Raw genomic sequence first — 64,453 nt, forward strand, 5'->3', positions numbered from 1 at the left:
ACAAATAACTTCTTATGCTCCAAAGCTTCATCCTCTGCTCCTATGCATAAGCTTGCAACTTCAACTTTCTCAGTGGATACTATGATTCGACTTCCTTTCTTGTTGTTTGGGAAACATGTTTTAATGCAATCCCACTATTCAATGGTGTGTATGCCATTGAGTACAATTAGGTAACTCTTGAAATTTAAATATCTCTTGAACTCATGAGCCAAACCATCTTCTTTCATAGTTGGCATCATCCTCAAAACTTGGGCCCCAATAGCTGATTTTCCTTCTTTTCCTGTTTCTTGAAGAGAATTAACATAAATTTGCCTAATGATGCTTCGAATGAAATCTGACTGATTGAAAGGGCACATCAATGTGATCCAAGCACAGCAATTAAAATTCTTGTGTATGATGAGATCTTCATAGGCACTCTTGACGATGGATATCTCCCCCAGATCACTGCTACTTGTGCCCCACAAAGCTATCACTCGAAGTGCATCATCCTTGCAATTGATCAACTTGACGAGATCCATTTTTGCTTTCTGCTGCAGTAGCCTTGCATCATCGGCAGCCGACATCGTTGCACTGGAGATGGTAGGCTGCCCAACAACAGAGGTAGGCTTGGAGCTAGAACCCTTGATGAGGTGGTACCGTTGGTTCCTCTGGCTGACATCCTCCACCTTGATTCTGAGCTCCTTCATCTGCTTCGCCACACAACGCCGGTCTAGCAGCGTGCGAGGGATGCGCCACCAGGACTGCTTCTGAAGACGAACGGCGAAATTATGGAGACAGTCCTCGACGGCGTAGGACACATCGCGGACTTGTTTCACCCAAGTCCTGACCACCTTGTTATCGTCTCGCTCCTCGTGTGCAGCCATCAGGAATGACTGCATCATCTCGAGCTCGTCCGAAATGAAGCAGTGGTCGCGCTGCACACCAAGCTGCAGAGACACCTCCTCCGCCACAGCCGACTGGGCGTATTTGAGCGCCCCGTTCAGTACGGACTTACCAATGCTGATGGACGTCGCCTCCATTTTGTGTGACGGATATAGGTTGCACTGCAAACTAGTGGGTGGTGTTAATGGCTGTGCTTGAGCTAAACCAAAGATGTAAATAACAAGAGAGGAAACAGGACACACCTGGTGTTGTCGAATGAAGACTGTGGCGCGGTGACAGCAGCCTCGTGAGGGACCAAACCACTGTGATGGCAATCAAAATGGAAGCAGCCAACGCAGTCTCTGAAGCTTCAGCCTCAACACCAGTGTTCTCCCAAGCGACCAAACTTCAGAGATCTACCGGGCGAACCAGAAAGATAATTAGCAAATGGCCACATGTTTCAACTGGACACGTGATTCAGAAGATGTGAGAGATCCAACAGGTAGACTAAGAAAGACAGATAACATTACCAGTATGAAGGTATCCGTCACCTTGTCCTCGTCCAGAACCACAACTGCAGCATAGGCAGAACTAACTAACCGCAGAACCACAGAGGGCAGAGAAGATAATGGTGGCGTGAGCAAGCTAGACGTGCAGGTGCGTATGCTTCTGGGGACACATGGAAGAAAATACCTGGGAACACGGGGAACCAAAGCTACAGTTCAGAGTGGGGAATTATTCAGAGTTGTAGTTCAGACTTCAGAGTGGAGAATAAAATGCAGTTTAAATGGAAGCAAAATCGAACCAGAAACATATAGTTTGCAATTTACCAACTACAGTTAGCAAATGGCCAAATGTTTCAACTAAGAGCAGAGAAATAAGAAAGACAAAGGGTTGCAACCAAGCTGGACGCCTTCTACTTCATAACTGTTAGTAGTGGTGCAGAACTTGGCACTACAGTTGAGAGTGGAGAATGGCGGGGAACCGGAGCTGCAGTTCGGCCATTTACTCGATTTTTTTGTAGATCAACTGGTTGTGGCTGATGGATGCCGTACTGCAAAACAATGCTCAGTGTTAATGGCTGCACTTGAGCTAAATCTAGCCTACAAAATAAATCTTACATTTTGAGACGGAAGTAGTAAATAACAAGACAGGAAACGGTGCATACCTGGTGCTGTCGACTGGCAACCAAGATGAAGACTGTGGCGGTGACAGCAGCCTCGTGAGTGACCAAACTTTGGTGAAATGCAAGACAGTGAACGCAACCTCAGAGCCCTTAACCTCAACACCAGAGTTGTCCCAAGCAACCAAACTTGCGAGATCTGCCAGGCGAACAAGAAAGATACTTTACAAGTTACAAACTAGAATTAGCAAACGGCCAAAATGTTCCAACTAAGATCAACCAGAGCATGCAATGCAAGAGATGGAGAGATCCACGACGGACTAAAACAAATTACCACAGACTAGACGTGCAGGTGCATAACATATGCTTCTGCTGCAGCCACACCCCCACAGTGAGATCCTTGGCGCTGAACCTGGAGAGGAATCGGATCTGCATTTCAGAGAGGAGAATGGTGGGGAATCATTCAGAGCTGCAGTTGAGCCATTTACTGGATGTTTGCATGAATCAATTAGTTGTGACTGATAGAGACTGTAGTGCAAACAAAATCTGAAGAGGTGAATAACAAGAGAGGAAACAGAGCAGCATACCTGTTGTTGTCGACGTTGACGGCGAGCAAAATGAAGACCGTGGCAGTGACAGCAGCTAGCCTCGTGAGCGTTCTCCCAAAGCGAGCAAACTGCAGAGTTGTGCCGGGCAAACCAGAAAGATAATCTACAATTTACAGACCATAATTAGCAAATGGCCAGATGTTAAGTTAAGATGAACAAAAGACACGTGATTTGATTCAGAGGATTTTACTCTGAGAGAGAGATCCACTAGAGCAGACTAATAATTATAAGAAGGAGAGAAAAACAATTACCAGGACCAAGGGTTGCAGTCACACGCACAAGTACACGGTGGGATGAGCAAACTAGACGTGCTTCCGGTGAGATCCTGGAGTGGGGGTCGGAGAACACGGGGAGTTGAGAGTGGAGTAAAAACTGCTTCTTCAGGGAGAAACGGAAGCAAAGGCGAGTACCTGGAGAGGCACGCACCGCGCCCGGCGGCCGCGCCTGGACCCGGAGAGAAGGAGGTCGCGGAGGCTCGCGCCGCGCTCCGATTCGTCCGGCGGTCGTCTGGCGCCTCCGGCAGCTCCGATTTACTGCACTGTACTAGGGATTGTGAGTGGGGAAGGGGATTGATTGAAGGTGAATGAATGGGGGAGGGAGGGAGGTGTGCAGGCTGCAGCAGGAGTAATAACTGTGCGCGTTCTGAAGATCATTCATGATAATAACTGTGGTAGCTGTGGGCTGTGTGCGTTCCCAAGATCACTCATTGCGCCTAGGAAGAATTTTTCTTTTTTCTTAATTATTAACGTTGCTTGGAGTTGTAGTATTTTTTAGCTCTTCTTTTGGGCGAGAATCGCCCTTCAAGGCCGAGCTCTATGGATGCCATTTAAAACAAAATCAAAATTCATTTTTTTATGTTAAATTTTTTGGATAAAATACAGATATACATGAAGACATAATGCACATATATGTAAATTTTCGTGATGAAATACGTTGAAATGAGGGGTGCGCAGAAAAAATCAAATCCATGGCTTCTCAACACAGTAAACTTTTTTTTGTTTGCATCGTTCAACACAGTTGATCCCTAAAGTCCATGAATTTGTTCCTTTCTGTACAGGTCGCAATTCAAGTATTTGATCTTGAATTTGTACAAAAATATACATTTCATCCTTATATACATGCATTTTCTTTATTAGTGACCTGATAATTTTCCGCAAATGATGCCTCAAATGTGGTGGTTTTTCGCTTTTCACTTCATTTGCATGTGATGGAGAGAAGTAGTATTATTGGTGACTAGTAATTTAGTAAATCTTAATAGTACTCCCCCGTTTAAAAATAGATGACCCAACTTTATACTAACTGTAGTATAAAGTTGGGTTATCTATTTTGAAACGGAGGAAGGGAGTAGGTCTTAAGTGCGGAGAAAAGCGGAACATGAACGTTATTGCAAGTGGGAAGGGGAAATGACGGTACATGATCCTGGGGTACGGATTAATAAATTCTGCGAAGATGCACATGTGAGTGGCAGGCACGAAGTACATCTGAACGTTGAAAAGTAAAACACGGTACATTGATAATACTTTCGTAATAATTGAAGTATTCGACTTTTATACTCTATTTGGTGTATCTATGCAAACCCAATGCTCTCCACAAAATCGACATGCTCATAGGAGACATTTTCATCATAAATAGTGCAATTATCATTAGTACTATGGATATTCAAAGAGTTCATACTAACAACATTGCAATCATGCTTGTCATTCAAAGATTTAGAATCAAACATTCTAATGCATTCTTCTTCTAGCAATTGAGCACAATTTTCCTTTCCATCATTCTCACGAAAGATTTTAAAAAAATGAAGTGTATGAGACAAACTCAAATCCATTTTTTTTAGTTTTCTTTTATAAACTAAACTAGTGATAAAATAAGAAACAAAAAGATTCGATTGCAAGACCTAAAGATATACCTTCAAGCAGTCACCTACCCGGCAACGGCGCTAGAAAAGAGCTTGATGTCTACTACACAACCTTCTTCTTGTAGACGTTGGGCCTCCAAGTGCAGAGGTTTGTAGGACAGTAGCAAATTTCCCTCAAGTGGATGACCTAAGGTTTATCAATCCATAGGAGGCGTAGGATGAAGATGGTCTATCTCAAACAACCCTACAACCAAATAACAAAGACTCTCTTGTGTCCCCAACACACCCAATACAATGGTAAATTGTATAGGTGCACTAGTTCAGCGAAGAGATGGTGATACAAGTGCAATATGGATGATAGATATAGGTTTTGTAATCTGAAATTATAAAAACAGTAAGGTAACTAATGATAAAAGTGAGCGTAAACGGTATTGCAATGGTAGGAAACAAGGCCTAAGGTTCATACTTTCACTAGTGCAAGTTCTCTCAACAATAATAACATACTTGGATCATAGAACAATCCCTCGACATGCAACAAAGAGTCACTCCAAAGCCACTAATAGCGGAGAACAAACGAAGAGATTATGGTAGGGTACGAAACCACCTCAAAGTTATTCTTTCTGTTCTATCCATCATAGAGTTCATACTAAAATAACACCTTAAGACGCAAATCAACCAAAACCCTAATGTCACCTAGATACTCCATTGTCATATCAAGTATCCGTGGGCATGATTATACGATATGCATCACACAATCTCAGATTCATCTATTCAACCAACACAAAGTACTTCAAAGAGTGCCCCAAAGTTTCTACCGGAGAGTCAAGACGAAAACGTGTGCCAACCCCTATGCATAGGTTCATGGGCGGAACCCACAAGTTGATCACCAAAGCATACATCAAGTGGATCACGTGATATCCCATTGTCACCACAAATAAGCACAGCAAGACATACATCAAGTGTTCTCAAATCATTAAAGACTCAATCCGATAAGATAACTTCAAGAGGAAAACTCAATTTATTACAAGAGAGTAGAGGGGGAGAAACATCATAAGATCCAACTATAATAGCAAAGCTCGCGATACATCAAGATCGTGCCATAGAGAGAACACGAGAGAGAGAGAGAGAGAGAGATCAAACACATAGCTACTGGTACATACCCTCAGCCCCGAGGGTGAACTACTCCATCCTCGTCATGGAGAGTGCCAGGATGATGAAGATGGCCACCGGTGAGGGATTCCCCCTCCGGCAGGGTGCCGGAATGGGCTCCCGAGAGGTTTTTGGTGGCTACAGAGGTTTGCGGCGGTGGAACTCCTGATCTAACTTCGTATTCGATTTTTTAGGGTACGTGGACTTATATAAGCGAAAGAAGTCAGTCGAGGGAGCCTCGAGGGGCCCAAGAGACAGGGGGCGCGCCCAGGGGGTGGGTGCGCCCTCCTATCTCTTGGCCTCCTCGAAGTTTCCCTGGCTTGTACTCCAAGTCTCCCGGATCATGTTCGTTCCAAAAATCACGCTCCCGAAGGTTTCATTCCGTTTGGACTCCGTTTGATATTCCTTTTCTTCGAAACACTAAAATAGGCAAGAAAACAGCAATATGGGTTGGGCCTCCGGTTAATAAGTTAGTCCCAAAAGTAGTATAAAAGTGTATAATAAAGCCCATAAACATTCAAAGCAGATAATAAAATAACATGAATGCTTCATAAATTATAGATACGTTGGAGACGTATCAGGACCAGATTATAAGGAGCTGACTTGGCATAACATTTACATACACACCCTTAGATCTAAAAAGAAAAAGCAATCAACCCCTCTTTTACACAACTGTCAGGAGCGACTTGGTGCTCGCCGTCCATGGTGCCGGGCGGAGCTCGCAACTTGCTCCGTCGCCGCGTCGCAGCCGTCTCCGCCTGCCTCCCCCGACGCTGAGGCGGCCTTCCTCCGTTCGTTGCCTGCAGGACGCCTCCGTGGCCACTCCGCCCGCTACTCGCCACCGACCACACTCCATGGTCACGACTCGTGAGTTGGGAAGACAGGGTGGTGCGGCGACCAGCAGCTCGGCGGCCTCGACCTCCAACCGTGCCCGCCTACGCGAGGCCTGCAGCTTACGGACGCACTCAGAGAGAGGAGAGGAGGAGGCGTCCCCCGGTGAGTCCGACCTTGTCGGCGCAGACAGCCGCACAGTGGAGGAGGTCCCTGCGGAGAGCTCCTCGACAGTGCCGGCCGGGACGGGCCCGTGCGCCGCCGCGCTGTTGGAGCCGGGCGGTTGCTCGGCCATGGCCACAGGCGTGCTTGGAGAGCAGCGGGGGCTACGGGCCGTCGCGGATTCTAACACCGTCGACACGGCCGGGGCTGCCAGCGGTTGGGCTAGGTAGGGGCTGATACGTCTCCGTTGTATCTACTTTTCCAAACACTTTTGCCCTTGTTTTGGACTCTAACTTGTATAATTTGAATGGAACTAACCCGGACTGACGCTGTTTTCAGCAGAATTGCCATGGTGTTGTTTTATGTGCAGAAAATAAAAGTTCTCGGAATGACCTGAAACTCCACGGAACACCTTAGAAAAAAAAATAAAAAATCCTCGCCAAAGATGAAGACCAGGGGGCCCACACCCTGCTCACGAGGGTGGGGGTGCGCCCCCTACCTCGTGGGCCTCCTGGTGGACCTCCGACGCCAACTCCAACTCCATATATTGGCTTTCGGGGAGAAAAAAATCAGAGAGAAGAAATCATTGCGTTTTACGATACGGAGCCGCCGCCAAGCCCTAATCTCTCTCGGGAGGGCTGATCTGGAGTCCGTTCGGGGCTCCGGAGAGGGGGATTCGTCGCCGTCGTCATCGTCAACCATCCTCCATAACCAATTTCATGATGCTCACCGTCGTGCGTGAGTAATTGCATCGTAGGCTTGCTGGACGGTGATGGGTTGGATGAGATTTATCATGTAATCGAGTTAGTTTTGTTAGGGTTTGATCCCTAGTATCCACTATGTTCTGAGATTGATGTTGCTATGACTTTGCTACGCTTAATGCTTGTCATTAGGGCCCGAGTGCCATGATTCTAGATCTGAACCTATTATGTTTTCATGAATATATGTGTGTTCTTGATCCTATCTTGCAAGTCTATAGTCACCTACTATGTGTTATGATCCGGCAACCCCGAAGTGACAATAATCGGGACCACTCCTGATGATGACCATAGTTTGAGGAGTTCATGTATTCACTATGTGCTAATGCTTTGTTCCGGTTCTCTATTAAAAGGAGGCCTTAATATCCCTTAGTTTCCAATAGGACCCCGCTGCCACGGGAGGGTAGGACAAAAGATGTCATGCAAGTTCTTTTCCATAAGCACATATGACTATATACGGAATACATTTCTACATTACATTGATGAACTGGAGCTAGTTCTGTGTCACCCTATGTTATGACTGTTACATGACGAACCGCATCCGGAATAATTATCCATCACTAATCCGGTGCCTACGAGTTTTCCATATACTAGTTCTCGCTTATTTACTTTTCCATTGCTACTGTTACAATCACTACAAAATACCAAAAACATTACTTTTGTTGTCTTTACTTTTGTTACCGTTACCACCATTATCATATTACTTTGCTACTAAACACTTTGCTGCAGATACTAAGTTTCCAATTGTGGTTGAATTGACAAATCAGCGGCTAATACTTGAGATTATTCTTTGGCTCCCCTTGTGTCGAATCAACAAATTTGGATTGAATACTCTACCCTCGAAAACTGTTGCGATCCCCTATACTTGTGGGTTATCAAGACCTTTTTCTGGCGCCGTTGTCAGGGAGCATAGCTCTATTCTTTGAGTCACTTGGGATTTATATCTGCTGGACACTATGAAGAACTTGAAAGATGATCGAACTACTATTTTGCCCTCAACTACGAGGGGAGGTAAGGAACTGCCATCTAGCCTTGCACTAGATTCTCCTTCTATTATAAGTAAGCTTGCGACACCTAAACCTGCTACTGCTATGAATTCTGATATGTCGCATGTTATTGATGATGCCACTTCTGCTATGCATGATACTTACGATGAAACTACTTCTATGCTTGATACTACTGTGCCCCTTGGTGAATTTCTTGATGAGCAAATTGCTAGGTCTAGAGAAAGATAAATTATTGAACCTGAATACAATGATGATAGTGATGATGAGAATATGCCTGCTATTCCTGAGGGTTATCTTTTTGATGCTGAATCTTCTGCAGGTATTTTTGCTTGCCAGGATAGATACGAACTTAAGAGGTTGCTTGTTAAATGAAGTAAAGAATCTCTTAGAGATAAAATGAGACCCGACCCTGCTTTTGCTACTTCACCTATCTGTGTTCCTGATAAGGACTATTATGATTTTTCTGTTGATCCAGATATAATTACTTTGGTTGAGTCTGATCCTTTTTATGGCTATGAATCTGAAACTGTTGTGGCACATCTTACTAAGTTAAATGATATAGCTGCCTTGTTTACTAACAATGAGAGATCACGCTACCTTTATTTACTCAAAATATTTCCATTCTCATTAAAGGGTGACGCTAAGACATGGTTTAATTCTCTTGATCCTGGTTGTGTGCAAAGTCCCCAGGATATGATTTATTACTTCTCTGCTAAATATTTCCCTGCTCATAAGAAACAAGCTGCTTTGAGGGAAATATACAACTTCGTGCAAATTGAAGAAGAGAGTCTCCCATAAGCTTGGGGGAGGCTTCTCAAGTTAGTTAATGCTTTGCCTGATCATCCTCTTAAGAAACCTGAAATACTTGCTATCGTGGACTAACTGATGCTTCCAGAGATTACCTGGATAGTTGTGCTGGTTCTCTTTTCAGGGAAAGAACACCGGATGAAGCTGAAATTCTATTAAACAATATGTTGACAAATAAAAATAATTGGGCACCTCCTGAGCCAGTTCCAGAGCCAATTACTGAGCCTATTCCTAAACCAACTCCGAAGAAGAGAGGTGTTTTATTTCTCAGTCCCGAAGATATGCAAGAGGCAAAGAAATCTATGAAAGAAAAATGTATTAAAGTTGAAGATGTTAAGAATTTACCTCCTATTGAATAAATACATGGTCTTAATTTACCGCCTGTTGAAGAAGTATATGATCTCAATTACTTATTTATTGAAGAACCTCCCGATATCCCGACACAGGTAGTAAAGGTAAATTCTCTCTATAGATATGATAAAGCTGAAGTACCTCCTACGAAAATTGCTAGTCAGTGTTTGGATGAGTTTGATGACTTTATGTTTAAGCAAGATGACTTTAATGCTTATTTTGGTAGACAATTAAAACAGAATACCTTTATGATTAAACGCTTGGGTGATTAATTATATGGCTGATATTAGAGGTGAACTTAAACTTGTTAGCAAACATGCTTCTATGGTTACCACTCAAGTAGAACAAGTACTTAAAGCTCAGAAAGAAGTGCTTGATGAAATGAATAGTAAGAAATATGATTATGCTGTTAGAGTGGCTACTAGAACTGGTAGAATGACTCAGGAACCTTTGTATCCTGAAGGCCACCCTAAGAGAATCGAGCAAGATTCTCAGAGAAATAATATTGATGTAGCTAGTTCTTCTAAGAGTAAGAAAAAGAAAAATGATAGGACTTTGCAAACTTCTAGTGAACCTATTGCTGAACCACCTGAGAATCCAAATGATATCTCTATGTCTGATGCTGAACCACAATCAGGTGATGAACATGAACCTAGTGATAATGTTAATGATAATGTTCATGTTGATGCTCAACCTAGTAATGATAATGATGTAGAAGTTGAGCCTGCTGTTGATCTTGATAACCCACAATCAAGGAATCATCGTTATGATAAAAGAGACTTCGTTGCTAGGAAACATGGTAAAGAAAGGGAACCATGGGTTCAGAAACCCATGCCTTTTCCTCCGAAACCATCCAAGAAAAAGGATGATGAGGATTTTGAGCGCTTTGCTGAAATGATTAGACCCATATTTTTGCGTATGCGATTAACTGATGTGCTCAAAACAAATCCTTATGCTAAGTATATGAATGATATCATTACTAATAAAAGAAAGATACCTGAAGCTGAAATTTCCACCATGCTTGCTAATTATACTCTTAAGGGTGGAATACCAAAGAAACTTGGAGATCCAGGAGTACCTACTATACCATGCTCCATTAAGAGAAATTATGTTAAAACTGCTTTATGTGATCTTGGAGCCGGTGTCAGTGTTATGCCTCTCTCTTTATATCGTAGACTTGATTTGAATAAGCTGACACCTACTGAAATATCTTTGCAAATGGCTGATAAATCAACTGCTATACCTGTCGGTATTTGTGAGGATGTGCCTGTTGTGGTTGCAAACGTTACTATTTTAACGAACTTTGTTATTCTTGATAATCCCGAGGATGATAGTATGTCTATTATTCTTGGAAGACCTTTCCTTAATACTGCAGGGGCTGTTATTGATTGCAACAAATGCAATGTCACTTTTCATGCTAATGGCAATGAGCACACGGTACATTTTCCGAGGAAACAACCTCAAGTTTATAGTATCAACTCTATTGGAAAAATCCCATCGACTATATTTGGAAGTTTTGAATTTCCTCTCCCTACTGTCAAGAAAAAGTATGATATTCTTATTGTTGGGGTTTTTCATATCCCCGTTGAGGTAACTTAGTGTTATTCGAAATTTCTTCGGTTCCGTGATTATTCGGAATGAGTTTGTTAACAAGACTTGATCAACCTTGTTAGTAGGTTCATTTTGAGGATCACGAGATGGATGAAACTAGAAGCACAACCTTCTGTACCCTTTTTATATTTTCTGTTATTTAGTAGAAATAAAGTAAGATAGCATTTTTCTGTCTGTCTCCTGACTTATCCGTGCAATATAAAAATATCCCGAAAATAAAAGTCCTCAGAATGCCATGCAAATTTAATATGATTTTTTCGGGAATATTTGAGGATTTACTATGCAAAAATTACCACAGGGGGAGCTGCCACCTGGTCACGAGGGTGGAGGGCGCGCCCTACCTCCCTAGGCGCGCCCCCTGCCTCGTGGGCCCACGGTGGCCCTCCTCTACTTATCCCTGCACCCATCTTCTTCCTCTTCCTCACACAACACGAAAAACCAACTCAAGCACGAGTTCCAGCCCCCGTTGCTGTGATTTTCGATCTCCTTGCTCAAAGCACCTCTCGCAAAACTGCTTGGGGAGATTGTTCCTTGGTATGTGACTCCTCCATTGGTCCAATTAGTTTTTGTTCTAGTGCTTTATTCATTGCAAATTTGTGCTGCATAGGTGACCATGTTCTTGAGCTTGCATGTCAAATTTATATGGTTCCAAGTAGTTCTAATGCTTGATATAGGCCCCAGGCACTTATGGGAGTTGTTGCTATCAATTTTATTGAAGTTGGTTCACTTTTATTTGAAGTTACTAAAAATTTCAGAAATTTTTCAGAAGAAACAATATGTTTAGGAGGATGTTCCAAGGTGTTTCTTCAAGGAAGCAAGGTCCCAGGCTTGCAATATGTGATGCTGACGAGGAACCACCAAGAGACGCTCCTGTGAGGCCCTGTGAATGGCCTTCGGAAAATTTTATGAATCAAGTGGGAATCAAAGAAGAATTTAGCGCATATTTGCGTAACGCCGGTCTTGAGGACTTTGAAGCTGACAAATGCCCCCAGTATCATGATCTCACAAGTTCATTTGTGAGGAGGTTTGAGTTTTCATCTTCGCGTAATTCTCCTTCAGTCATGTTTGACCTTTATGACAAATTTGATACCATGGACTTAGAGGATTTTACTTCTGCTTGCCAACTTCCATCTTGGGGTAATGTCAGGGATCCCCCTAAATCTGAATATAGAGACTTTCTTGCTAGAATAACTGTGGGGGAATCTAGAGATATAACACAAGCCACTATAGGGAGCGTTCACTTTCCTGCTATACATTATTTTGCTCTCTTCATAGGTAGATGCATAAATGCAAAGGATGAAGCATGTCACATGTGTGTCCCTGATCTCAGCATTCTCAGGAGTGCTGTGTTAGGAGACCAATCTTATCATATGGGAGCCATTGTAGCTCGTAGGTTGCATCTGAATAGACATAACGGAGATTTCTTTGGAGGAATTTTTGCAACCCGCTTAGCTAATTTTCTTGAGATAGATATTCGTGAGGGTGATATGGAGTTACCCCCTTCTTATTTGGATTTTGATTCTATGGTTTCCCACCAGTTTGTTGAGAGGACTGAACCACCTCTCCAGTATTGACTAATCTTTAACAAACGTCATGTAGTCCATATTGCTCTTCCTACTCCTGCCTTCTTTGGTTTTCAGACAAAAGGAAGATATATTATTACCAGAGAGGAGGCAGATAAGTACGAGAGGAGAGCGGAGGCTGCTCGATATCACGCTACAGTTCAGGCGGCGATAGCCGCTGCATCACAGTACGACCCTAGCTACACCTTCGGGTATCCGCCAGGCTATCCCTGGCAATAGACCAACTTAGGCCAAAAGCCTAAGCTTGGGGGAGTACGTATTTACCACCGACATTACATTCATGTTCACACACACACACACACTCATTGCTAGATGTCGGTGCTCATACTCTTTCACTGTAATATCCATGCTAGTTTATTTTCCTTTTCCTGCTTTCTTCTTGTGTGTTTGATAAACCTTAAGAAAAACCAAAAAAATTTAGTTAGTTTACTTTCCATGCTTGTAGTAGAATTAAAAATAAAAACCCAAAAATATTTCTCATTCTTCTTTTACTTGTTGGGAGCTTTCCCGTGTAAATAGTTTTTATTTTCTTTTCTTTCTTTTGGGGGTCGAGAAGACCATATTGAAAGTGCTTAGTGGCTCTTATATGCATGATTATTTATTTAACTTAGAGCCCATATTACTTGTCTTCTCTCTTGAGTTGAATTCTTGCAGATTCCAGCTTAGTCCGATGCACGTGCACTCTTATTATTATACACATCGTTCGGTCATGCAAGTGAAAGGCAATAATGATGATATATGATGGACTTATTGGGATGAGAAAAGCTGGTATGAACTCGACCTCTCTTGTTTTTGTAAATATGATGATTCATCGTTCCTGAGTCAACTATTATGAAGTGAACATATTTGCAATGACATTTAGAGATTATAGTTGCTTGTGCCATGCTTGATTAGCTATGAGTTATAATGGTTTACCTTGCGTGCAAACATGCTATTAGAATGATTATGATGTGGTATGATGGGATGGTATCCTCCTTTAAATGAATTGAGTGACTCGACTTAGCACATGTTCACGCATGTAGTTGAATCAAATCAACATAGCCTTAATGATATTTATGTTCATGGTGGATTATATCCTACTCATGCTTGTATTTGGTGTAAATTAATTTTAATGCATGCTTACGACTGTTGTCGCTCTCTCAGTTGGTCGCTTCCCAGTCTTTTGCTAGCCTTCACCTGTACTAAGCGGGAATACTGCTTGTGCATCCAACTCCTTAAACCCCAAAGTTGTTCCAGAGTCCACTATACCTACCTATATGCGGTATTTACCTGCCGTTCCAAGTAAATTTGTATGTGCCAAACTCTAAACCTTCAAATAAACATTCTGTTTTGCATGCTCGAATAGCTCATATGTCAACTAGAGCTGCCCTTATCTTCCGTGTTAGGCGGGTCTCAAGAGGAGTGGACTCCGCTCCTCATTCACGAGAAAATGGCTGGTAACCGGGATGCCCAGTCCCATGCTTTATGCAAACTAAATCAAAATAACTGCAAACAAAACTCCCCCAGGGACCCGTTGAATGTTGGAGGCACTCGTTGTTTCAAGCAAGCCATGGATTGATGCTTGTGAAGGAGGGGGAGTATAAACTTTACCATTCTGTTTGTGAACCGCCTATAATCTGTTTGGCATGGAAGATATCGTCGTCTTTTAGTTGTTATGTTGACAATGAAAGTATGCCGCTCAAAATATAATTTATCTCTATTTCAAAACCGAGCTTTGGCACCTCTACAAATCCCTGCTTCCCTCTGCGAAGGGCCTATCCATTTACTTTTATGTTGAGCCATCACCCTTCTTATCAAAAAGCACCCGATGAGAGCACACTGTCGTTTGCATTCATTATAGTTGGTTTATATTGGGTATGGCTTGACTGGATCTCTTTTATCATGAATTACAATGTTTAGTCAGTCCTTGATCTTTAAAGGTGCTCTGCATTTATGTTTTGCGGTCTCAGAAAGGGCTAGCGAGATACCATTTTGTTATATCATGTTATGATTATTTTGAGAAAGTGTTGTCATCCGAGTTTTATTATTATGGCTCGCTAGCTGATTATGCTATTGATATGAGTAATTGTGACACCTACGTGTTATTGTTAGTATGGTTAGTTCATATTATTTGCTGAAACTTGAATGCTGGCTTTTCATGTTTACAACAACAAGAGCAAACAGAGTTTGTAAAAGTTTTTCTTTTTCTCTTTCAGTTTGTCAACTGAATTGCTTGAGGACAAGCAAGGGTTTAAGCTTGGGGGAGTTGATACGTCTCTGTCTTATCTACTTTTCCAAACACTTTTGCCCTTGTTTTGGAATCTAACTTGTATGATTTGAATGGAACTAACCCGGACTGACGCTGTTTTCTGCAGAATTGCCATGGTGTTGTTTTATGTGCAGAAAATAAAAGTTGTCGGAATGACCTGAAACTCCACGGAACACCTTAGAAAAAACAATAAAAAAATCCTCGCCAAATATGAAGACTAGGGGGCCCACACCCTGCTCACGAGGGTGGGGGTCGCGCCCCCCTGGGCGCGCCCCCCTATCTCGTGGGCCCCCTGATGGCCCTCCGACGCCAACTCCAACTCCATATATTGGCTTTCAGGGAGAAAAAAATCAGAGAGAAGAAATCATCGCGTTTTACGATACGGAGCCGCCGACAAGCCCTAATCTGGACTCCGTTCGGGGATCCGGAGAGGGGGATTCGTCGCCGTCGTCATCATCGACCATCCTCGATCACCAATTTCATGATGCCCACCGCCATGCGTGAGTAATTGCATCGTAGGCTTGCTGGACGGTGATGGGTTGGATGAGATTTATCATGTAATCGAGTTAGTTTTGTTAGGGTTTGATCCCTAGTATCCACTATGTTCTGAGATTGATGTTGCTATGCTTAATGCTTGTCACTAGGGCCCGAGTGCCATGATTTCAGATGTCACATCCCTAGTTCTGGCCTGCTCTGAGTTAGCTAGTCATGTGTTGCATCATGTTTAAATTGCTTTTAAATTTGAAATTGGGATTGACTCAAACCCTAGCACCTAAGAGAAATCAAATAGGTTCAGCTAAAATAAATTCCAAAAACCCAAAATGGTCTTAGAAAAATGTTCATGATTTTTGGAAATGCTAGAAACAGCAACTAGAGGTGATGCACATTTTTCCTAGCCATCTTGGATTTTACCTCAACACATATTGTATTTGATTGGGGCTCCAAAACATTGCTATAAATATTTTGACAGCTCCAAATATTCTGAGAAATGTTGAGGGACACCGGATTAATTCAGAGAGTGCCCAAAAATATTCTCAGAACTATATAAAAATGATTTAGTGCTAAACTAAATCAAAACAGAGCAAATAAATAGAAAACAGAAACTAAACTAAAAAAAGGGGTAGAAACCTCACCAGGCCTCCCTGTAGCCTGGCCCAGCTCCTCCAGCAGGCCCAGCCCACCTGGCAGCCCAGCCACCTGGCCGGCCCACCGAGGGCAGGGGCGTCTTCTTCCTCCTGCCAGAAGGCAGAGGAGAAGCTAGCCACGGCGCCGCGGCATGCCACGCCGGCAGCTGCCTGCCTGGCTATCCCCTCGTCGCCCTGGACGTTTTCCGCGACGCCACGCAGCCCTCCTGGACCCCCTCAACCGCTCCCCTCTCTCCCTGCCTCGCCTCTTTCGCTCTCTCTCCCGAACCGAGCGAGCTCGTCGCCGCTGACGAGCACCACCGCGACCAGAGCCTCCCCCTCTCCTCCCCGACGCGCTCCCGAGCTCCGCAGTGCCTCCCTCATCCTCTCCGCCGGCTCACGCAATCGGAAGAGCCCCGACGCATCGTCCTCGACCTCGTCTTCTTCCTCGGCCACAGGAGATCGCCGCCGGGATTCCGACGCCGTCAAGTCTTCCCCGAGCCCACTTCGACGACCACTGCAACCACCGTGAGTTTCCGCGTCGTAACCCCCTCTCCCCGAGATCATTTACGCCCTGTAGCCATCGCCCCCTTGCCGACCGAATCGCGCCGCCGCCTGGCCTCGTCGCCGGCGTAGCTCCGGTGACCATTTGGTCACCCTGGCGTGCCTAACTTGCTCGCCGCATCTCATAGTGCCTCGCTAGCGCCTCAGCTTCTGCGTTTGCACGCCGCAGCCCCAAGCCCGCACATGGCCGAGCTCCGGCCGCCGCCTCGCTCGCCGTAGTTGCCGCTACCGGCCACCCCAGCCGCGGCCACAGCCACCGCTGGACGCGCCGCGTCGCGGACGTTCCAATGAGCCCAACCCCGCTACGAACGGGGCACCACAGCCCGTTCCCGAGTGCCCCGCCGCGTCTGCTGTCGCCGGCGGCTAAACGCCGGTGGGTTTGACCCACTTTGACCACGGCGGGACCCCCCCCCCCCCCGTGTCCATGACATGTGGGGCCGGCCTTTGACTGAATTAGTGTAGGATTTTAATTAGTGCTAATTGCCCTGTTAGTTTAGGTGTTAGATTAGTTAACACTAATTAATTTAGTTAATTAATTAAGCCACTGACATGTGGGCCCAGCCCTGCTGACATTTTCGTTAGTATTAGTTTAACCCTAATCAACCCAGTTAACCAACTGAGTCACTGACCAGTGGGCCCCACTGGTCAGGTTTGACCTGAACCGACCCAGTTGACCTGCTGACATCAGGGTGATGTCATGCTGACGCAATAAGCTATTTTCTGGATTTATTCTTAAATAGGAAATTCCAGAAAATGTTGCAAACTTCTAAAATTCATATAAATTCAACCGTAGCTCAGATTGAAAAGATTTATATATGAAAAATGATCAGAAAAATGCAATCTATCCATCTGTACCATTTTCATGCATGACAAACTAAGTTATACCTGCTGTATAACTGAAAACATGTTAATGGCATTTAAATAACCACATGTGGAGTTTGAATTTGAATCTTGGATTCAAACCAACTCCATTTAACTTGCTGCTAGTTACATTAGCTCAAATCACATCATATTGCCATGTCACATTCATGCATCATATTGTCGCATTGCATTGATTGTGTTTTTCCTTTTTGCCGGTAATTGTCCCCTCTCGATAGACGTGGTTCCGGCGATGTGATCGATGACACCGATGAAGAGCTATACTATCTTCAGAAGTGCCAGGCAAGCAAAACCCCTTGTTCATTCCGATACAAACCCACTCTCTCGCTCTGCTCTCTTTTACTGCATTAGGAAAACAACGATTCAACTGTTACATGCTGCGGTAGCTGAACCCCTTTATCCTCTGCATGACCTGTCATTGCCACAGTAAATAGATGAAACCCACTAGCATGAGTAGGAGTTGTTTGAGCCCAGATGTGCCTACTCATTCATGCTTGATTGTCATGCCTGCTATTGCTTAGCGTTGTGTCAGGTCTGATTCATCCGGGATGAATCAGAGGTGTGTGAACATGTCCTACGGTGTGTGAGCTAAGCGTGTGAACACGATTTGGTAAAGGTAGCGGTGAGAGGCCATGTAGGAGTACATGGTGGGTTGTCTCATTGCAGCCGTCCTCAGGAACTGAGTTCTGTGTTTGTGATCCATGAACAGCTACTACCACACATTGGGCTCCGGGCGCTCCAAGCCCTCTCGGCTTCTTAAGCACCCTTGTTCTCTATCCAGGAGTTGCAACTAGTTTCTGGTGTTTGTAGGTAGTGCTAGTAGTCTACCAAGTGGCACCCGGTACAGGTGGGCTTGGGACAGACTAGGCACCGTGGCACGGTGTACCAAGCGTAGATCCACCCGTCGAGGTGGGCTTGGGAACCCTGCTCACATCGTTTGGGGCCGTGAGCGACACCCCGGCCGGATCTCCTTGCAGATGGAACCCGAATAGGCGATAAACCTGGACGAGAGACTTGAGTGTTTAGGTAGGTCGTGGCCGACTCCCTCGCCCGGCTTCCGCTTGAAGGTTGCCGAGGTACATGACGTGTACAGGGCGATAAGTGGCGAGAGCGTGTGTGAAGAAGTACACCCCTGCAGGGTTATCATTATCTATTCGAATAGCCGGATTCCTCGGATATGGAAACTTGGACCCCTTGTACAGTTCATAGACAAGTGAAAGTGGATACTCTAAAATGCGCAAGATAAGCGTGAGTGCTATGGATGGCATTCTCGTAGGGAGACGGGGGCGGATCCATAGTGGTGTATTGATATGGTGAATATGTGGACTCGTGTGCGCCACCTCAAAAGAGTTACTTGCAGTCGTAGTTCAGGATAGCCACCGAGTCAAAGCTGGCTTGCTGCAGTTAAACCCCACCATCCCCTTTGTTGATAATGATGCATATGTAGATAGTTCTGATGTAAGTCTTGCTGGGTACATTTGTACTCACGTTTGCCTATTTTATGTTTTTGCAGAGAAACTTCAGTCTCGCTAGTAGTTCCACGTGGACTTCGACGTTTAGCTTGTTACCTCAGCTACGATCTTGTGCCCTCGGCAGGATCTGGTAGATAGTCAGGCTTCTCAGCCTTTTTCATTTGTAGATGTCTGTACTCAGACATGTTAAGCTTCCGCTTGTGCTTTGCCTTGTATGCTCTGAATGCTGGGTCGAGAGACCCATGTTTGTAATATCTCGCTCCTCGGAGCCTATTGAATAAAATACTTGAGTCGTAGAGTCATGTTGTGATGCCATGTTGTATTTGCATATATCGAGCATATTGTGTGTATGTTATTGAAATGCTTGGTATGTGTGGGATCTGACTATCTAGTTGTTTATCCTTAGTAGCCTCTCTTACCGGGAAATGTCTCCTAGTGTTTCCACCGAGCCATGGTAGCTTGCTACTGCTCCGGAACACTTAGGCTGGCCGGCATGTGTCCTTCTTCGTTCCTGTGTCTGTCCCTTCGGGGAAATGTCACGCGATGAATACCGGAGTCCTGCTAGCCCGCTACAGCCCGGTTCACCGGAGTCCTGCTAGCCTAGTGCTACAGCCTGGATTCACTCGCTGATGACCGACACGTTCGATGCTGGGTCATGGATGCCTATCCCTGTAAGTTTGTGCCACTTTGGGTTTACGACTAGCCATGTCAGCCCGGGCTCCTTATCATATGGATGCTAGCGACACTATCATATACGTGTGCCAAAAGGCGCAAACGGTCCCGGGCAAAGGTAAGGCGACACCCGTGGGGATACCGTGCGTGAGGCCGCAAAGTGATATGAGGTGTTACATGCTAGATCGATGTGGCATTGAGTCGGGGTCCTGACAGCTTTGGTATCAGAGCTTGACTGCCTGTAGGATTACCAAGCCAAACCGGTCGAAGTTGTGTCTAGAAATGCTTTAGTTATGTAAGGGAATTGATTGTGGGATGGAACGTAAGGCTCTTTTTACTCCTTTACCTATGCCCTTCTGATCTGAGTCATCTTATCTTTTCCTACGGGGTTAAGGAACTAGGCTCTCTCCTTCTTCTATTAGGATCACGTGTTACTAATCCGTAGACTTATAGAATTGATAGTTTAAAATCTAAGTTCAGCTTTTACTACTTATGTATGTTCATAGCTGGTCTCAAAACCTTGATATTGTGCTTCTGAGTGGTTATGCCACCATTTTTGTAGCATGTCTAAAATTCTTTTGAGCATTTACAGCCGTTATGCTGTCCGAGTCATCCCAGGTTTCTAAACAATCTGATGCACTTGCAAATCCTTTCCCTCTGGTCTTGATGTTCCTTGGGGCCAGGTTAATCACACTAATTGCTGAGTTGAGGTATTCTATTGCCTCGACATATATGTTGGAATTATTATTATGACCCTAGGTGTCTTAGGGGATCATCTAGTAATCTAGCCATGATTTGCGTCCCAGTGTGATGATTCTGGCCTTTACTCCCGAAAGCATCCCGTGATGCAATTTATTTAGTAGGTATCCTACTCGTGGGTTTTGAACCCGATATTCACCCTACTTACTTCATGTTGATAGTGTTTGCTCGTTCCTTTAGGATATTAGTAACCTTTGCATTAGTCCTCGAGGTCCGTGGTATTTCCTCCTTCCAAATACTATGAACCGCTTATGGTAGAAGTTCCTCGCTGAACCGAAGGATCACAGTCAGAGTACTCTTGAGGAGTTCTCCATTCATAATTGTGAATCTGCTAGTTCTACCCTTTCCGCATGGGTTACCCAGAAGAAATGTTGAGCTTCGCTCGACATATTACTCTATGCATCCACAACTCAGAAAATCATATGTTCTCTTGGGTTGTCCCTCTTTAATTATATTCCGACCCTCGTCTATCAATTGATAGTCAAGAGTATGCGTGCATTCGTTCATCGGTGCCTATTATTCTTGTGGTCCGTCAAGCCATTCTATTCAGAATGACTAGGAGAAACGAACTCCAGTACCTTGTCCATTTCCAGGATTGGGTCAAAGTAGTTGTATTCCGCAGATCAAAATGCCAATCCAGCTTTTGTTCTGTTCTACCTTGAAGTGTTACCCTCTTTATGTCAGGATTTTCATGAGAATTGCACCACCTCTTATGAATTCTTGACGCAGTAATACTTCTTGCCATCATTGTTCATTCCTCGGTTCCCGTGTTATTGTAACCAGAATGCCGACAAGTGAATCGTGATGTGTGAACTCAGTACTCCTAGCAACTCTGTTGCTTGGTAGTTAAAGGACAATAATTTCATTCTTAGCATGTTGGTTATTGAATCATCATTCTAAGATTGATCGTGCTACCTAGTCCATTCTCCTGATGCACTCCTCGATCGATGAGTTAGGATTATTTCAAATCTTCACTCTATTGATTATATTGTCTTGCCCTGAAAAGCAAGATTGTTCTCGAGCTTAGTAACATATCGGTGGTTCGTGATGTTCCGAATATCTTCTCGGAAGTATTACCAGGTTGTCACCTGACCGCTATGTTGAGCTCGTGATCAAGTTGGTTTTCGAAACCACCCTTTCTCCAAGAATCTGTGTTGATACCCCTGAGCTAGTTGGTTAAGCTAAACAACAACTTGGAGAGTTGGAAGATAATAGCTTGTCTGACTCAGTTCATTCCAAAGGGATATCTTGTATGTGTGCTGAAGAAAGATGGTATTTTCATCTATTGACCCCCGTGATCAGTTTATGGACGTCTTACCCAATCTTTGATTTGAGTATGGGCTATCGTCAAATCAAATCAGAACCAACGATGTCCGTAATGTTGTCTTACTCGTGGTTGATCCCTCGAGCATACACCATTACATCGTTTGGTCTGACCAATGCTATCCCCGTGTTCACATGATGGTGGAAGTCCAGTGATATGGAAATTCCGATGAGTTGTTGTTGAAACCCATCAGCAGCATTTTGTCTCCCCCATGACTCATGTTGAACATAAACCTAGTGTTGGAAACTTTTATTAGCATTATCTTCATGTCCCATTTGTGAAGAATATGTTGGATGAAAGAAGTGACTTTCTCTGATTCACGTGCATTTGGTGCAAGTTGCCACCGTGAGTTCGAGAAAGATTGGTTTTGTTTCCTCTGGTACCATCCCAAGTCAGTTATGCATGTGCGAATGTATTATATGGTTTGTAGATTAATTACCTCCACTCCAGATGGATTCCTTAGCACACCAAGCCACTAACTGATTTGTTCAGGAAAAGGAGTTAAGTGCTAATCCATGGTAATGCACAAGACTTCGATATCCCCGATGATGGTTCCCAACCTGAACTCAGTAGTGTTTTATTATAAGACTACTGTGTGGTCATGCTTGTCTGGGACAGCATGTTCACATACTATTAGCAGAACCAGCTCATGTTTTGGAGCTTACTATCGTAGTTCATCCCCCGAGAATCTCGCAACGTCATCTCGTCGATTTGTGTTGCAAACTTTCATTTTTCTTTCTAGACTTGACAAGTCTGGATTGCTCTGACACCAACCAGATCTGAATCTCAGGCAGATATGATGGTTGGGACATTTCCCAAGAACTATAATATCGGTCTCGCGATAACCGGTAAGGTGGATATCGTGGCCAACACACCCCTCCGGAAGACCTAATATTGTAGTATCTTGATTGAAGAAGTTGGCCACCTCCCCATAAGGACTTCGTAGGATTTACCCCCTAGCTGCGCCTTATGATTTTTGTGTTTCCGAAGTCCGACCTTTACTTGATGTTCTAGATACCAGACCATTTCAATGAATGGGATACGCTAGTACATCAAGGAGAACATTAGAAGTAGAGTGCTAAATGTCTCTCGGTCGATCATCCAGATTTCGTCCCCTTGGCCTCGCTAAGGTGAAATCTAAGAAAGTGTTATCTTCCTTTGCATCTGCATCATCCATCACTAGTCGTCATGGTAGTATGTTGTGTTGCCAGGATCCTTGACACGGATGTTGATAAAACCTTGATGATTATGGAAATGCTCAAGTTCTTGAGAGCACGCTCAAGCTCTAGGTTTTATTGTCGGCATTAATTGCATAGTGCTCTCAGTTTCCTCGGTTATGCTATAACCAATCCAACAGTGGATTCACTCTCTACTGTTGAGCTTCTCCCCAGTTACTAAAATCATCCATTGTGTTGTCTTTAGCAAGGTAGTCCACCTCATCCATTCTAGTCCGAGTATGTCATTCTTTCGAACTCCCTCTAATGATCAATGATGTTTGCCTTGGGTTGGTATTAAGAGTTTCAATGATCGCTGAATCAAAGGTAATTATTTTTGCCACTTAAGGGAATATTCCTGTGAATCACCTTCCTTAGGATGTCTCGTTATGGTATCATGGCAACTCAAATCCTCGCTACGTTGACAACCGTTCACCACCCTTTTAAGCGTGGAATTGTTGTCTACCTAGTGAACCCTCATTATTTGTTCCACTCCATCCCTCTAGATGTGTGTTTCATGTCTCAGCTCGAGTGATGTTGCTATGTCTCATTTCATGAGTTGATCCTAAGTTGTCCGATCTTCGAGAAGATCTATCCTTCAAGAGTCTCCTTCTCCTCTCGTTGTTATGTTGGCTGGAGTTCGCAGAGCAAGACGACAACACAAAGATGGTGATTGAATCAACGTTCATTTGAAGGGCAAATGGATCATGAAGATTGTGATAGCTTTGTGACCCCCTTTCCTCTTACCTCACGTCTTGAATCTCGGGACGAGATTCTTGTTTAGTGGGGGTGAGTTGTCACATCCCTAGTTCTGGCCTGCTCTGAGGTAGCTAGTCATGTGTTGCATCATGTTTAAATTGCTTTTAAATTTGAAATTGGGATTGACTCAAACCCTAGCACCTAAGAGAAATCAAATAGGTTCAGCTAAAATAAATTCCAAAAACCCAAAATGGTCTTAGAAAAATGTTCATGATTTTTGGAAATGCTAGAAACAGCAACTAGAGGTGATGCACATTTTTCCTAGCCATCTTGGATTTTACCTCAACACATATTGTATTTGATTGGGGCTCCAAAACATTGCTATAAATATTTTGACAGCTCCAAATATTCTGAGAAATGTTGAGGGACACCAGATTAATTCAGAGAGTGCCCAAAAATATTCTCAGAACTATATAAAAATGATTTAGTGCTAAACTAAATCAAAACAGAACAAATAAATAGAAAACAGAAACTAAACTAAAAAAAGGGGTAGAAACCTCACCAGGCCTCCCTGTAGCCTGGCCCAGCTCCTCCAGCAGGCCCAGCCCACCTGGCAGCCCAGCCACCTGGCCGGCCCACCGAGGGCAGGGGCGTCTTCTTCCTCCTGCCAGAAGGCAGAGGAGAAGCTAGCCACGGCGCCGCGGCATGCCACGCCGGCAGCTGCCTGCCTGGCTATCCCCTCGTCGCCCTGGACGTTTTCCGCGACGCCACGCAGCCCCCCTGGACCCCCTCAACCGCTCCCCTCTCTCCCTGCCTCGCCTCTTTCGCTCTCTCTCCCGAACCGAGCGAGCTCGTCACCGCCGACGAGCACCACCGCGACCAGAGCCTCCCCCTCTCCTCCCCGACGCGCTCCCGAGCTCCGCAGTGCCTCCCTCATCCTCTCCGCAGGCTCTCGCAACCGGAAGAGCCCCGACGCATCGTCCTCGACCTCGTCTTCTTCCTCGGCCACAGGAGATCGCCGCCGGGATTCCGACGCCGTCAAGTCTTCCCCGAGCCCACTTCGACGACCACTGCAACCACCGTGAGTTTCCGCGTCGTAACCCCCTCTCCCCGAGATCATTTACGCCCTGTAGCCATCGCCCCCTTGCCGACCGAATCGCGCCGCCGCCTGGCCTCGTCGCCGGCGTAGCTCCGGTGACCATTTGGTCACCCTGGCGTGCCTAACTTGCTCGCCGCATCTCATAGTGCCTCGCTAGCGCCTCAGCTTCTGCGTTTGCACGCCGCAGCCCCAACCCCGCACATGGCCGAGCTCCGGCCGCCGCCTCGCTCTCCGTAGTTGCCGCTACCGGCCACCCCAGCCGCGGCCACAGCCACCGCTGGACGCGCCGCGTCGCGGACGTTCCAATGAGCCCAACCCCGCTACGAACGGGGCACCGCAGCCCGTTCCCGAGTGCCCCGCCGCGTCTGCTGTCGCCGGCGGCTAAACGCCGGTGGGTTTGACCCACTTTGACCACGGCGGGACCCCCCCTGTGTCCATGACATGTGGGGCCGGCCTTTGACTGAATTAGTGTAGGATTTTAATTAGTGCTAATTGCCCTGTTAGTTTAGGTGTTAGATTAGTTAACACTAATTAATTTAGTTAATTAATTAAGCCACTGACATGTGGGCCCAGCCCTGCTGACATTTTCGTTAGTATTAGTTTAACCCTAATCAACCCAGTTAACCAATTGAGTCACTGACCAGTGGGCCCCACTGGTCAGGTTTGACCTGAACCGACCCAGTTGACCTGCTGACATCAGGGTGATGTCATGCTGACGCAATAAGCTATTTTCTGGATTTATTCTTAAATAGGAAATTCCAGAAAATGTTGCAAACTTCTAAAATTCATATAAATTCAACCGTAGCTCAGATTGAAAAGATTTATATATGAAAAATGATCAGAAAAATGCAATCTATCCATCTGTACCATTTTCATGCATGACAAACTAAGTTATACCTGCTGTATAACTGAAAACATGTTAATGGCATTTAAATAACCACATGTGGAGTTTGAATTTGAATCTTGGATTCAAACCAACTCCATTTAACTTGATGCTAGTTACATTAGCTCAAATCACATCATATTGCCATGTCACATTCATGCATCATATTGTCGCATTGCATTGATTGTGTTTTTCCTTTTTGCCGGTAATTGTCCCCTCTCGATAGACGTGGTTCCGGCGATGTGATCGATGACACCGATGAAGAGCTATACTATCTTCAGAAGTGCCAGGCAAGCAAAACCCCCTTGTTCATTCCGATACAAACCCACTCTCTCGCTCTGCTCTCTTTTACTGCATTAGGAAAACAACGATTCAACTGTTACATGCTGCGGTAGCTGAACCCCTTTATCCTCTGCATGACCTGTCATTGCCACAGTAAATAGATGAAACCCACTAGCATGAGTAGGAGTTGTTTGAGCCCGGATGTGCCTACTCATTCATGCTTGATTGTCATGCCTGCTATTGCTTAGCGTTGTGTCAGGTCTGATTCATCCGGGATGAATCAGAGGTGTGTGAACATGTCCTACGGTGTGTGAGCTAAGCGTGTGAACACGATTTGGTAAAGGTAGCGGTGAGAGGCCATGTAGGAGTACATGGTGGGTTGTCTCATCGCAGCCGTCCTCAGGAACTGAGTTCTGTGTTTGTGATCCATGAACAGCTACTACCACACATTGGGCTCCGGGCGCTCCAAGCCCTCTCGGCTTCTTAAGCACCCTTGTTCTCTGTCCAGGAGTTGCAACTAGTTTCTGGTGTTTGTAGGTAGTGCTAGTAGTCTACCAAGTGGCACCCGGTACATGTGGGCTTGGGACAGACTAGGCACCGTGGCACGGTGTACCAAGCGTAGATCCACCCGTCGAGGTGGGCTTGGGAACCCTGCTCACATCGTTTGGGGCCGTGAGCGACACCCCGGCCGGATCTCCTTGCAGATGGAACCCGAATAGGCGATAAACCTGGACGAGAGACTTGAGTGTTTAGGTAGGTCGTGGCCGACTCCCTCGCCCGGCTTCCGCTTGAAGGTTGCCGAGGTACATGACGTGTACAGGGCGATAAGTGGCGAGAGCGTGTGTGAAGAAGTACACCCCTGCAGGGTTATCATTATCTATTCGAATAGCCGGATTCCTCGGATATGGAAACTTGGACCCCTTGTACAGTTCATAGACAAGTGAAAGTGGATACTCTAAAATGCGCAAGATAAGCGTGAGTGCTATGGATGGCATTCTCGTAGGGAGACGGGGGCGGATCCATAGTGGTGTATTGATATGGTGAATATGTGGACTCGTGTGCGCCACCTCAAAGAGTTACGTGCAGTCGTAGTTCAGGATAGCCACCGAGTCAAAGCTGGCTTGCTGCAGTTAAACCCCACCATCCCCTTTGTTGATAATGATGCATATGTAGATAGTTCTGATGTAAGTCTTGCTGGGTACATTTGTACTCACGTTTGCCTATTTTATGTTTTTGCAGAGAGACTTCAGTCTCGCTAGTAGTTCCACGTGGACTTCGACGTTTAGCTTGTTACCTCAGCTACGATCTTGTGCCCTCGGCAGGATCTGGTAGATAGTCAGGCTTCTCAGCCTTTTTCATTTGTAGATGTCTGTACTCAGACATGTTAAGCTTCCGCTTGTGCTTTGCCTTGTATGCTCTGAATGCTGGGTCGAGAGACCCATGTTTGTAATATCTCGCTCCTCGGAGCCTATTGAATAAAATACTTGAGTCGTAGAGTCATGTTGTGATGCCATGTTGTATTTGCACATATCGAGCATATTGTGTGTATGTTATTGAAATGCTTGGTATGTGTGGGATCTGACTATCTAGTTGTTTATCCTTAGTAGCCTCTCTTACCGGGAAATGTCTCCTAGTGTTTCCACCGAGCCATGGTAGCTTGCTACTGCTCCGGAACACTTAGGCTGGCCGGCATGTGTCCTTCTTCGTTCATGTGTCTGTCCCTTCGGGGAAATGTCACGCGATGAATACCGGAGTCCTGCTAGCCCGCTACAGCCCGGTTCACCGGAGTCCTGCTAGCCCAGTGCTACAGCCTGTATTCACTCGCTGATGACCAACACGTTCGATGCTGGGTCATGGATGCCTGTCCCTGTAAGTTTGTGCCACTTTGGGTTTACGACTAGCCATGTCAGCCCGGGCTCCTTATCATATGGATGCTAGCGACACTATCATATACGTGTGCCAAAAGGCGCAAACGGTCCCGGGCAAAGGTAAGGCGACACCCGTGGGGATACCGTGCGTGAGGCCGCAAAGTGATATGAGGTGTTACATGCTAGATCGATGTGGCATTGAGTCGGGGTCCTGACATCAGATCTGAACCTATTATGTTTTCATGAATATATGTGTGTTCTTGATCCTATCTTGCAAGTCTATAGTCACCTACTATGTGTTATGATCCGGCAACCCCGAAGTGACAATAATCGGGACCACTCCCGGTGATGACCATAGTTTGAGGAGTTCATGTATTCACTATGTGCTAATGCTTTGTTCTGGTTCTCTATTAAAAGGAGGCCTTAATATCCCTTAGTTTCCAATAGGACCCCGCTGCCACGGGAGGGTAGGACAAAAGATGGCATGCAAGTTCTTTTCCATAAGCACGTATGACTATATACGGAATACATGCCTACATTACATTGATGAACTGGAGCTAGTTCTGTGTCACCCTATGTTATGACTGTTACATGACGAACCTCATCCGGCATAATTATCCATCACTAATCCGGTGCCTACGAGTTTTCCATATACTGGTTCTCGCTTATTTACTTTTCCATTGCTACTGTTACAATCACTACAAAATACCAAAAGCATTACTTTTGTTGTCTTTACTTTTGTTACCGTTACCACCATTATCATATTACTTTGCTACTAAACACTTTGCTGCAGATACTAAGTTTCCAGGTGTGGTTGAATTGACAACTCAGCTGCTAATACTTGAGAATATTCTTTGGCTCCCCTTGTGTCGAAACAACAAATTTGGGTTGAATACTCTACCCTCGGAAACTGTTACGATCCCCTATACTTGTGGGTTATCAGGGGCGAGGTGCAGGTCATCACGGAGGAGAAGGGAAGAAATGGGAGGAGGATGATGGCGGGGCATCGGTGGTCGCCGGCGTGCTTGTCGTCTGCGGCGAGGTCGCCGGATTGGCGCAGGGGTTGGGCTGCTCGGGGCCTCTCCCGGTCCATACGGGATCGAGGCAGGGGGGAGCACTAGTAGAAAAATACCCATTTGTCCCGGTTCTAGAGGGCCTTTAACTGGGACTAAAGGGTCGGTACTAAAGCCACCTCCCTTTAGTCCCGGTTCTTATTGAACCGGGACTAAAGGCCCTCCACGTGGCCGCTGTCTGGAACTCCACCAAATGACCCTCTTGGTAACACCAACCGGGACTAAAGGTTTTTTTTCTCGATTTTCAAATTTCTGAATTATTTTACAATTTAATCTCTAATTACCACTCATCACTGCTCAATTTAACCTCTAATCTCTAATCATCCCTCATCATTCCAAATCATCTAACTTCGCGACCGGACACTCATCCTCTAACTACTCTAGCCCGAGCACGCTTAACTTCCGGGTTCTATTCCCGCTCGTTTTCAAGTCTGCACTTGTTGTTTTCCTGACATTAGTAAGATGTCAATCCTATTAACCCTCAGGAGTTTAGCTTAAGCATGAAGTCACACGTTTCACTGTTTGAGTTTGAAACTATTATTCTAAAAAACAATAATTATAACACTAATATTTATTGAATAAGTAGTTTGACCATAGTTTGACCACAGTTTGACCAGATTTGACAAAAATTCAAAATACTGAATATTTTTTAGTAACACTAATATTCTTGAATAATTATTTAGTACGACTAATACTTCTTGAATAAGTAATTTGACCATAGTTCGACCAGATTTAACCAAAATTCAAAAAAACTGAAATTTGAGCATAACTTTTTTTGCTTTTAGAATTTGAGGATTCAAAAAATTTGCAAAATCGGATGCATATTTTCGTGCTGATTTTTTTGATATATTATGCGTTTTTTTGGACATCGCATGCAAAAGATATGGTCGTTTTACTTTTTCATAACACTTTTTTTGCAAAACATGTCCAAATTTAAGTTTTTTAATTTTCCTAACTAATAGATGTAGTAACATAACTACATCTCGAAGGATTTTAATTTTTGAAGTTTTTATCATTCTTTTGCTTTTTACAAAACTGAAAAGGTGAGGGGGGGGGTAGAGTTTGAAAATTGGACCTTTAGTCCCGGTTTGAGACACGAACCGAGACTAAAGGTTAAAGGGCTCATTTGAACCGAAACTAATGCCTTTAGCCGCACGAACCAGGACTAATGCTCATATTAGTCCCGGTCCGTAATGCAACTAGGACTAATGTGTATATTGAGCCGTGATCAAAGCCCTGTTTTCTACTAGTGGAAGAGGGTCTGATTGCTTTTTCTTTTTAGAATTAGGGGTGTGTCTGTCAAAACTTTGCCAAGTTAGCTCCTTACAATCTCGTCCCACTTGTTAGAAAGTGATCAAATGAACCAAATCACCTGATCAGTGCTATTTGCAAAATGTTTACCGAATCTGCGGCGATTTTTGCAAAAAATTAGTGACCTGGTAGTTTTCCGCAAATGATGCCCCAAATGTGATGGTTTTTAGCAATTAACTTCATGCAAATGTGATGACTGCAGATTAACAAATCACCGTCCATGATTGGAGTGCCCAGTGAGGAAGAAAAAAGTAGGGCCATAGAGTAGTAGGGAAGCAGCCTAAATGCCCAGAGTCACTCTACTAAACACGTGTGTTTTGACAGTAAACTAATCAGTGGCAGAGTCGGAGTTGCAGAGAAAGCCAATGGTGCTGCCCTAAAGTTTCCGGCGAATACTACTACCATGGTCCTGGTTTATTAGTTCTTTCATATTTTTTGTCAGCTTTAAAAATAAATTTAACAAACAAAATATTAATGCATGTATAAGGTTAAAATTTGACACAAACTATAGGGACCGATAAAGGAGGGACGGAGATAGTACAGCGCAGAGAAGCAATGGTTGGCATCAGTCGATGCTACTCAAGGCACTGGATGAATAGTGTACAATAATAACTAAATCTGAACCGACTCCATCGACAACAATAATACTAAAAAGATGGCAAAATAAAACTAACATGCCATGATTACCTCAAATAAGAACCAAATTGAACTGACTCCATCGACAACAATAATACTTCAGTGCTTCAAAAAAAGTTTCTTCGGACGTTTCTTGATGCAATAATACTTTCTTTTTTTCTTCTCCTTTTTTCAGCACCAACATCTTCTTCTTAGGCAACATGGCAGGACAATGTCCGAAAATCATGAAGAAAAGAGGGTACAAAGAATTAAGAATTTATAATCGGATGATTGGAACCCTAGACATACATGTGGATAGTTGAATACGTACATACTACTGAAATTGTCAAATTGGGATCTGGGGGGATGGATTAGGTCATCAGGAACATGGATGGATCATGGATACATATGCGGGCTGAAGAAACTGACGGATGGAATGGATCATGGATTACCTCGTTGGCTCGTTGCAGACTTTGGGTTACCGGACTGCTATACGGCGCGCGCAGCGGCAAGCCGGCGGCGGCCGAGACGGCAAGCGGCAGGCAGGACGAAGAGATTAGAGAGCAACCGTCCAGACTCCAGACGAAGGAAAAAAATGAGCAGCCGGTACCGATCGCTGGCGCTAGCGTAACGCTTCGTAATCGATCGCATGGGCCTCGCGCCCAAGCCCATCTCTTTTTTTTACCATTTTTTTGCTGAGCATTAGTATGTATATGTACTACATCATGGGCCCCCCTCCCGCCTAGGCCCTGGGCCGCCGCCCCACCGCCCATGCCCCAGGGCCGGCCCTGAGGCATGAACCTCGCTGCCCATGGACCAGGCAGATCTGCCGCCCACCTCGTATGTGCGAATGACTTGGCAATGTCCCTGCAGCATGTGCAGCCTACCCAAGGCCACAAGAGCTTCAAGCCGTGGGCACTACGGGCAGACAGAGAAGAAGCAAAATATGCCTCCCTCGCCCAGCCCGCAACTGCCAACCAACATCAACACCGTATCTGGCCACCCCCACCATGGCTGTTTCCGCGTGGCCAAAGACCAAATCTGTTGCTCGAGCAACCGCACCTCCCTAGAGCCCAGTAACAGAAGTTCGCCACCTTTGGTGTCTAAGCAACTCGATGCCGCCGCTGCTGGCAGCGAGGTATGAAAAAAGTCATGGCTTTAGGAGAGTAGGATTTTCCACCCCCGCCCCCACCCACGCGGGGTGCCGCTCGGGAGAGCAATACAGGAGGCCTTGCGTACTAACTCAAAAAGACATGTAATCTAGTTAAACAGTTATTTAGGTAATCTTTGCTAATATGTTAGTTGCCAAACACAAAATTTTGGGGGTAAGCTAACATGGCGAGGTTAAGGTCAATTGCCTAACCTAAAGACCATGTTCATGGCAACCTTGTGGTAAGTGTTATGCAACTCAAAGACACCATGGCAAGGCTGCTCATTATGTGCTATGACCTACATCATCTTTCTAGTGGCAGTCTCCATGGCTGTAACCCACTTTGGGCTTCCCCATGGTTTGCATGCTTCCATTCGTGTCGAAGAGGATGGAGAGAATATAATCAATGGAAAAAGTACGTAGTTGTTGACCAGTGGCCCCTAGATAAGTATAGAAAGCCAGATAACTCCATGCCAGAGTTCAGGACTTGAGCTAGAATATGAATGGAGTATGAGGTGTAGTTGTAACCATTGAAGTTATTTGCATGGTCTAGATTGGATCGAAGGCTAAGGCAGAGGACATGTAACAGGGTGATGGGTAAGGAGGAGGGGGGTGTGGGAACATCGAACGGAGTCAATTATGTATATCGGCCTTGACACATTAAGGTTACTATATATCTCAGTTGGAGGATAAGTGAAATGTAATCAATCCTATAAATTTTTCTCAGGAAAAATATTAAAACATATAATTATTTTTAAGTAAACTATGTAGAATGGTTATTTAACCTAAAACTTTAGCGACAACACAAGTCCAAGTCTAGTAGTTAATTATTTTAACTATTAGCAAAGACACCTTAACAGAAATAACAACAAGAGGAGTCTTTTTCAGAACTTAAAATACCTTAGTGTAGAACGCATAAAAAGATTGATCAGAAAATAACTTCTTATGCACTAAAGCTTCTTCCTCTGCTCCTATGCATAAGCTTGCAACTTCAACTTGCTCAGTTGATACTATGATTCGGCTTCCTTTCTTGTTGTTTGGGAAACATGTTTTAATGCAATCCCACTCTTCAATGGTCCGTATGTCATTGAGTACAATTAGATAACTCTTATCATTCAAATATCTCTTGAACTCATAAACCAAGCTATCTTTCTCCGCCCTCTTAATCAAGAATCTCCTGAACACATGAGCCAAACCATCTTCTTTTGTTGTTGTCATCAGCTTCAAAACTTGGACCCCAATAGTTGTTTTTCCTTCTTCTCCTGTCTCTTGTAGAGAATTTTCATAGATTTGCCTAACAATGCTTTGAATGAAATTCGTCTGATTGAAAGGGTACACCAATGTGATCCAAGCACAGCAATCAAAATTCTTGTGTATCATGGGATCTTCATAAGCACTCTTGATGATGGATGTCTCCTCCAGTTCACTAATACTTGTGCCCCACAACGCAACCACTCGGAGTGTGTCATCATTCTTGCAATTGATCAACTCGGCGAGATCCATTTTTGCTTTATGCCGCCGCAGCCTTGCATCATCGGCAGCAGTCATCATCGCGCTGGACATGATAGGCGGCCCAACAGCAGAGGTAGGCTTGGAGCTGGAGCCCTTGATGAGGTGGTAGCGTTGGCTCCTCTGGCTGACCTCCTCCACCTTGTCTCTGAGCTCCTTCATCTGCATGGCCACATAACGGCGGGCCAGCCCCTTGCGAGAGAGACACCACCAGGATTGCTTCTCGAGACGGACAGCAAAATCCAGGAGGCAGTCCTCGACGGTGTAGGAGACGTCACGGACTTGTTTCACCCAAGTCCTGACCACCCTATTGTCGTCTCTCTCGTCGTGCGCAGCCATCAGGAATGACTGCATCATCTCCAGCTCGTCCGTGATGAAGGAATGGTCTCGCTGGACACCAAGCTGCAGAGCCACCTCCTCGGCCACGGTCGACTGGGCGTAGTTGAGCGCCCCGCTCAACACGGACTTGCCGATGCTGATGGCCGTCGCCTCCATTTTACTGGATGTTTCTGTGGATCAATTCAACTGGTTTTTACGGGTAGAGGCTGTACTGCAAACAAGATCAATTGCATCGATCGGCGTTAATGGCTGCGCTTGAGCTAAATCTGAAGAGTAAAGTAATGACAGAGGAAACAGAGCATATACTTGGTGTTGTGGACGGGGGTCAAAACGGCCGCGAAATCCAAGACCGTGAACGCAGCCTCAGCACCAAGCGTCCAAACTTGAGAGATCTGCCGCAGCCTCAACACCAAGCGACCAAATCTGCCGGGCGAAGCAGAAAGATAATTTACAAACTAATTAGCAAAATGACCAAATGAGCCACTAGAGCAGACTAGGAAAGATAATTTACAGGAAAATTACAATCTTTAGCAAATGTTCCAGTTAAGATGGATGGAGAAATGTGATTCAGAGGGTGTGATAGATCCAGCACCAGAGCAGACTAATAAGAAGAAGGACAAAAGAAATTACCAGGAAGAAGGGATGCCGTTGCATTCGCCTCCACTTTGGCCTCAGATGGGGAAGGAAGCCGGCACGGTGGAGGAAGAAGTGGACAGAGAGAAGTAGAGCCGGGCCATGGACTGGGATTCTTGTCTTCTTGCGGCCGCCTCCGTCCTCTCCCAAAGAAGAGGAGGAGTGGGGAACGAATCTTCTTTTCTTGTTGCTGCAGCAGCATACGCATCATGGTGGCTTTGCGTCGCTGGGCAATCGGTAAAGACTAAAGAGGGATTCGATTGTTGGTGGCGTGGGGGGGAGAGGGGTTGGATTAGATTCGATTGCACTTTCCCTTGCCGGGGAGCAGCTCGGTAATGGCGGAGGAGGCGTGGAGAATCGCCGGCGGCGGAGCGGAGGCGGTGTGGGGGCTGGCCCGGGGAAGGTAGAGGTAGTTGGACCACCAGGCTCGAGAGAACACCACAAAAATGGGCTGTTTGTAGCGCTGATGCCACAAAATGGGCTGGCCCTTCTAAATTGTCGTATGTTATTTAAAAAAACTTTGCTTAAAAATAGTTGAGCTAAAAAAAATAAGAAAAAATTTGTCATATGTTGAATATTTATTTTATTCTTTTTCTCTTTTAAATTAAGGGAAGACCATTGTGACTAGCTTTATTACTCAGATATAATAGTTATATCGTCCATAATTTTCTAGAGAATAAAGTCTGGAAGCTCATCAGCCTAGTTACAAGACGATGTCAACTACTCAAAGCTAAACTTTACAATATGATGTGCTAAGCCATTTGCCCGACGAGGGCAATGATGAAACTCTACCTTCCCGATCGTCGTCACCAAGTCGAAGCAGTTAGCAAAAGTTGTCTCCGCGCCATTCATCCATGCTCTTCCTCCTGACAAGTGCGATATAGTCTGGTCCGCCTGGGTGAACACTTGTTATTTTTATAAAACTATAACAACTCATGGTTCTTCTTCTTTTTTTTTCTTTTTTTTTTGCGAGAAAGGGAGATCTCATTCCATCAAATAGGGTATACACATGAGTTGCACAAGGTGATAGATCAAAAGGGTTGCACTCTATGCGCTGCTTAAATGGAGCAGCAAATTTTGCAGACGACTGGCTCACCTCACCCTATTTCGGGATGTATGAATCGCTTCAGAAACAGCTTAAACTGTCTTCTGAAGCCTTTTTGGTAAGCAACATGCCTGCTTCAGTTAATTATTGAACAAGGCTCGAGTATCTAGCTTAGCCACATCCTTTCCTGATGCTTACAACATTGACAAAGGTTTGCGGTACAGACCCACTCAAAGATCGCCGGTAACTCTGTCCACCAGTGCTTCCATGCACGCCGGTACTCTGTCCCAGATGCAGCTGCATATAGTATATATATACTGTCTGAGACCTATGAGTACGTGTTTCAGCAGCTTCCTGTACCTTTTTATTATTATTATTTCATTCAAAAAAGTACAGTGGCACGCCAAAGTTAAATGTCACAAAGTTTTTCGAATGTAAATGCAGTGTCTCGCTCACAGCCTATGAGTGACATACAACTTCTGAATGTGAGTAAACAGTAAATAATGCTGGAAATGCTGACCTGAAAGCAGAGTGGACACTACAGTTTGGTAGCACCTGCTCTGTTTCCTACAATAAAACATGAAAATTCACTCCTGACTAAACTGTGCTCAAAGTGTCTCTACGGACGAACAAAATGACCAACGGCATTTGCTCTTACAGTTCACACATGCAGTTGGTGATACAGTGACTATTGAAACCACACTGAAGGACATACATAAAAGGTCACCGTCTATCTGTGTGTTCCAAATCAAAGCCAGAGGACGCACATAACTTGGTGCTTTCCTTGGAACAGGAAAATACATTGACGTAGTATACTAAACTTAAGTGTCACAGAATTCTTGGCTCACAAACGAACACATAGCAACCCATGCTCTATCCAGGCTGTATGCGCAGAAACAGTTCTGTCAAGGAGGAGCCGTGCACAATCAACACCGGAAATAAAAAAACTCTAAATATAGATCCTGCTGCTGATTGGTCGTAGCTTCCCATAGTGATGGCGTGAAAAATCTCACCAATCTCAGCGGATTATACTTCTCCATGTCTTGGGCTTCAGAAGACTAGGCACTGTTCACAAATGATGTCACAGGAAATTCGTAAGAACTAATGCAGCATCAGAGATTACACTAATTCAGTGAGGAGCGAAAAAGAATAGATGTAAACTTCAATGTTGGTTGTGGTCAAGCTGTTACCGTTATCTTTCTTGTGTGCTGTTACCATTATCTAACTATGTACTTTATTAAATATATTCTCTAGTAAGTGTACATGTGTATGTAACGCAGCCCCACAGAAAAAAAAAACAGAGAGCCTCCTTGTTTAATTACGACTTGTCTACCTGACTAGAGCAATTGAAGTAGTACTATATCTGGAAGGATGTCTCAATTTGTTGCTGAAACGTGACAAACTAATAGACAAAGAAACTGATGAGTGCGCACATACCTTGATACCTTGATAAGAGACACGTACGTATACAACACTTGTGTTTTTACAGTAAACCAGTGGCGCAGTCGACGGAGTAGCAGAGAAAAGAAATTGTGCGTTGCCATACGTTTTCTGGCAAATTAATATTAGAGAGAAGCAGCGGATGACGTTGAATGCAATGAGACCCATTAGATGAATGGCCTATTTATGTGGTTGGCTTTACTTGCTCTGCTTGCTGTTTGTACGTGTGGGATCCGACAATCTAGTTGAGTTGTAATTGCTGTAGCTGGAGCCGCACTATCTGAATGAACATAGTTTCTGTGTCGCTCCTTTTCTTTATTCTGCAAACATTGTTTAAGCGTACTGTATTGTACATTTTTCCCTTTCCCTCGAAACGCCATTCATGAAGCAGTTGCAAGGCTAGCTAGGTACCAGCTCTTCAGAACGGGCCCGTTTTGATTCTCTGCCAGCTGGCCTTGCAGGTCCTCCACCAACTCGGTATTCCTCCAGTCCTTTTTATGCAGCATAAATTCCTTGAGGCTTGGGAGATATGCTAACCCAGAGAACAAGCCAACACTAGCATTGCCCCACCCACGCAAACACAGCAGCAATTCAAGCTTAGGAGCGGCTCCTCCTTCAAATACCACCAACTTGAGGTTTCTTATGTAATCCAGCTGCAGCACCTTCAAGCTCAGGAATACCTCCTGACCGAAACTTAAACAGACCTCTTCACAAAAGAACGAGCCATGCAATAGTCGTAGGGTGGCCAGGTTTGGTAGATTCCCAAGGACTTGTATGGCCGCATTATGCTCCCATATACTCGACCCCTCTAGCTTCAGCTTCACGAGATTTTTGAGGCCCTGGATCCACCCCGGCAGCTCAATCAGGTTGTCTCTCAACTTGAGGCTCTGCAGGTTTTCTGGAGGTGAGGACATCCCATCAAAGCAGCCTGATAAACCTGTTGCTTCGTGTGACCGCAGTGACAAGGACTCCAGGCTGCTGAGACATGCAATTGCTGGACACAACTCTTGACTGTTTCTCTTGTTGATGCCTGTCAATCCTAACTTGTGCAACCGGGTGAGCTTTTTTATATCTTGTAGAACAGCCTTCCCCACTGAGACATCCACGGTACGCAGTGTGTGCAGGGCCTTCAGCTTCCAAATCCCTCTAGGCACTTCAACACCACCTGGATTTCGTCCTCCTGCCGCATAATAAGGTAATATGCTGCAACAGAACGCAGTGCATACATCACGCCTGCTAAGTTGTGCTTCATCCTCAAGTACAAGAGTATGTGCCAGAACATTAGGTGCACAACATGCCACACAACAGTACACTGAATATACAGGTAAAGTTGATAGCAACTGATTATTTCCATATTGAAATATATGTCTCTTTCTCTCTCCTATGTCACTAGCAAGAATGTGTTGCATCTTCACAAGCTTGGTGATAGTCCTTGGTAGCTTTATTATGCTCGTACCTGAAATATCTAGTGTCAGGAGTTGTCTCAGGTTCCCCAATGAATTTGGCAGGTGAAATATATCATTATGTCCCCTTATAGAAAGGTATCTAAGGTGTACAAGCTTCCCAATATGCTCAAGATGATGATCAAGCAGATCCCACTGGCCTTCCAAGTCCAGCACTCGTAGGAAACTCATCTTATCAGAAATGTAAAACGGCCTCCAGTTTCCAAACACTGTCAACGATCGTACACGGGACAAGTCTACTATATTCTCAAACTCACACTGATCTCCCTCCCAATTGCTGCTTATAGCAAGATGACGCACTATGCCATGGTTGTTTAAGCTGCACCCTTCCTCCAATGTGAATACAAGATTTTCCTCCATAGACTTTGAGATGGCAATTTCACGAATGAGATCATGGACATGACATGAGTCAATTCCTTTTCTACTATGAATTGACTGTTGAGATGGCAGGATCATGCACCTGCCTATGAGTTCCATGAAGTAACCATCCAATACTTCCTCCATAGACTTGCCATGCACCTCACTTGAGTAACCCTCTGCAATCCACCGGCGCACTAAGCGTCTCTGCAGAATCATGTAGTCTTCAGGAAAGATGGCAAGATACAAGAAACAAGCCTTGAGGTAATAGGGTAAACCAGCATAGCTTTTCATCAGGACTGCTTTTATGATCTCAAGTTCTGGATTCATCTCCAACTCAGCACTAATATGCTCATTCAATTTTCTCCATTCAAAAGCAGCTTTTGGTTGGCTTGCCAAGAAGCCACCTATGGTGACTAGTGCAAGGGGAAGTCCTCCGCACTTCTTCAATATCAGTTTTGCTTGTTCAACCAACTCTGGATATTGCTCATCCAAATTTACGTTCTCCTTAAATACCTGAAATTCATATCAACAAGTCATTTAGTACTAGAAGAAAGAAATCATATGAGCACTATTGTGATTGTCTAACACGTAGTAGAAGAAAGAAATTCATATCAATAAGTCATTTAGAACTAGAGTATGTAGTATAAAGATGTAAAAGCGAGACACTGGTACTTTTTGCTAGCTAATAGGTTTCTCCGTTATCCATCTTTTTCACTCATGTCATCATTGTTCTTCCTAAGAATGTTTTCCTCCCACCTAGCAACATACCCTAGTGCAATGAACCATCGTCCCGCTCATTCGTACCTGCAGTGCATGCCTAGAAAGCCAAGTGAAACAATGCTCTTTCCCCATGCTCTACTTCTACGGTTGCATCTCGCCTCCTCTGAAAGCCAAGTGAAACAATGCCCTCCGTTGTTGCACCTCGCCTCTTCTGAAGGCGGCAAGGCGGTCATCGTATGACTGTGGTGTGTTGTGCTTGGTGGCCCATGAAGTCAGGAGGCATGGTCCTTTCCACGGTGCTACGTGACCATTGACTCGGAGTGCAACCAGCTCAGGCAGCTCAGCTAGTTCGGCAAGTTTTACAGTGTTTCGCTCACACGGCCCTCCTTGTGCCTCCATCACTGCTTCATGGATGCACCAAAGCTCATGAAGCTCCAACTCACACCAAGACAAGATCAAGGAGACCATGCAACTCAACCCACTAGTAGTTGCTCTGTATTTCTAGGTTCTATTGCTATGTTGTTGTTTGTTGCCTGCTGTGGTGATGCTTGTAGGTTGTTGTTTACACCATCTTGCATCATTCCAACCATGCGGTCCGGGACTCTGGTGCTCGACCAATTTAGGGGTTTACTTTGTGAGATCCTACTTTGCCATTAGGGCTTTCAACAATGTGAAGCCAAACAACATGCCTACTATCTTCAAAAAAGATTAAATACTGAAAACTCCTTGAAACCAAACTCCTGAATGTAAAATTAATGTAATACTGCATTCAAGGAAAAAAATGTAACTACATAGGCCCAGGTGTGTTCTCTCTAGATTCGCCAACCACATTTGCAGGACACAAAACAAGCCTTAGCTTTCTTAGAGGTATGTTCGTAGTGCATGGATTTGAAGGAGCTTCATATGAAACATTTTATTTCTACAAAATACGAGAAAAAGTATCCCAAATTCATATGAAGATGTTTTGGAATTGCAAAAGATATATTTGAGCTTGTATGCCATTTCTGAGTTTCAAAGACTATTTTTTCCAGTTAATCAGGTGTACTGTCCAGTTACTAGAATTGTGGTCGTGCGTTGGGCCGTGTCTTCTGTCCCTTTTGGCCCAAACGAATGTACGCGGACAGGATGGGGTCGTGCGCTGGAGTTGGGCTCACAAGATCATTCATTGTGCCTTGCCGAAGTCCTTTTTTTACAGTTGTTCTTTTTTTTCTACATCAACTTTTTTTGACAGCATTTTCTTTACAGCTGTTCTACTAAGAAGAGATGCCACAATGTAGGGAGAGTATCCTGTGATACGGAGGCTCGGGTGCTCCCTGATATGGGCTCTCAGGCTGTCGAATCTCAGATCCAATGGCATTTGAGGAGCTGCTGAAGCTATTGTACTTGCGCGCATTTTTTGGACCCCTCAAAAACTATTTTCCAAAAATGTTCATCATCGCACGAGACCTCTTAGGTGCTCCTGGAGAACCAACGGCCGAGCTTGCACAGGAGCACCTGAGCTTAGGTGCTCCTGGAGAACCAGATATTTACCCATGCCAAATAGTAGCGATTATAAGTTTTTGTAAATAATCTAGCATTATCCACATGTTGTAAATAGTCTAGCATTATCATCATACATGTCTTAACCGACTCGACAAAAATGACAAAGGCGCTGACGTTATTGACAAATAATATCGATCAAGTCAAGACCTAAGCCGCCCATCTACCTCCTGCCCCCTCTCTCTCTCTCTTGCTCTCCCTCCTCCCATAGGCCGCCCCTCCTCCGACCTCCCCCTCGTTCCCCTAGGCCGTCCCTCCTCTACCACCTATCTACCTATGTTGCCACCCCTCATCCTCTCCCTCTCCCTGCCGCTCCCCCACCCCTAAAGGATCAAAGTTTAGCATTCACATAATAAAAGCCGACTACAGCCAGGGACCGAGATAACCACAAGTGATGGAGATAAAGCATGCATCCCGAAGTTCACGTTCTTAGGTGAATGGTAAACTTCATTGTAGAGGCGGAGGCCAACCAATGTCTTCAACAACAAAAACCGCCTAACCCTTCTTCTCTGAGAGCCTTGACCAACCGATGCCCGAGCTCCCTTCGCTAGCGGTAGATCTTAAGGCGATCTTCAAGCCCACACAAAGTTTCAAGGGCCTTTTCCACAACTTGGATGGCTTTGAGATGACTCCTACCACCTAAGAGTACCCACAACTCTAATAGTAACAAGTTTAGTACTCCTTCCAATCCACAATTTTCTCTGATTTAGTACAAAGTTGTACTAAATCAGCGACAATTAATATGGACCAGAGGGACTTAAAACTAAAACAATGGATCACCATTTGGCTTGGTGGAATCTTGGATCTAGGGTTCCTCTATCTTTCCCAACTCAAAGATATAAGTTTGGTTGGTTGGCGAGGGAGAAATGGAGTTTCTCAAGGTCAACAATGGTGGCAAGCCAAGATCCAAAAGATCTAAACTTTGGGAAGAAAGAAGAAGTGGCTTATATAGCCCTTTGGTATCCAACTGCTAGCCTCATCACACTATGCGCAACCCGGAGGTTTTGATTTCACCCTAGAGGTCCAGGGTCTTGGCCATTCAGTGGCCGTCTGGGCTGAATTCCACACCGTTCATAAGGTTATTCCTCCGATCCTGAAATTAGTTCGGGCATCCCGGTTCCATTCCGAGTATGCGAAGATCTGTATAATTCTGTAGAATTTCATGTGGGGCTTGACCATATGCCATGACACTAACACCGCCTCTTGTCCTGCCTCTCATGATAATGATTTAAAACAACAGTGTTTGTTGGAGTGAAGGATCAAAGAAGAACTGGTATCTACGAATTTTAAATAATTTCAAAACATTCCGACACAACAAAAGCATCAGACATGCAACATATTTCGTTTTATTGCAACAAAAAAATGAAAATAGGTCGCGACACATGCAACATCTAAAACCATTGCAAGCAACTATGAGCATACACATTTACAAAAGAAATGGAACCCTTCACACCAGACTCCCCAGATCATTACAATATGTTGCTAATGTGATCGCTTGCAGCATGTTGTAACAATGTATACACAACATCAAAATTTACAAACACCAAACTCTCGCCCTCGACACAACACACCATAGTTCAGTGAATGCAAAAAGAGCTTAATTGTAGAAATATAATTGTGGAACCCGTGATAGTAATTCTTTGGAATATTTGCAAAAAATATCCAGAAAAATACACAATTTTCAAAATTTAAACTTAAAAGTAGAATTCTGACAATTAAGGAGTACCAATCTTGAAAATTATGTCTATATTTGAAAATACTCATAAATTCATTATATTGATTCTTGGAAGTAAAATAATACTCCCTCCGTTCCGAATTACTTGTCTTAGATTTGTCTAGATACGGATGTATCTACCATTAAAATGAGTCTAGATACATTTGTATCTAGACAAATCCAAGACAAGTAATTCGGAACGGAGGGAGTAGTTGGGGGCACTGCACAATTCTGCTATGTGTTTCTATCACACTAATTATGGACGAGCACCACCACATGCACGAGAGGAACATATATAACGAGGTGGGGGTGCTTGAGCACCATGTCATCCTCACCTTTCTGCTCGTTCCAATCTGTCCATTGTCGATGTGCAATTCATTCCAACGAAAATTGCACCCATCAACGTTGCCATTAATTTTCGGGCAATCAGTCGATTGCCCCTGAATGCCTTGGGGCCCGTGAGGTGAAGGGTAGGCAAAGCGTACACATCAAAATTATTTCCTGTGCCTCTTGTTGGTACCAATCAACTAGCCAACTACTACTCCCTCAAAACAAAAAAATAAATACATAGGCAACTACTATTGAGCTAGCCCTTGTTCTAACCAGGACGACTCCATGATTTCAATTCCCTGCATGGGAGTCCTGGTAAACCATGAAACGTATATGGAGGAACGTCGTACCCATCCTGGGCGACGGTTGTGTGTTTATATAGCCAGGTCGCGACCTCCTGGTATAGCGTACAAGTTGGTTCAGATTACAACTTGGAGAAGAAGGGATAAGAGAGGTTACAAGGATAAACGCATATGAGCTAGATCTTAGTCTATCTTCGGTTGGAGTCCTTGGCGATGGTTATCTTCAGAAATCTGAACCTCTGTCACGTACAGCACTAGGCGTTGCCACATTACGTTCAACATCCTCCCTTAATTACAACTTGGTCAAGTTGAGATTACGCTTGAACTCTTCAAAATTTTGTGTGGGAAAAGCTTTGGTGAATCCATCTGCAACCTGATGATGAGAATGAATGAACCGAATTTCCAACTGCTTGTTTGCAACTCGTTCTCTAACAAAGTGGAAATCAATCTCAATATGTTTTGTCCTTGCATGAAACACAGGGTTAGCAGACAGGTAAGTAGCACCAAGATTATCACACCATAAACATGGAGCTTGGGTAGTCTTCACACCAAGCTCTCGCAGCATGGACTGGACCCAAATAATTTCAGCTGTGGCATTGGCCAAAGCCTTGTACTTAGCTTCAGTACTGGATCTTGATACAGTGGCTTGTTTCTTTGCACACCATGATATTAAGTTTGGACCAAAGAATACTGCAAAACCACCAGTAGATCGTCTATCATCTAAACACCCTGCCCAGTCAGAATCAGAGAATGCACTAACAAGTGTAGATGAAGACTTGTTAAAAGTGAGGCCTAGATTAACTGTGTCCTTCACATATCTCACTATGCGTTTAGCAGCTGTCCAATGAGTTATAGTGGGTGCATGAAGAAACTGACAAACCTTGTTTACTGCAAATGAAAGATCAGGTCTTGTCAAAGTCAGATACTGAAGTGCACCTACCAAGCTCCTGTACCTGGTACTGTCATCTTGACCCAAGGGCTTTCCTTCTGTAAGTGACAATTTTTCTATGCTGGACAGTGGAGTTGGTGAGGATTTACATCCTTGTAACCCAACTCTTCTTACCAGATCAGTGGCATACTTTTCCTGAGAAAGATGAAGACTATTTCCTTGTTTCTTGACATCAATCCCTAGGAAGAAGTGCAAGTCACCCAGATCCTTGAGAGCAAACTCAGCATTTAAATCCTTCAACATTCCTGATATAGCCTCATTAGATGAGCTTGTGACAATAATATCATCAACATATATAAGAACGAATATTGTTGTTTTCAACTTGTTGTAAATGAACAAGGATGTGTCAGACTTAGAAGGAACAAAACCAAGAGTTTGGAATTTGTGGCTTAATCTGGAATACCATGCCCTAGGAGCTTGTTTGAGTCCATATAATGCTTTATCAAGCTTGCACACATGGAACGGCTTATTCTTGTTTTCAAAACCAGGAGGTTGTTTCATATATACTTCCTCTTCCAGAACACCATGAAGAAACGCATTCTTGACATCTAGCTGGCGAAGGCTCCATCCCCTGGAAACAGCAATAGAGAGCACAAGACGAATAGTTGCAGCTTTAACAACTGGACTAAAGGTGTCCTCATAGTCTATACCGTACCGTTGTTTAAAACCCTTTGCAACTAGTCTGGCTTTGTAGCGATCAATGGTTCCATCAGCCTTCTTTTTAATTCTAAATACCCACTTGCAATCAATCAAATTTTTACCGTGCCGTGGCGGAACCAGATGCCACGTTTTGTTTTTGAGAAGTGCCATGTGTTCTTCCTCCATGGCTGCCTTCCAATTTTTGTCTCTGAGCGCCTCGCCAAGAGTACTTGGTTCATCTGTGGAGCACATTAAACTGAACTTTGTCAATTGTTTGTAATTAATTGGTTTTATTACCCCTTTTTGGAGACGTGTCCGTGGAACAGCAGCAGCAGGTGGTGATGCAGAAAATCCTGGGACGGCGGCGTCAGAAGATCCCGTGAGAATCCCCGCCTCGCTGCCAGCAGGATCCTCTGCGCCAACGCGGTTTGGGGACGGTGGAGACGCGGCGGAATCAGGCGCAGAAAATCCTGTGCCGTGGGAGACATCCAGCGCAGACCCATCATGGCGCAATGATGAGGCGAATCCAGGCGGGCCCGCGCCGGATCGCGTGCCAGCGGCAGGTGCTGACGGGGCCGGATCTGCGGTGGGATCAGCGCCGACACCTTGCTCCGGGCGCTCCTGGCGCTCCCCGCTTGTCGGCTGGCGGCGTACGTAGTGGCGGGGCCCATCATGGGCCCAGCGAATCTCGGGCTGCCGCGTGGGGGCATCCGAGTGGTGGAGGCGGGCCGAATCGCCCTGGCCCGTGGCGAGGCGCCGAGTGGCAGGCGCGGAGCCGCTGCTCGGCTGGCTGGCGGGCGACGCGGGTTTCCGCGCGGCGCTGCTCCTGGCGACCCTGATCCCGAGGAGGATCCGCTGTCAGGCTGCGGTGGAGCTGATCCCGAGGAGGATTTGTCCCCCAGCCCTGGACACATGAAATATGGCGTTGTAGGCAGATTTTCTTCGCCATTTTGACCGTGTCGTGCACCATTTTCTGCGCTGTTCTCATCTGCATCATCATAGAACTCATGCACTTGGTTATGAACATTAGTCAATATTGGATCACCACAATCATTATCCCCATGAGATATGCCGGTAAGACTAGAGGGTAGAAGAAGAATTTCTTTGCGAAGTAGTGCCCCGGCATTTGGGTGGAGTTCAGAGAAAGGAAATTTTGTCTCATCAAAAATGACATCGCGAGAGATATAAACTCGACCAGTGGAGATGTCAAGGCACTTAACGCCCTTGTGTTGGGCACTATAGCCAAGAAAAGCACATTGCTTGGAGCGAAACATGAGCTTTGCGAGTGTTATATGGGCGGAGATTGGGCCAGCAAGCGCAACCAAACACACGAAGAGTTGTGTAGTCGGGTTTGATGTGGAGGAGACGCTCAATGGGAGTTTCATAGTTGATGACACGGCTAGGAAGCATATTTATGATATGTACCGCAGCAAGAAAAGCCTCGTCCCAAAACTTTAGGGGCATGGAGGCGCCGGCTAGTAAGGCAAGACCGACTTCAACGATGTGTCTGTGTTTGCGTTCAGCAGACCCATTCCGTTGATGGGCATGAGGACATGACACGTGATGAGAGATGCCAATTTTCTGAAAGAACGAGTTTAACTTCTCGTACTCCCCTCCCCAATCAGATTGGAGAGCCAGGATTTTGCAATCAGATTGGCGCTCAACAAGAGCTTGAAAATTCAGAAACACTTGAAACACATCCGACCTTTTTTTAAGAAGGTAAATCCATGAAAACTTGCTATAGTCATCTATGAAACTCACATAATATGTGTGTCTACCAACAGAGGAGGGGGCAGGCCCCCACACATCAGAGAAAACAAGTTGTAGAGGCTTGGTAGAAACACTGGTAGAAATTGGATAAGGTAGCTGATGGCTTTTAGCCTTTTGACAAGAATCACAAATTTTCTCAACATCACGCTCTCCAACATACGGGAGCTTATTTTTCTTAAGTAATCTCTCAACTAAGGAAAAAGATGTATGTCCTAAACGATCGTGCCATCATGTTGAAGACACTTTGGTGGCACTAAAAACTTGTTTATTGAACCTTCTAATTTTCGGAATCAAGGGGTAAAGCCCACGAATGCATCTACCTCGATATAGCACCTTCTTCGTTGCCTGATCCTTGATCAAAAAGAAGTAAGGGTGAAACTCAAGAAAGACATGATTGTCAATGGCAATGCGATGAACGGAAAGAAGGCTTTTTGAAGCACTAGGGACATGCAAAATTTTCCGAAGATGAATTTTTCGATGAGGGGTTTTAATAATTGAGTGACCAACATGACTAATTTTCATACCTTCTCCATTTGTTGTGTGGATGTGATCTTTGACACGGTACTTGTCGCGCATGGTCACCTTCTCTAGCTCACCGGTGATGTGGTTTGTGGCACCGCTGTCGATGTACCAATTGGTGTCGACGCCGTAGGAGCCATCAGCAGCTCCGGCCACCTTCTCATCTTGTGAGGAATCATCTTCGTCATCTTCAAAGCGGTACCAACAGTCTTTTGCCGAGTGTCCCGTCTTGCCACAGATTTGGCACCTGATTGCATCAGGGCGTGATCTGTTGTTGGAGGAGTTGCCGCGCCGGCCTCGGTTGTTGGAGGAGAAAGGCCGGCCGCCGCGTGTGTTGTTGGCGCCGCTGCTGTTTCCGTTGCCGGAGCCCCGGCCCTTGCCGCTCCGAGGTGGGCCGCGGTAGCGGGAGCCTCCGCCCCGGCCGCGCGTGGCAGCGTTCGCTGACGACTTGAAGCCGCCCGCCGCGCCTGCTCCCTGGAACAGAGCCACCTGCTGGTTGAAGTTGCTCATCTGCCCGAACAGCTCGTCGAGAGTGACCGGGGTGGTGCGGGCGTCGAGGGCGGACACCAAGGGCTGGTACTCCATGTCAAGCGCGTTGAGGATATAAGAGATTAACTCATCATCCTTCAACGGCTTGCCAGCCGCGGCGAGCTCGTCGGCGAGTCCCCGCATGTACGCGAAGAAGGTGGCCACTGATTGCGTTCCTTTCTGCGCATTGGTGAGGGCGGCGCGGATGTTGTTGACACAGGACAGCAACGTTGACGAGAACATGCTCGCCAGCGCCGTCCAGAGTTCGCGTGCGTGCGCGATGGAGGTAACCTGCACTAGCACCTCTTTGGATAGGTTATTCAAGAGATAACCAAGTACCTGCTGATCCTCTCGGAACCAGACGGCATGGAGTGGGTTGGGGATGGTTGCCTCCTTTCCATCCTTGTCCTTGCCGACGACGAACTCGGCCGGCTCCGCCATGCTTCCGTCGACGTACCCGAAGACTCCAGCTCCTCTGAGCTGCGGCGTGATCTGAGTGCGCCAAAGAACGTAGTTGGTGCGGGTAAGGCGCTCGGTGATCTGGCCGGAGAGAGGGGAGGACGTGGCGGCGGATGAGGCCATGGCAGGAAGCTTCGGTGGAAGGAGGAGAGCTAGATGGGAAGAGTTAGGCTCTGTATACCATATGGAGGAACGTCGTACCCATCCTGGGCGACGGTTGTGTGTTTATATAGCCAGGTCGCGACCTCCTGGTATAGCGTACAAGTTGGTTCAGATTACAACTTGGAGAAGAAGGGATAAGAGAGGTTACAAGGATAAACGCATATGAGCTAGATCCTAGTCTATCTTCGGTTGGAGTCCTTGGCGATGGTTATCTTCAGAACTCTGAACCTCTGTCACGTACAGCACCAGGCGTTGCCACATTACGTTCAACAACGTATACTAAGCTGCTAGTTCATCTAAAAGTTTGAGCGAATCTCAGGTTCAAGACCAATATGACTGCACGCCTATTTACCTTATAAAGCCTGAAGAAGAGCTATGCAGGACGAAGGCCTCCACGTCGCCCCAATTCGCTATGAACAGTACTCGTGCCATCGCCTGCAAATTCCGTGCCCTGCCAAGGGCATTTTAGTAATTTCATGTCTAGATGTATAAAACTCAATCGCTCAGTGGACAAACCCTAGCCGTCGCCCACTCCCGCACTCTCCTCCCCGTCCTGCCTCTACTCTTCCCCGCCCAATCCTCCTGTCGCCGCCTCCGCTCAAAAACCTAGCCCGCACACGACCCTCCCTCCTTTTCCTCCTCTTCTGCCGCCGCCGCCTCTCCTCCTCCTCTTCCCCTCTCTCCCGTGTCGTCGCCGCTTCTCATCCTCCTCTCCACGCTAGCGCGGTAGGGTCATCGGGATGAGCAGGGTGCTGGCCGCTCGTCCTCTGTCCTGAGTTTAGGTTGCCCGTATGAGAAAAGAGAGAAGAGGATTAATCTTCCTCTGCCAGGTAAATCTTGTCATCCTTCCTATCAGAGTTCTCTGATAATCTTATTTTGATTTCTTGATTTATGTTTTTTCTAAACACATAATGTGCAGATCTGAGAAAAAAGAGAAAAGGATGAATCTTGAGGAAGAGCTTGGTGAAGAACAAGGTGATCTCCTAACATAGTGACATTCTCTGCCTCTCTCTGTCTGTCTGTCTTCGGGTCTTACATATGTTTTCTTCTTTAAACAATGCTCATTTAACTTCTGGATTGGTGCAGGTTCGAGGATGTAAATCTATCTGATATGTTGTTGATGGGGATTAAGATTATTGTACTGACATATCTGAAAGTATTCTACTGACATATCTGAGAATTTTAATGATCTACCAGCACCTAGGTAGATGTACTCACCTCAAACTATTATTTTTGTGTGCTTCTCATTTAACTGCATGTCAATTTACTCATAAACCTCTTGCTGCAGCTACAGGTTTTTTGTAAAAACTATTGATTATTCTAAAATCTTATTATTAGGTGTTAAGCTTCAGGCTGGGTGCATGTTTCTTTTTGTCGGAAACAAAACAGGTAATGCTACAGCCTTAGAAACGTATTGTCCATCCAAATGTCTGGAATTGGTGTGCATATGTTGCTTCTGTTTGCACACATTGTTAGTTTTTTGTCTCTTTGATATGAATTACTGGCAGAGAAATTTGTCTCCAGATGCCAGCATGTCTTCCCTCCTTTGTTTTAGAGATGAGCTTGGCTTCTTTATAAATTACTTGGGTTTTTCATTTCCGTCAGTGTCCGCTTCCTTCGTTGGTTGTCCCTTGTTTGTAAACTATTGTAGTTCAGAGACGCCACCCAATTTGCTAATATAATTGTTCAGTTCTCTCTCACAGCGATTCCTACAAAATTATCATGCACACAGTTCCCAGTTTAAGTACAATATAACCACTTGGTTATTCAAATGCAGATTCTTTTGTAACTGAGGTTATATTTAACTGCATGCACTTACTTTAGCTTAGGGGACAGGGGTTCATCTGTACGGGAGCACATCATTGGAGAAAAATGACATGATCAAAAGGAAATAGATTTCAGGTACATACTCTGTACTGTCTGAAACATATGAGCAAGGTTGTCGCAGTGATGTTCTATATCACAATCTTTTCAAGAAACCGGATTCATAGTTTTCCCATGTAATGTGACTACATGTTCTACTTTCTTATTGCAAACATGCTAATATCTTTGTTCTTATATTATTAAAAAATTGCTCAGTTCTTTTTGTTGAATATAGACCCAACTCTTCCTTTGGGGACATGTATAATTAGTACTGCTTTGCGTCTGACATTTTTTGTACAGATGGCTAGGAGGTTTGACACAAATCCATATAATTCTGCTTCTCTTCTCTATGCCTGAAGCATGCTCTCCTTTTGTTATAGTGCAGGCTCGTGCACCTGTTTTCCTTTTCCCCTTCGATGGGGTCGTTCAGTTGAGGTGAAGCAAGCAAGCACCTCCCCGTGCCTTGCATGTAAGAAATCACCTCCTTATGTTGCTTTGCCTGACTATTTTTCTTTTAAACCTTTCTTCCGTATTTGACTACTGGATGACCATTATATATCTACCAAAAAGGGAAACACAAATATACTTAGACACGTAATACTTCGTTTTTCACCTAATATGCACATGTGGTTTCAGTTTTCCAAAATATATACCATTGAGAAACTAACTGGATGATATTAACATTTGCAGCCATATCTTGGTTTCAATGGTAAAGATTTTTGCCAATCCCATAGAGATAATTGAATTTGAGAAGCAAATAAATTAAGTTTAAACTGTTTCCTTTGATGAAATTCTAATGTTTTTTCAAACAAACTATGATGAACTTAAAATCCATAATATGAAGTTGTGCCTGCTACAGCAGTACAGTTGATGCTTAGGGACTAATTCCTTATATTTCCTGATGTATTGGTTGAGACCAAGGAGAGAGCGAGCCATTGCAGAGGAGAGGGGATACGAGGGTGGGCGGAGGCCAGGCATTGCTAACAGATTTGCGGCGGAGCGGGAAGCCGGCGCCTCACCACTGGCTCCTGTTTGGCGGTGGCAAAGGGAAAGCTGCCGAGGATGTGTTGCTCTATGCACGGCTGTCGAAGTACATTCTTGCTATGATGTGTATGGTTTGTCTATTTTCCTCATATTGCTCTGTTCCCAGTTTTACAAACTGCTAAGTTGGTGGTTGATTTCGTTTCTTTCAAATTTTTCTGTGGCTTTCTCCATTAGAATGTTTCTCCTCAACGACCAAATCAACCTGTCTGGTGTTCGCACATGTCATTTTGGTTGAGGTGTGTGCAAGATCATCCCTCTCTAAACTATAAATTTTCTGTATATTTTGGTAGATTTGATTTATCGACGGCGAAGGCAGGCTGACTGTACTACAAGGTGGGTTGCCATTGTTATTTTGGTTTTGGCTCATGAAGTTCAAATCACTTTTCCTATGAAAGAAAATCAATCTGTGTATGCATGATACTTGTTAATACTTTAACTGCAGTTTAGGATACAAATGTGATCACATTAATCATTTGTTAAACAGGTTACTGCCATTCCACCTCTTCCTCGTGATGGTATAGGAGTACACACTAATTCGATAAATAAGAGGCGAAGTTGCCAACGCCTGAGATAGTGGTTCCTACCTTTGGCCTTCGCACCTTTAGTTCCGCAAGTAGTTCAGCAACTCAAATGGTAAGAACTTCAGGGTTCTTTTTCTATTTCTTTCTTTTCTCTTGGGACTGTATATTCTCTGTTTGTATATATTTCCTTTGATTGAAATAAAGGACTCGGTGGCTTTTGCTCCACATAAGGTAGTCAAAATAAAGTAGTCCCTCTGATCCAGATTAGTTCCGCAAGTATATGTGGTAGTTTCTGTTAGTTTCTCATGCTTTTCTACAAAGTGATAGGTTAATAATGTCATCAACAATTTTTTCCTTAACTGATCAATATCTTAGAAGTTGTCACTCATTTGTTTTCTTTTCCTTATTTAGTAATGAATTGTTGTGATGCATTTTTTACTTTAATCCTTGCTACTTTTAAAGCAGCCTTCTTGTGCAGATCATTTTGTATAGATGTATAACGGCATGCCTGTGATTGCTCTGTAAAAACCCGGCCTAGGATATATGAATACTTCCATATAAACATACGCCTCTTCTATTTTGTAGCTTCTCATTGTAAGGAACGATATATATCATATTTCATTATGTTATTTCGGTAAATAAATTTCCTTTCTGATTCTTTTTTGTTAAGTATCCAAGTAAGAGTCTGATTAGTGGTGGTGATTTCAGAGCTCAAGGCAGAGATGGCGGAGCTCGAGCGAGCTCGAGACTATGGATCCAGGGCTTGAGTGCTCACGGGATGGAGGCAGGGGAGGGCGCCCTACGGGAAGTGATTTATGTGCTCCTTCATCTGGCTTTTTATAACTGATGACATCTTACATTGTTGTCTTTACCGGTTAACTGGTTAACTCTTTTCCTAAATGGTCTTAGATTTCTGCTTTCTATTTGCGCCTGTCTCTTTTTACAAGAGATGAGATCTTACACAATATATTTTTGCCTTGGTTGATTTAATTAAAATTTTCCTTCAGCACGTGCATATGATGTTAATATAAAGCTATTTGGAAGAACATATCCATGGGCGAAAACATATTATCATGTATTTTGTCTGTCATTTTGCTTGTGTTGATGTAGTTTATTGAGCTTTTTCACACGTCATGATATTATGCCTTAATTTCTACTAGGCTGCTTTTACATTTAAAATTCATTGTACAAACATTATTTACCTAATTTATGGAAACAATAAATTTGTAGCTCAGGTCAACTAGGAGATGATGTAAACCAAGTCGCTCACTGGTTTAAAATGGTATGTTCTGAACTTTCGTTGCTTTATGAAAGGACTAAAGATGTTAGATATGCATGCTACTACAGTTTAGCCATTTTTCAGTTTTCTACATGAGCCACATTGCCGAAGCCTTTGGACAGGCACTTTGTGGTAGAATGTGTCAAACATAGGTCTGTTTGCTAGAATATGTGTTGTGCCGATGCTGCAACTAGCATACGCAAAATCACTTTGCTATATATTTTTCATAATGCTACATTTCATCAATTAAATGACTTCTTATTGTTTTGAATCTACTTACATAGGTGTTTACAGATTTACTTTGTTCCAGCGCCTACTCTAGATCATAGGAAACTAAAAAAAGAGGGCGCCGCCACCACCGTCATGTCCACATCCACGCGCTGCTCGGCGTCACCAGGTCACCGGCACAATTCCTCACGCCTAGGTCGTTCAACATTTTCTTCCGCTTTTGGTGTGTCACATTTAGAGTCTTTCTTCCTCATTTTACCGTGTTTGCATGGTAAGATGTTTGGTCGGATTTGAAGGTTCGTAGCCTTGGCTCCAAAGCTTCAAGCTCTTATACAAATTAGAACCGAGGGCCTGGATTCGCTTGTACCTGTATTGAAAGAACCTGGCATCGCTTGTACTTATAGTAAGTAGAAATTTTTCTCATATGTTTCAATATGTGCCCGAATAATATTAATGTACACTCTTTCAATACATGTATTACTCTTGGCCTTTGCGCCATTGGCGCAACTGGTCATCTAGTTCTTAGAATTAATGATGTGTCTTCTGTCTATGTTCCGCCAGTATTATTTGAGCGTCTACTTTTTTTCCCTTCAGAAATTAGTTGGGCACACGCCGCCAGGTTCAAGATGCGGGATCGCTTATGTAGTACACCGACAGTAAATGGATAGCACATAAGCATGAGCGTTTCAGGAGTTCTGGGTGACACAATACTTAAGGAGATAAATAAAGGTCACAGTTTATAGACATCTAGTGCCACCATTCTTAAATGGCGAGTGCTAGGCGTCGGTGCGCCGGCCCAAATTTAGGCCGGTCAGACCAGCACCGTACGATCAAACAAATCAGGAACCGTATGATTCCTTTCTTCCTCCCTCGAACATCTTCTTCTTTTAGAAAAAGTTTCAGACGCGCCGCCATGGACGAAGCGTCGTAGCACCTCCCCGCGCGTCTCCTCTGTCGCTGTCCTCGCCGCCGGTCGTCGTCGTCGTCACCGGTCCCCGCCGTCGCCGTCGCCTCCTCCCTTTCTTGCCAACAACGTATGCCCCCCGGCGACGATTGTAGCTCTGTGGCCGCCGCTCACCGGGGAGCTCACCGGCTCGCAGGCATAGCACACCGTGGCCGCTCGCCAACTCATAGGGGCAACTCGCCGTGGCCGCTCGCCTGCTTGACGGAATGACGGTTGCAGTAAGATCTCTGCTTTGACCGGTTCCAGCAAAATCAAAAGCTATTTCCAGCAAAAAAGACACAAAAGATTGCAGCAAAAAATCAAGGTTCCAGCAAAAATCGCCGTGCAGCACCATCTTGCCAATTGAAGCAAATCATCTGGCCGGTTCCAGCAAAATCAAATGCTATTTCCAGCAAAACACAAAAATTCCAACAACGCGGTCGTGGCCCAGCACCATCTCGACGGTTGAAGCAAAAATGGTTGGCTGATTCTAGCAAAATCAAATTATGTTTCCAGCAAAAAACACAACAAAATGCAGCAAAAAACTCACGCCCTAGTTTCTTCCACCGGTGGCAACATTCCAGCCTCGGGGCGTCACCTCATAGCTCCGCCGGAATGTGGTTTGAGGCTTGCAGCTCCGCCAGACTATGATTCCAGCTCTTCCAAAACACGGTTGTAGCATCTAGCTAGCAGGGGCATCGCCTTGTAGCTCCAGCGGGCCATGGTTCCAGCACCACCGGATAGCGCTTCCAGCTTTTTTAGCCACGGTTGTAGCACCCCCTCACCAGCATGTAGGGGCCTTGCAGCTCGCCAGACCATGGTTCCAGCTTTCCCCGGCCACGGTTATAGCACCGTTGAACTGCGGTTGCAGCACCAGCACGCCCATCACAATCGGCGGCCGCATCGCTTGCAGTCGTCGGCCATGGCGTCGCTCGCGCTCACCATGGGTCGTCATCCAGTGCCTATGCAGCACCACCCCCATCATAGGCGCCGGATGCAGCTCCCGCGTGGCCGGCTGCAGCTCCTCCGTCCACCGTTTGGAGCTCCCCGGCATGCTTCTTCTCCGTCCCGCCATCCGTGGATCCACCTCTGGTCTCTATACGCGACATGGTCGTGGGGGAGCAGGAAGGGAAAGGGTTGATATAGGAGAAAAACTCGTTGGAGAGGAAGGGAAGGAGGAGCGGATGGTGGCGGGCTCGCTGGAGAAGCCGAGGCACTCGCCAAGAGGCAGGACGGAGAGAGAGAGGCGGGCGGAGATGGGGATGGGCGACAAATCCAGAGACCAAGTGTGTGGAGGAGAGGATAGGATGCGTGTGGAGAGGATAAGGAAAATATGTGTGCGGGCGGCCCTTGTGGCGCGTGGTGCCTACGTGGGCAAGCGGCCGGCCGAAGTTTCGGCCGGTGCGCCGAACACAAACATTTCCCTTCTTAAATATAAGACCCTTTATAGATTGAGAAAAGTCCACATTTCAATCCTCAACTAACCACAAGGTTTGATTTTCAACCCTGAACTCTGAAACCAGTCGGATTCAACCCTTGAGTTGTCACAAGGTTCAAATTGCACCCCCTTGACTCAGTTTCGGGCTGGTCAAGCGGTTTTGACCCAGTCAAAGCTGACTGGACAGCCTAGTCAGCATGCCACCACACATCCATCCAACCTTATCCCCATCTCTCTCTGTTTCCTCACAGCCACCCCCGACCCAGTACACCCCGCCGCCGCGCGCGGCCACCACCTCCACCGCTGGCGACCGGAGACCGGTGGCGCCGCCACACCACGGCAGGTTCGCCCTCTCTTCCCTCCCTTCCTCCCTCCCGTGGAAGAACGCTATCAGCAACCTCACGGCGCCGCGTGAGCTCATCATGTATGGCAACCAGTTCGAGGGCGCCATCTCGGCCTCCATCTCAAGAACCTCCAGGACGCGCTCCCGCCGGAGATCGGCAACTGCTCCAACCTCACCATGCTCCGTCTCACCGAGACCAGCATCTCGGATCCCCTCCCGGCGAGCCTAGGCCAGCTCAAGAACCTCGACGCGCTGGCCATCTACGCGGCGCTGTTGGTTTTAGAACGCTATCCGAACCCAGAAGCAACACGTACAGTACGTGCAAAGCTAGCTCAAACAAACAGACTAGCAGCTTGATCGATTTTGTCTAGCACACCTACGTGCAGCTCGCCGGAGACTTGCGTATGTGTACGCCTCGGCGTTCGGCATGATCGGTGCGCTCACCAAGCTCGTTCTTGGTGGCTGTGGACAGGAGTGGGAATTGGGCAACTCACCTTTAGGTGCTGCCGATCAATGTATGGCCGTATATAACAGAGTACAGGGTGAGCGCGAGGAGCGCTGTGTACATGCGCGACGTGCGGGGCGAGGCAGTTAGCTAGAGTACGTGCCTAGTGCACGATCTGGTCAGCGTGGGCTACGTGGGCTACGTGGGCAGAAGAGCTGTTGACTGACAGTGGAAACCGGCTCTCCGGTCAGATACTTCCGGAGATTGCCTCGTTGCGCGGCTTCGGCTACTGGACCTCGCATGGTGACAACTTGCTGTCCGGCGAGTATCGGCAAGATTCCAGCTCAGATTGATCTTGAACTGAGCTTCACTGGACTGTCGGGTGCGATGCCGAAGGAGTTCGCCGGGCTCACGCGGCTCGGCGCACAACCAGCTATCATTCCAGCGACCTCTAGTTGATGTCCGCTCTCGACAACCTCGTCGCGCTCAACGTCTCCTTCAAAAATTTCTCCGTGCGTGCACCGGAGACGACGTTCTTCGTGAAGCTGCCCATTAGCGACGTTGAGGGCAACCCAGTGCTCTGCCTCTCCCGGTGCCCCGGCGACACCAGTGACCGCGAGCGCACGGCGCAGCGTTCCCCTCGCGTATCTACAGCCGTCCTGCTCTCTGCTCTCGTGGTCACCTGATTGTCGCAACGGTCGTCCTACCCCCGGCCGCCGGCACCAGCGCTCGGCCCTCGAGGTGGTTGAAGTTGACAGCGAGGAAGGAAGGGAGAGAGGAAGGAAGGTAAGAGAGGGCGAACCTGTCGTGGTGTGGCGGCGCCGCCGGTCTCCGGTCGGCGGCGGCGGAGGTGGTGGCCGCGGGCGGCGGTGGGGTGTACTGGGTGCGTGGCTGTGAGGAAACAGAGAGAGAGAGATGGGGATAAGGTTGGATGGATGTGTGGTGGCATGCTGACTAGGCTGCCAGTCAGCTTTGACCAGGTCAAAACCACTTGACCAGCCGGAAACTGAGTCAAGGGGTGTAATTTGAACATGGTGACAACTTGAGGGTTGAATCCGACCGGTTTCAGGGTTCAGGTTTGAAAATCAAACCTTATGGTTAGTTGGGGGTTGAAATGTGAACTTTTCTCTTAGTTAGAGCTTGTGTGTTGCATGAATTTGGTTACGTTGTTATTGTGTATGTAACACGTGATGACGTAGGAAAAAACTCTATTGTGAGCCTTCGCCCCCGCTCCCCGCTCCCCGCCGTGCGCTACTCTGGTGCCGGCATCCACCGCGCCTCGGCGCTCTCGCTGCAGCCACTCCGACTGCGGCGACCACCTCCCTGCCGCCCGGCGGCCTTCTCTCGCCGCCCCCGGCCTCTCTCCCTGATCTCCTCTTCCTCCCCATGGGCGCTAGTCCCAGATCTGTGACCTCGACGTTCCGGCCGCAGGGAGAGCGCCCTGTGGTGTCGGGATTGGGGAACTCCTCTGGCTCCGAGGGCTCGGACGCGCATGGGCCAGCTGCGGTGGAGGATGACGTCCCTGCTCCAGGGCAAGGGCAGGCCCCATGGGAGCACCCGCCTCCTTCCAAGAGAGAGCTCTGGAGGATGAGGCGCAGCCCTGATGGCCCGAGCGGGCGCCCGACGCCTGCGCGGCCCGCGTCGCCGCCCATCGTGGTTTCGCCGGAGATGAGGGACAAGTGCTTCAAGTGTTTGGAGAACGGCCACTACAAGAAGGAGTGCACCAACCAGATTGTCTGCTTCAGATGTGGCTTGCTCGGCCATGGTTCCAAGGATTGCAAGCGGCCGAGGAGTCCTTCGTTGGTGGACGACCTCCGTCGGGAGGCGGTGGCCAAAGTGGCGTGCCGCTCCTCTCCCCCGCCGCGGCCGGTGCTTGCGGCCACGCCCCATGGTGCCAACTTGCCAACTCAGACCGCGGTGCCGGGCGTCGACCTGGTGTGGCCACCTCTGGCGCCGCCGCGTTTGCAAGTGGAGAGCAGGGTCGAGGAGGCGCCGGCGGAGCTCTGCGTCGTCAAGCGCTCTGCCGTCGTGTCCAACCTGGAGCGGCGCCTCCAGTTTGCCATGGTGGCCTATGTGGCTGGTCAAAGGAGGGTTCTTGCACCGGCGCGTGTGAAGGAGGTCCTCGCCGGGAAGCTAGACATCGCCCCTGAGCTTGTTTCGGTGCATTGTTACAGGCCTGAGGACTTTCTGGTGGTTTTTGCGTCCGCGGAGGTGCGAAACAGAGTGGCGGCGTGCCCCTCGGTGGAGTTTGAAGGTGATCGTTTGATTTTCATGCCGTGGAATAGGCAATCGCAGGCAGTCCATTCAGTGTTCGGTTTCAAGGTGTGGCTGGAGATCGAGGGCATCCCCCCTCATGCGTGGGATCGCTCCGTGGTGGAGGAGTTGCTTGGGTCTTCTTGCAAGGTTGAGGCGGTGGCACCAGAGACTGCTTCCCGCTCTGACCTGTCCTCGTTCAAGCTCACGGCATGGACGGCAAGCCCGGAAGAGATTCTTGTTCTCAGATGGCTGGCGGTGCCGGAGCCTGGCCTGGAGGCGCCGCCCGCTCTTCTGCAGTATAAGGTGCTCATACACATCGACATGGTTATGGATCTGAGAGAGGCCGGCGAGCCTTGGTTCTTTGGGAGCTTGTCGGGAAGCGGCCAGAGCAGTCTCCCCGACAACGACGACATTGCGGGCGGCGGACCCAGGCCGCACAGGCTGGTGTGGCAGTTTGGTGTACGTGACACCCGCTCCGGCGGTCATGGTGGCTTCGCCGCCGGTGGTGGGGGTGGGGCCTGGTCCAGGTCGTTGGGACATGATTGGCGCCTCCCTCCCATGGAGGCCCCGCCAGTCGCTGCGCCGGTGGCCCCACCCATTCCTATCCTGAGCAGGCTGACGAGGCGTGTTTCAGCTTTTCAGCGTTTGACCGGTCAGGCCAGGAGAGAGGATTCGAATCGCGCGCCAATTGTGAATTCTGAAAGGAGTGGTGGAGTGGTGGTGACTTCAAACAGGTGTGGTGGAGCGGTTCCGAAAGCGACGGTTATTCCTCCGCCTCGGTTGCTGAGGCGTGTGGATCTAAGCAGAGAAAAGAAGGGGAAGGTACGTGCATCTCGGTCGTCCAGTCTGGAACGCTGCCGGTGGGCCCGCAGGTGACAGCCCCGGTGCCCCCTGTCGCTTCGGAGCCGATGGGGCCAGTCCTCGTGCTGGCGGCCATTGAGGAAGGAGACCAAGAAACCCAAGACGGAGTGGCCATTGGGCAACCGGATACGGCCAAAACGCGTACAGCCCCGGTGCCTCCTGTCGCTTCGGAGAAGGTGGGGCCGGGATCCCAAGGCGGTGGGGTGATTGGGCACTCGGATGCGGCCAATTTGCCTGTCGTCTCGCGGGAAGAGCCGACACGTGCGTTGGAGAGCGTGCCCCTCGTGATCACGCAGGACGCAGCAATACATGAGGCCGTGGTGGAGACGCAGTTTGTAGGGACACCTGGCAATCCCTCGCTGGATGAGTGCATGCAGCCGATGGATGGCCACATGACGACTGGGCCCCGCACCGATGGGAACCATGCGACCTGATTCACGTACCCGAGCTATTGGAGGTGCATATGGGCAATGTGCTGCCTGTCCAGCGGCCCTCTGAAGACTGTGCCACGGGCACATGTACGGAGATTGTCGTGGCGAACGTTCCAGCAACAGGACTGACTACCAAGGAGGCGGAGATGTACGTAAAGCTCAAGGCGTTCTGCTCAAGCATCATGAAGAAATTGGCCCCACCAATTCTCAGGGAGGTTCAGGCCACCACCTTGCGGGTCGAGGTTGAGCCATTCACGCCCAGAAGAACCACTCGGGCTGCCAAGAAGTTAGTGGTACATGCAGCGCCAAGGGCCACGCCAGCGGAGAACGTGCTTTTGCGCACGCTGGGACTCGTACCGGAAGACTTGGAGGTGGAGGACACGGCCGTGCAAGAGCTCAAGTCGCTGTTTGACTCGCCTCTTCGCGAGCAGCACGTGCGCGTGATTGCAGCTCTGTTCGGGAAAGAGTTGCCAGGGCAGCTCAGCGGCACTTGCTTAGGGGCTGCGGCTGGGATCGGTGCGCACTGAGCGCGTACCGTGCCGGGTGTTGGGTGCATATCTGTTCTATGGATCTAAACCCATCGGTGACGTGCTGGAATGTCCGAGGCTTGAACAATCCAACTAAGAGGCAAGCGGTTAAAGACTTCTTAGTGTCGGTGCAGCCTAACTTAATGTGCTTACAAGAAACTAAGCTCGATGTAGTGGACAATTTTCTCATAATGCAATGTTGTGGGCCGTCCTTAGACGGCTTTGCTTATTTGCCGGCGGTTGACACGAGAGGTGGGATACCACTGCGATGATGGTTGATAACATCGCGCGCGACATAAACTCCCTCACGGGCTTGGTGCACCCAAAGTCAAGGGATGACTGGTGGATCACCGTGGTCTATGGGCCACAAGGTGATGACCTCAAGACCCTTTTCCTTGAGGAGTTGAGCATGAGGAGAACCACATGTCCGGGGCCGTGGATGGTCCTGGGTGACTTCAACCTAATCCTTCGAGCCTCGGAGAAGAATAACATGAATCTAAATCGGGTCATGATGAATAAGTTCAGAAGTTTTGTTGACAACAACGAGTTGAAAGAGATCTACATGCATGGACTTCGTTTCACATGGTCAAACGAGAGAGATGCCCCGATCATGACCAAAATAGACAGGATGCTCGTTTCAGTGAACTGGGAATTGGTGCGGCCAGATTATCTACTGCAGGTGCTTTCGACAAGTGTCTCTAATCATGCGCCTTTACACTTATCGACCAACGCAACCTATTGGCCGAAAAAAGGTTTCGTTTTGAGAGCTTCTGGGTTAAGCTGGAGGGTTTCGAGCAGGCTATTCGGGAGGCTTGGGTTTGTGACCACTCCATTGTGGACCCATTCAAGAGACTAGACGAACTCTTTCGTAATGCTGCGGTGGCGCTTCAAGCATGGGGTCAGAGGAAAGTTGGGAACATAAAACTCCAAATCGCCATTGCCACACTAGTAATCCTCCGCCTGGATCAAGCAATGGAATCTAGAGGGCTCGCTGAGTTAGAGATGTGGCTGAGAAGAACGCTCAAGCTTGCACTCTTGGGGCTTGCGTCGCTTGAACGTACGATCGAGCGGCAAAGATCAAGACACAGATGGCTTCGAGAGGGAGATGCTAACACCAAGTTTTTTCGGTTGGTTGCAAACGGCAGGAGAGCCAAGAACTTCATACCGCAGGTTAGACGAGGTGAAGAGATTGCCACTGATCAGACTCACAAAGAAGAGATTTTCACGGAGGCTTTTCAAAACTCTCTTGGCACAGCTCAGGCCAGAGAGCACACGCTCAATCTTCAAGTGCTAGGATTGACCCCGCAAGATCTGAGCAGTTTGGACGCGTTGTTCACGGTTGAGGAGGTTTGGTCTGTCATTAAGGAAATGGCCCCGGACAGGGCCCCCGGGCCGGACGGATTCACGGCAGAATTCTACCAAAGAGCGTGGTCAATTATCAAGGATGACATCATGGCAGCGCTCCTTAAGCTTTGCGTTGGAGATGACCGAGGGTTTGCAAGATTAAACCGCGCTTTGATCGTCTTGATACCTAAGAAGCAGGACGCCATGGAGGTGGGCGATTACAGACCGATCAGTTTACCACATAGTTTCTCCAAATTGTTCGCCAAGCTACTGGCTAATCGGATTAGACCGTTCATGAAGGACTTAGTGGCTGCCAATCAGTCTGCGTTCATCCGCGGAAGAAGCTTGCATGACAACTACCTCCTTGTGAAGCAAGTGGCAAGGAAGATCCATGCCAGAAAGAATAGAGGTGTTTTCTTAAAGCTAGACATATCCCATGCCTTTGACTCCTTGTCCTAGCCCTTCTTGTTCGAAGTACTCTGCGCCAAAGGTTTTGGAGGGAGATGTCTCAGGTGGATAGCTGCCCTGCTGCAAACATCGAGCACCAAAGTGTTGGTTAATGGAGTCCCGGGAAGGAGGATTTTGCATGCAAAAGGACTGCAACAAGGGGACCCGGTCTCCCCGCTGCTTTTTGTCATTGCAATGGAGGCCCTCACGGCCTTAGTCTCCAAAGCCATTACTGACGGAGTACTAAGCTCATACACTAGAATCTCGGCGACCCAACGACTATCTATATACGCGGATGATGTGGCTTTATTCGTCAAGCCAACAAATCAGGATCTTTGGTTCGTCAGAATCGCGCTACAGCTATTTGGAGAAGCTTCGAGACTGAGGGTCAATTACAGAAAATCATCGGCGATTCTGATCTCCGAGGACCAGGATGACAAAGCCAGAGTGCAGAATTTGTTGCAATGCCCCATCGGAGAATTCCCGTGCAAATACCTCGGATTGCAGCTGGCCATTAAGCATCTTACGAAGGCGCATTGGCAGCCTCTTTTGGACCAAGTGCGGCATTGCCTCCCAGCTTGGCAGAGAGGTCTATTGCAGAGATCCAGCCGGCTTGTGCTTGTGAAATCGGTGCTCGCAGCAAGACCTGTGCACCAACTGCTCGTGATGAAGGCCCCTGGCTGGGTACTTGCGGATATTGATGGATGGATGCGAGCGTTTTTTTTGGGCGGGGAAAGATCAAGTGAATGGAGGCCAATGCTTAGTGGCATGGAGCACGATTTGTAAGCCGACTTGTTTCGGAGGCCTGGGAGTGAAAAATCTGAGCTTGCAAGCGCTCGCACTTAGGGTGCGATAGGAATGGATGAGGCGCACAGACCCACAAAGGCCGTGGCATGGGCTAGGACTTATGGTGGATGAAGATGCCAGACTTGTTTTCGACAGCTTGGTGCAGATCACAGTGGGCAAAGGAGACAAGGTTCTTTTTTGGAGGGATCGGTGGATTCATGGATTCTCCATCAGGGACATAGCGCCAATGCTCGTGGCAGGAGTGGAGAAAAGGGTCAGAAACTCCCGCACGGTCACCCAGGCTTTGATCGGAGAAAGGTGGGCACTCGACGTTCAACCACAGACTACTTTCGGAGCGCTGCTACAAACAGTTCACTTGAGGCATGCTATCACGACAGTGCCGAGAGACGCGCTAATGGAGGACACATTCTCTTGGCCGCATGATCCATCGGGTTTATACACGGCCAGATCCACTTACATGATGCTCAACCAAGGAGCGATCGGATCGCCTACAGTTGTGGCGATTTGGCGCAGTTGGGCGCCGTTAAAGTGCAAGATCTTTGCCTGGCTTGCGGCGCAGCACCGATTGTGGACATCGGACAGACGGGTACGACATGGACTGCAGGACAACCCATCGCCTTGTTACACTTGTTTGCAGGACGAGGACACGGTTGAGCATATCTTGGTGCAATGTGTCTATGCTAGACAGGTGTGGTACAAGTGCTTTGACTCCCTGGAAATCGACATCCCCCACCCTAACAGCACGGACACATTTGCCGATTGGTGGTTAAGGGCACGAGCTGGCTTTCAAGGGAAGCAAAAGCGAGGCTTCGATTCACTCGTCATTGCTGCAGCTTGGTTGCTATGGAAGCAGAGGAACGCTAAGGTTTTCAACCGACCGGAACAAGTTAAGGACTGCAATGAGTTAGCTAGAGCCATCTTTGATGAAATTCGCGATTGGCATAGTGCAGGTGTAGGAGTGGGTGGATTAGATCGTTTTGTGAGAGATCACGATTGATCTCCATGTAGGTGTGTGTGGGTGCTCGGGTGACCGATGTTCGCATTGATCGCTCGAATCTTGTAAATTTTTTCTCCCTTCTATAAAAATATGGTACGCTATTGGCGTACTCTCGAAAAAAAAACACTTGATGACGTGAACTATATAGAGATCCCATTTATATATTGCACCAGCCACCAGTTCTGGAGGTACATGGGTTTAGACCAAATTTTTTTTTTTTTTCATTTCAAACCTCAGCTTGTATATGTATGCTATATCTGTAACTTGCGATGTCACTCAATTTAGTGCAGCATTGAGCCGTCAAACGGGACGAACTT

General features: G+C 46.5%; 2 protein-coding genes, 1 long non-coding RNA gene and 1 pseudogene across 31 annotated transcripts; 1 reads left to right on the top strand and 3 right to left on the bottom strand.

Moving 5' to 3' along the window:
• The window catches only part of LOC123072772 (disease resistance protein Pik-2-like), a 10,466-nt pseudogene extending 9,426 nt beyond the window's left edge, over positions 1 to 1,040 (bottom strand).
• A 29,725-nt stretch (positions 1,041 to 30,765) lies between these two features.
• On the bottom strand, positions 30,766 to 34,863 carry LOC123072775 (disease resistance protein Pik-2). Of its 3 annotated transcripts, none has more exons than XM_044496411.1 (4): positions 34,421 to 34,863; positions 34,097 to 34,213; positions 32,843 to 33,996; positions 30,766 to 31,003 (listed from the first exon to the last, which is right to left on the bottom strand). In XM_044496411.1, the coding sequence occupies exons 3-4, from the start codon at positions 33,944 to 33,946 to the stop codon at positions 30,866 to 30,868; spliced, it is 1,242 nt and encodes a 413-aa protein (XP_044352346.1). In that variant the 5' UTR covers positions 33,947 to 33,996; positions 34,097 to 34,213; positions 34,421 to 34,863; the 3' UTR covers positions 30,766 to 30,865. The 3 variants fall into 3 exon arrangements, with proteins under 3 accessions (XP_044352346.1, XP_044352345.1, XP_044352347.1); XM_044496410.1 differs by having other exon boundaries at positions 32,843 to 34,001; XM_044496412.1 differs by having other exon boundaries at positions 30,766 to 31,000; positions 32,843 to 34,001; positions 34,421 to 34,862.
• A 14,024-nt stretch (positions 34,864 to 48,887) lies between these two features.
• On the top strand, positions 48,888 to 53,720 carry LOC123072776 (uncharacterized). Of its 27 annotated transcripts, none has more exons than XR_006435396.1 (11): positions 48,888 to 49,192; positions 49,282 to 49,337; positions 49,449 to 49,566; positions 49,701 to 49,751; positions 50,187 to 50,264; positions 50,606 to 50,694; positions 51,141 to 51,335; positions 51,560 to 51,602; positions 51,754 to 51,902; positions 52,499 to 53,072; positions 53,364 to 53,720. XR_006435396.1 is itself a non-coding variant. In XM_044496413.1 (8 exons), the coding sequence occupies exons 2-7, from the start codon at positions 49,304 to 49,306 to the stop codon at positions 51,788 to 51,790; spliced, it is 468 nt and encodes a 155-aa protein (XP_044352348.1). In that variant the 5' UTR covers positions 48,888 to 49,192; positions 49,282 to 49,303; the 3' UTR covers positions 51,791 to 51,902; positions 52,499 to 53,720. The 27 variants fall into 27 exon arrangements, 2 of the variants coding, with proteins under 2 accessions (XP_044352348.1, XP_044352349.1); XR_006435392.1 differs by having other exon boundaries at positions 53,380 to 53,720; XR_006435394.1 differs by having other exon boundaries at positions 51,141 to 51,340; positions 52,499 to 53,720.
• Positions 53,721 to 53,990: 270 nt separating this feature from the next.
• LOC123072778 (uncharacterized) lies at positions 53,991 to 57,502 on the bottom strand. Its single transcript, XR_006435414.1, has 2 exons — positions 57,269 to 57,502; positions 53,991 to 54,455 (listed from the first exon to the last, which is right to left on the bottom strand). It is a non-coding gene; the product is annotated as an uncharacterized lncRNA (long non-coding RNA).
• Between the last annotated feature and the right edge of the window lie 6,951 nt (positions 57,503 to 64,453).

The sequence above is a fragment of the Triticum aestivum genome, chromosome 3B, assembly GCF_018294505.1.
Source record: "Triticum aestivum cultivar Chinese Spring chromosome 3B, IWGSC CS RefSeq v2.1, whole genome shotgun sequence".
Classification (NCBI taxonomy): domain Eukaryota; kingdom Viridiplantae; phylum Streptophyta; class Magnoliopsida; order Poales; family Poaceae; genus Triticum; species Triticum aestivum.

What these genes read in the sequence shown, in the direction of transcription:
- LOC123072775 (XM_044496411.1), bottom strand. Translation starts at nt 33,946, where the DNA reads ATGGAGGCGACGGCCATCAGCATCGGCAAGTCCGTGTTGAGCGGGGCG. An exon ending in TTTATGCGTTCTACACTAAG is followed by an intron (nt 31,004 to 32,842) that starts GTATTTTAAGTT and finishes ATGTTGCCTAAG; the next exon opens with AAGAAGATGTTGGTGCTGAA.
- LOC123072776 (XM_044496413.1), top strand. Translation starts at nt 49,304, where the DNA reads ATGAATCTTGAGGAAGAGCTTGGTGAAGAACAAG. An exon ending in TTCTTGCTATGATGTGTATG is followed by an intron (nt 51,341 to 51,443) that starts GTTTGTCTATTT and finishes TTTCTCCATTAG; the next exon opens with AATGTTTCTCCTCAACGACC. An exon ending in CACATGTCATTTTGGTTGAG is followed by an intron (nt 51,506 to 51,753) that starts GTGTGTGCAAGA and finishes TTTGTTAAACAG; the next exon opens with GTTACTGCCATTCCACCTCT.